The sequence below is a fragment of the Zalophus californianus genome, chromosome 1 (genome assembly GCF_009762305.2).
Source record: "Zalophus californianus isolate mZalCal1 chromosome 1, mZalCal1.pri.v2, whole genome shotgun sequence".
NCBI lineage: Eukaryota > Metazoa > Chordata > Mammalia > Carnivora > Otariidae > Zalophus > Zalophus californianus.
In genome coordinates this window covers 194264717-194336805 of record NC_045595.1, presented here as the reverse complement: position 1 = coordinate 194336805, position 72089 = coordinate 194264717, and the positions used below count along the sequence as shown (strand labels likewise).

General features: G+C 34.6%; 1 pseudogene; it reads right to left on the bottom strand.

The window, feature by feature from the left end:
- Positions 1 to 16801: 16801 nt before the first annotated feature.
- LOC113915853 lies at positions 16802 to 56072 on the bottom strand (annotated as a pseudogene).
- Positions 56073 to 72089: the final 16017 nt, after the last annotated feature.

Genomic DNA, 72089 nt, shown 5'->3' with positions numbered 1-72089 from the left:
ATTCAAAATTAAGAGACAGAAGTGTTTTAAAATACATATTTGTAGAAAACTTTTGTATAAAGTTTCTGTAAAAAGTGATGTAGAAGTCATTGAAAAGAGATTTCATAACTTTCTATTATATAACAAAGGTTAAAAAGTTGATTCTTGTAGTTGATTTCAGCTCACTTCTTGTAAAATAAGGAGATAGACTAAGTGTATAATTATTTTCAAAAAGAACATGTGTTTTTTTCCTGGTAAATGTTCCTCTTTTGACATTACCTGTCTCTGTTAATAGTGTTAGCAGCCTTACAATTATTTATAGATCCAAAATTATTTAGAGTGATTATTTCTGGAGCAGTCCTCTGAATATCCATCCCCATGTAGTCAACTACAAAACTTCTGGATTTATATCCTGTGAAAACTTATCATTTTTATTTTTTTTGTCTCTCAATAAATGTTAGTAGAGTAAATTTAAGAACCAAAAACAGAATATTTCAATGTATATCTGGTATGATGTGGCTTATAAAGAGATAAAAGTTGCATTATTTCCCCATGATTAACATATAAATTTCATAGTTAAAATACTAAAATACAAAAATTCATGAGCACCCATTTAATAAATGAACATTAATTAAATAAACTATACATTTATTTATCTCTATTGGATAAAATAAGTTGCTGTGGAGCATAATGCAAATTCGACAGTATGAAGGACAATTGACTATTTTACAAAGAAAAAAACATGAAGAGTGCTTTTTCTAGGTCTCTATTCATTTTGCTATATTTGAATCACAGAAAGTAATACAGTTTGTTCTGGGAAATGTGTAAGAGTAAAGTGAAGTATGCAGGGTTTGCATGTATATATAACCTATCTCTCCATGAGAAAAAGTTGCTTTTGTATAGTTCAGTAATCAGTAATCTGTTCAGATTTCAGTAAATATCAGTAATATAGTTCAGATTTCAGTAAATCTTTAAAGACTAATCTCATTTTACATTGATCACTCTGCTGCCTCCAAATATGATGTAAGTTTATGTAACACATTTATTATATAAAATGTTGATACATTCACACTGATTTGACACACATTTGTATTAAACCCACAATCTCATTTGGAATGGAGAAATAATTAGGAGACTGATTCTCAAGAGAAAAATTGGTAGCTCTTTATTCTGTGTTCCTCAAAGTGGTTTCTATATTGTTGTAGAACATTGGTTCTCAAGGTTGCTGCCATATGAGAATCACTTGTGAAACTTTATAACATACTAATACTCCAGCCACACTTTGGTCATAAGCATTTTGTAAAATTTCCTATGTAGTGTCCTAGATATTAGAGCACTAATGTGTATAGAACTTGCCAGAGTTAATGGTTTCAACAATTTTAAATGGTAGATAAAATACATGTCAATATTTTAGAATTTTAAATATTTAAAAATTAAATTAGTTGTAATCATTATATATGATATCACATTTGCATGTATGGGTGTCAAACACACTTATATGTGTAATATGTCATATTATCTCTTAATATTTTAATGAAGGTCATATTTGGGAGATGGGCATATTTTATAAACATTTTTAAAGTTATTATTTCTTACTTTCTATTAAATATTCCCAGTATTCTGTATAAGGAGAAATTTATCTCAATATTTATAAAGCTAACTGTCTTCATCCATCAAATCTGAGATATGTTCTTTGCTGTGATACAAAGCTAAGATGGAAACAATGGAATTATGGCTATTAGGACGTCTAGTTACAAATTCCACTTATTATCCTAGCTCATTTTTGCAAATTCTAGCAACATTGACCTTAAATGGGAGCTGTTTGAGTCAAGCCCATATGAAATGTCATTGCTAATCTCTCTCTGTGCCAGTCCTCATCAAGGTTGACCTTCCTGATTGCCTGTTATAATTTGACATAAATGTAGTGCAACCACCCTAGTACTGTAATTGACCTTTAACTGCAGTATAACCATGATCCCTTTTAGTAATCTAGTAATTCCATGGCACAAATATCATTCATTTGTTTCAATAATTATTGCTGAGACCTTGTATTGCCTGTATCTTTAAAACAGGTTGAATAAGAACAGTGAGTCTTGTATTTCATCCAGATGGTGTTACTGAACTATAATATTTTGTGAACTATAATATTTTAATGCATTCCTTTTTAAAATAAACAACACTTTTCATTTGTGCAAATAGGGGAAAATGGGAAGGCATTTGAGCGTCTGACTATACCTTTTATGTGAATGGTAAGAACACTTAATGTAAGATTTTCCCTCTTAAACATTTACGTGTACAATTCCATATGGTTAACTATAGACACAATGTGTTATCAGACCTCTAGAACTTAATCATGTTGTAGACTGAAACTTTATACTCTTGAATAGCTGGTCCTTGGCAGCCAACATCCTATTCTATTTCTAGTCCAGCATTTTTAGATTCCATATAGAGGTGAGATCATACAGTATTTGTCTTTCCCTGTCTGACTTATTTCACTGAGCATTTACAAAGTTCATACATGATGTCACAAATGGCAGGATTTCTTTCCTTTTTTTTTTAATTTTTATTGTTATGTTAATCACCATACATTACATCATTAGTTCTTGATGTAGTGTTCCATGATTCATTGTTTGTGCATAACACCCAGTGCTCCACACAAAACGTGCCCTCCTTAATACCCATCACCAGGTTAACCCATCCCCCCCTCCCCTCTAGAACCTCAGTTTGTTTTTCAGAGTCCATCATCTCTCATGGTTTGTCTCCCCCTCTGACTTACTCCCCTTCATTCTTCCCCTCCTGCTATCTTCTTCTTTTTCTTTTTTCTTCACATATCTTGCATTATTTGTTTCAGAATTACAGATCTGTGATTCAACAGTCTTGCACAATTCACAGCACTCACCAAAGCACATAACCTACCCAATGTCTATCAACCAGCCACCCCATCCCTCCCACCCCCACCACTCAGCAACACTCAGTTTGTTTCCTGAGATTAAGAATTCCTCATATCAGTGAGGTCATATGATACATGTCTTTCTCTGATTGACTTATTTCACTCAGCATAACACCCTCCAGTTCCATCCACGTCGTTGCAAATGGCAAGATCTCATTCCTTTTGATGGCTGCATAATATTCCATTGTGTATATATACTACATGCTCTTTCTCTGTTCATCCACTGATGTATACTTAGGTTGTTTCTATGTCTTGGCTATCATGAATAATACTGCAGTGAACATGGGAGTGCAGATACAGCTTCAATAATTTTTTTCATCAGTATGATTTTCAGCGTATGTCTTTCATGTCCTTGGTTAAGTGTATTCCCAAGTATTCTGTTCTTTTGATGATATTATAAATGACATTGCTTTCTTAATTTCCTTTTCAGATAGTTCATTGTCAGTCTATAGAATTGCCCCTGATTTTTGTATACTGATATTATATCCTGCAACTTTACGGAATTTGTTGATTAGTTCCAAAGGTTTGTTTTTGGTTTTGGTTTTTGGTAGCTTCTCTAGGTTTTCTATGTATAAGATCATGTTACATACAAAAAGAAAAAAAATCACTTCTTTATAATTTGAAAGCATTTTATTTCTTTTTCTTTACCTAATAGTTATGGCTAGTTCTTCTAATACTATATGAATAGAAGTGATGAGAGTGGGTATCCTTGACTTGTTCCTGATCCTAGAGGAAACTTTCAAATTTTTGCCATTAAGTATGATGTTAGTTTGTGGTCTTTCGACCTTTGTTTAGTTGAGGTACATTCCTTTTATACCTAGTTTGAGATTTTTTTATAATGAAATTGTTTTGAATTTTAATTGACTTTTTTGTATCTATTGAGATGTTCCTAAGATTCTTATCATTTATTTTTTAAGAAGAGTTTATTTATTTATTTGACAGAGAGAGAGAGACAGCAAGACAGGGAACACAAGCAGGGGGGGAGGGAGAGGGAGGAGCACGTCTCCCACTGAGCAGGGAGCCCAATGCGGGGTTCGATCCCAGGACCCTGGGATCATGACCTGAGCCGAAGGTAGACACTTAATGACTGAGCCACCCAGGCACCCCTCTTATCCTCTATTAATGTGATGTATCACATCAGTTAATATGCATATGATGAATCATCCTAGCACCACAGGGATAAATCCCACTTGGTCATGGTGTGTTCTTATTTCAATGTGCTTTCGAATTAAGTTTTCTAGTAAAGAGTTGAGGATTTTTGCATCTCTATTTATCATAATATTGGTCTCCGGTTTTCTTTATTTGTAATGTCTTTGTCTTGCTTTAGTAGCTGGTTAATGCTGGCTTCATAAAATGACTTTGAAAGTGTTCCCTCCTCTTCATTTTTTCAGAATTTGAGAGATATTGGCCTTAATTCTTTAAATATTTGGTAAAATTCACCAGTAAAGGCATCTCCTCCTGGGCTTGTCTTTTTTGTTTTATTTTTTGTTGTTGTTGGAGGTGGGGTATTGATTACTGACTTAATCTCCCTACTAGTTACTTTATGATTTAGTCTTGGCAGTGTGTGTGTTTCTAGGGTTTGTCATTTTTGTTTATCTTTTCAAAAAAAAAAACAACTCTTAGTTTCATTGATTTTATTCTATTGTTCCAGTCTCTATTTTGTTTATTTCCACTTTATTCTTTATTGTATCCTTCCTACTGCTAACTTTGGCCTTTTTTTTCCTTTATTTTCCCTCTTAGAAGTGTAAAGTTAGGTTGTTTATTATTCATTATTAAGGAAGATATTAATCACAATAAACATCCCTCTTGGTACAACCCAACCAAACAGGTAAAAAGACCTGTACTCCAACAACTATAAAACACTGATGAAAGAAATTCAAGATGACACAAAGAAATGGAAAGGCATCCCATGCTCATGTGCTGGAAGAACAAAATTGGCAAAATGTCTATACTACCCAAAGCAATCTACAATTTTAATGCAATCCTTATCAAAATACCAACAGCACTTTTCACAGAACTAGAACGAACAATCCTAAAATTTATATGGAGCCACAAGAGACTCCAAATAGGGAAAGGAATTTTGATAAAACAAAGCTGGAAGCATCACAATTCTGGACTTCAACTTATAATACAAAGCTTCAGTAGTCAAAACAGTATGGTACCAGCACAAAAATAGACGCATAGATCAATAGAACAGAATAGAAAATCCAGAAATAAACCCACAATTATATGGGCAGATAATCTTTGACAAAGCAAGAAAGAATATCCAATGGGAAAAAAAAAACAGTCTCCTCAACAAATGATGAAGGGAAAACTAGTCACCTACATGCAAAAGAATGACGCTGGGTGGTGCCTGGGTGGCTCAGTCATTAAGTGTCTGCCTTCGGCTCAGGTCATGATCCCGGCATCCTGGGATCCAGTCCCACCTCAGGCACCCTTCTCAGTGGGGGACCTGCTTTCGCTCTCCAGCTCCCCCTGCTTGTGTTCTCTCTCTTGCTGTCTCTCCCTGTCAAATAAATAAATAAGATCCTTAAAAAAAAAGAATGAAGCTGGACCACTTTCTTATATATACACAAAAATAAATTCAAAATGAATTAAGGACCTAACTGTGAGACCTAAAACCATAAAAATCCTATAAGAGAGCATAGGGTGTAATGTCTCTGACATCGGCCATAGCAACATTTTTCTTGTTAGGTCTCCTGAAGCAAGGGAAATAAAAGCAAAAATAAACTATCGGGACTACATCAAAATAAAAACTTCTGCACAGCAAAGGAAATAATCAACAAAACGAACGGTAATCTACTCAATGACTGAAAATGGCGTATCCAGTAAAGGGTTAGTATCCAAAATATATAAAGGACTTACACAACTGAACACCCAAAAACAAGTAGAATAATTAAAAATGGGAAGGAGACATGAACAGATATTTCCCAGAAAAGACATCTGGATGGCCAACAGACACATGAGAAGATGCTCAGCATCACTCATCATTGGAGAAATGCAAATCAAAACGACAATGACATATCACCTCACAGCTGTCATACTGGCTAAAATTAACAACACAGGAAGCAACAGGTTTTGGTGAGGATGTGGAGAAAGTGGAACCCTCTTACACTGTTGGTAGGAATGCAAACTGGTGCAGCTACTCTGGAAAACAGTATCGAATTTCCTCAAAAAGTTAAAAATAGAGCTATTCTATGATCCAGTAATCATGCCATGGGTATTTGCCCAAAGAATATAAAAAGATTAATTCAGAGGGATATGTACACACCTATGTTTATAGCAGCATTATATACAATAGCTAAATTATGGAAGCAGCCCAAGTATCCATTGATAGATGAATGGATTAAAAAAAAAAGATGTGGTATATATGTATACAGTAGAATATTACTCAGCCATAAAAAGGAATGAAATCTTGTTATTTACAAGGATATGAATAGAGCTAGAGAGTGCTATGCCAAGCAAAATGAGTCAGAGAAAGACAAATACTATATGATTTCATTCATATGTGGAGTTTAAGAAACCAAGAAAATAAGCAGGGGGATGAAAAGAGAGAGAGGCAAACCCAGAAACAGATTCTTAACTATTGAGAACAATTGGATGGTTACCAAAGGGGAGGTGGGTGAGAGGATGGGTTAAATAGATGATAGGAATTGAGGAATATCCTTGTTGTTGTGAGCACCGTGTGATCTATGGAAATGTTGAATCGCTATATCGTACACCTGAAACTAATATTACACTGTATGTTAACTAACTGCAATCTAATTAAAAACTTAAAAAAATTGATTTTCCAAACAGAAAATCAAGAACACAGTGGATTAAATATTATAGACTAAATGGACCTAACAGACCTATATAGAACATTCCACCCAAAAATAGAATATTCTTCTCAAGAACATGCAGGACATTCTCCATGATAAATCACATGTTCATTCGCAAAATAATTCTTCACAAGTTTAAGAAAATTAAAATCATACTAAATATCTTTGCCAACTTCAATGGAATGAAACTAGAAATCAATAGCAGAAGAAAAACTGGAAAATTCACATATACATGAAAATTAAACAGCATGCCCTTGAATGACCAATGGGTCAAAGAAGAAATCAAAAGGGAAATTAGAAAATATTTTGAGACAAATGAAATGAAAAACACAAGTTGCTAAAACTTAAGGGCTGTAGCAAAAGCTGCATAAGAGGGAAGGTATTTTTTTTTTATTCCAGTATAGTTAAAATACAATGTTCTATTAGCTTCAGATGTACAACATAGTGATTCAACCATTCCATACATCACCCAGTGTTCATAAGGACAAGTGTACTCTTTAATCCCCATCACCTATTTCACTCATTCCCCCACCCGCATCACCTCTGGGAACTGTCAATTTGTTCTCAACAGTTAAGATTCTGTTTCTTGGCTTCTCTCTCTCTCTCTCTCTCTTTTTTTTTCCTTTGCTTACTTGTCTTGTTTCTTAAATTCCACCTATGAGTGGAATCACATGGTGTTTGTCTTTCTCTGACTGATTTATTTTGCTCAGTATAATGCTCTTGCTCCATCCAGGTCATTACTAATGGCAAGACTTCATTCTCTTTTACAGCTGAGTAATTTTCGTGTGTGTGTGTGTGTGTGTGTGTGTGTGTGTGTGTGTGTGTGTGTACAGGTGTTGTCGGGGATGCAGAAAAAAGGGAACCCTCTTGCACTGTCGGTAGGAATGCATACTGGTGCAGCTATTCTGGAAAACAGTATAGAGATTCCTCAGAAAGTTAAAAATATAACTACCTTATGATCCAGCAATTGTACTACGAGGTGTTTGCCCAAAGAATACAAAAATACTAATTGTTTGGAAATTCTATCCATTATTGAGAGTGGGATATCCAAGTCTCCTACTATTTTGTGTCTCTTTCTCCCTTCAGTTCTTTCAGTCTTTGTGTTCTCTATTTAAGTGCTGTGACATTAGGTGTATATGTATTTGTGATTACTATATTCTCCTGATGAATTGACCCTTTTATTATTATGTGATGACCTTTTTTGTCCCTTATAACAGTTTTTGACTTAAAGAATATTTTGTGTTTTATAAGTATAGCCGCCCCTTATCGTGTTTAGTTACCATTTGCATGGGATATTTTCCTCTTTTCCTTCACTTTCCACCTACATGTAGCCTTAAACCTCAAATGAATCTTTGGTAAACACCATAAAGTTGGATGTGTTTTTTTCTTCTTTTTAACCCATTTTAATCCAAGGCACTTTGTCCTTTGAGGAGTTGAATCCATTTGTGTTTAAAGTAATTAGTGATAGGGAGGACTTACTATTGCCTTTTTGTTTATTGTTTTCCTTGCCTTGTAGCTATTTTGTGCTTCTTTCCTCTTGTCTTCATTTGCGCTTCATTGTTTGCAGTGACATGCTTTGATTCTTTTCTTATTTTATTTTGTGTATCTTTTTTAGGCATTTTCTTTGTGGTTACCATGGGGCTTACCTAAAATATTTTAAAGCAGTCCATTTTAAGCTGGTAACAATTGCAATCAGATACAGAAACTGCTCCCAGAAAAATCAGAACATTGGGCATATGGTCAAGTCTTTTTTTTTTTTTTTTCCTTTTATCCCCGGCTAGAAACTGGGAGGTAGGACATTTTTCCTGGTCATTTGGCCTTTACCATGGGTAGAGATTATAACAAAAGTGTGCCTCGAGTTTTCCTATTGGCTTCCATGTGATTGATATGCTTGCCAGGAATGTAGGGACATCTCAGTTGGTTCTGAGATTTTTCACAAAGGGAAGTGGTCTATGTAGTATTATTTAATGTGAATGTCCATGGAAGGAAGAAGGGCTCAGGGCTTCCTAGCCTACTGTATTGCTGATGTCACACTCTGATTCTATCATAATAGAAATTAATAGTTGGTTATTAAAATGAATTTTAAAAATTATACATTAAATTGTATAAAATGTTAGCTAAAGCATTAAGACCCTAAGGCTAACTATACAATATGATTATTTAGATAAAAATTAGTAAAAATTGTTTATAAATCCAGACAATCAACTCAATTGTTCAGATTCATTCACACTGTTGACATTGATTCTAAAGCTCACCTTAGGAATTAATTTATTGAGTTACCATTCTCAATTATAAGCTTGAATAAGAGCATTTGTTTTTATGAGCTTTACTCTACTCACTTTTTTAAATCTGAAGAAAATTATTAAATAACACATACAATACAAATTATATCCACAATGTGTATGTGTATACATATACATATGTATATATATGTATATGTATATATATATATATATATATATATACATATGTATCCAAAATTTTCTTTACCCAACAAACAAATTGAAGCATTGATCATAGGACTCCCCTATTGCTTCTGTAAAATGTTGATAATGCACCTTAGTCACAGGACTATTTTTAAGATTAAACTGTATGATATCTGTAACTTTAAAACAGAAGATGAACATCATTTTTATATTCCATGGCAGGAAAGTGCGTTGGCTTCATCTTACAGGGACACTGGCCAAGGGTGGGGTGGGAAGAATGGGAAACCAGGAGGCTAGATTCAGAGAGAGAAATAAGATCTAGTTATATGCAGAGATAAGAGTTAAAATATTTGGTACGTATGATGTTCAATAACTTGTAGAAGTTATTTTCCTGCTGAATCATCTACAAAATCTCCCTACCACTCCCCCATCTCCTGGACATTGTAATTGAAAGAAATTATCTGAAGGGCGTTCCAGATACTCTTGGGAGCTGAGAGTAGTGAATATATCATAAAGAAATGAAATGAGATGAGAGAGGTAATCTCCAGAATGCCTGGGAAGATGTGGTAGTGGGATAAAACAATAGCTCTCTTTCAGTGACAATCCAAGGATCGATGAACATTCCAGGCTAAGAAAACAGAGAATATGTTTACTTTAATTTAAAAACTCATAACCACAATAATGACTTTGTCATTCTATTTGGCAAAAAAATAGGTACTTGAATGAGCAAAGAATGTAACTAAAGTACCTATTCTAGAAACATGACTTTCCTTTAATCTATTCATAATGTTCCTTTATCTGATGACATGCTGCTCACATAATTCAATGTGACCATAATTTTAGTCATTTCAGATATGGATACATGACATCTGGTTGAAGGTAAAAGCCCATAAAATCAATCTCCCATGCCTTCTTTAAAGCATTTATACAAGTTACCACTTTATACAACTATAATTTTTATGTTCACCTGTGTTCTAAATAAAATACAGTCACTCCATGAAGAACTGTTAGTTTTCAGTTATAATAGTCTGTGCCTAATGTTCAAACTGTATGCCAAACATACTGATAAAGAAGATCTGTTTTTCTCTCTTTTTTAATTTATGCTTTCCTATCCCGACAATATTTAAATCATTGAAAAACATCAATAAAGATTTCTGGGTGGTAGTGAATTATAGAATTTCCTCAAAATCTGTAAATGTACTATTTAAAACTCAAAGTTTGAAATGTGGCTCTCCACAAAGTTCCTTCCTCATAGGAGTTGAGAGGTGTTAAATATGAAGACTTCTTAAATGTGCCCAGAATTTACTTAGTGCTTTCTAGTATTTAGTAATTACTACATCCAAGTAACCAATGACTGTTGCCCAAAGTCATTTTATATTGGTATATTCAGTTTCAGAAAACTGCATAGAGTAATGCTGTTCATAGGTTATGACCTATTATTGGGTCATGAAGGCAATTTGGTGAGTTGCAATCTCTATTTTAAATAAAAAATACGAAATAGACTAGACTATAATTGGATAAAATGGAAAATAGTGTGTTGCATAAAGGATGGATATTGTTTCCTAAGTATTCTCTTTCAGGTTATATCTCCATATCATAGGCATACATGACATGTGGTTGCAATGTAGAATATTTGTCATTTCATTATGGTCAAATGTAGATAAAATTCATAGGTCTAAGTTAAATCATCTAATGTAATAATCTTAGAAATATTTGATATTCTTCCTGAAACTTTATTCTCCTTAATATGAAGTCATTTAATTTTATTTTGCAGAGCACCTTTTTTTCTAAGTAATTGATAAATAAAGTGCAAATATCAAGAGAAAGGGAAGGAAATTGAAAACACTTTTAACATATTTGTTTCTTATCGATTTATTATCTAAAATAATCAACACATGATCATTTTTCTTTTAAGTAGGCTCCACGCCCAGCATGGAGCCCAATGCAGGGCTTGAACTCACGACCCTGAGATCAAGACATGAACTGAACTCAATATTCAGATACTTAACTGACAGAGCTGCCCAGGTGCCCCAACACATCATCATTTTCCAAAAGGACTAAATAAGTATTGGAAGAAAGTAGCAGTGAGAATATTCTTAAAACCTCCTGGTTATACAAAGCAAGCTTTGTAATATATTTTTTTCTTCAGATTTTGCTAATTGAGAAATAGATTTCTATTTGGTTAAGTTTATCATTGCTGTGAACAACTTTTGGATGTTCCATGGTATTTGTCTTAATCCTATTTTACCTTTAAAACAAATTTCAATGGTGATATAGGGGTATGGAAAAGATAGGACTCAGATTTTTAGGGTCAACTTGAATTCTGTAGGGATAAATTATCCTTTGATTGTCCCCAGTAAATCAGATTATTACTTTCTTAAAAAAAAAAGCCTGCAGTAAAGAATGAGGAAGAAAGATTACAAATCAATAATCTACATAGTGATGTATCTAATAAAAATTTGTGAACCTAAAACTGATCTAAAATATAAAGCTTGTTAATTAAAAAAAAAAAAACTTGAAATGACCCAGTTGATTCCACATAACTTAGTTGCATATCATAAAAAGGTATTTAAAATAATACAACAAACCCAACACCCAACAACATAAAGAATATAGCATCCAGTTCAAACTTGTCAGGCATGCAAACAGTAGGAAATTATGACCCACATACATGTAAAAAAAGAAATAATTAGACCAGACTATGAAATGACAAAGAGCACAGAAGTAGCAGAAAGGAACTTTGAAATAACTACTCTAAACATTATACTTCTTATGTCCAAGAAGATAGAGTAAATATGAATGTAGGGAGAGAAATAGAAAAATAAAAACTCAAAGTAAACATTGAGTGATTAAAACTATAATATGTGAAGTGAATATGTCACTGTATGCAAGTCCTAGATTAGACACTGCAGATAAAAAAAAATCGATGAACTTGAAGATATAGTAATGAAAGCTATCCAAAATTAAAGGCAGAAAAAAAGAATAGATAAACCAGTGACTTGTGAGACATTATCAAGGAGTCTAAAATATGAGTGACTGGAGTCCGAGGAGAAGTCAGAGAGGCTAGAAAAACCTGACAAATTGATACGTGTGTGTGTGTGTGTGTGTGTGTGTGTGTATTACAATTTGATAAAAGTTGCTAACTCACAGGTCTAAAACCTCCATGACCCCAAAACATAATATACCTAAAGAAAGTTAAGGGACATCATAATCAAATTAGAGAAAATAAATATTAAACTTTTAAAGGCAGAGGAAAATGACACATTAATTATAGAAGAGCAAAGTATAACAAACTTGTCAAAAAAAGTGCAAGCTAAGAGAGGATTGGTATTTTTAAAACATTGAAAAAAGATACTGTCAACCTAGAATTTGTTAGCTGCAAAATATCTATCAACATCAAGCAAAGGGACGCCTGGGTGGCTCAGTCAATTAGGTGTCTGCCTTTGACTGAGTTCATGATCCTAGGGTCCTGAGATGGAGCCCCATGTGTCTGGCTCCCTGCTCAGCAGGGAGTCTGCTTCTCTCTCTCTCTCTCTCCCTCGGCCCCCGCCCATGCCTGCTCTTGTTCTCTCTCTCATTCACTCTCTCAAATAGATAAATAAAATCTTTAAAGAATAAAAACAGAATCAAGGGGCACCTGGGTGGCTTAGTCGGTTAAGTGTCTGCCTTTGGCTCAGGTCATGATCTCAGGGTCCTGGGATTGAGTCCCACATGGGGATCCCTGCACAGCAGGAAGCCTGCTTCTCCCTCTCCCTCTACTGTTCCCCCTGCTTGTGCTCTCTCACTCTTTCTGTCAAATAAATAAATAAAATCTTTAAAAAAAATCAAGGCAAAAGCAGTACATTTTTTAATACAGAAAACTGAAATAATTCATCTTAGTCTCTCTGTCTATTACAAAATATTATTGCCTGAGTGGATTACACCATAATCATTTATTTCTGAGAGTACAGAGCTTCAAGTCTGAGATCAGGTTGCCAAGCAAGTCTGGTTCTGATGCGGACTTGTTCTGGCTTATAGGCAGCCATCTTCTTGCTGTTTTCTCACGTTATGAGAGGATGAAAAAAAAGCTCTGAGTAGTTTTAATATAAGGGCACTAATTACATCATTAGGAACCCACCCTCCTGGTCTCATCTAAACATCCTTACCTCCCCAAATCCCATCTCCAAATACTTTCACACTGGGGGTTAGGGCTTCAACATAGGAATTTTGGGGAGACATAATTCAGTTCTTAGCTATTCATTATGTACAGACCTTCACTATAAGAAATAACTCTTTTGGGGTGCCTGGGTGGCCCAGAGGGTTAAGTGTCTGCCTTCAGCTCAGGTCATGATCCCAGGGTCCTGGGATCAAGCCCCACATCGGGCTCCTGGCTCAGCAAGGAGCCTGCTTCTCCCTTTCCCTCTGTCTCTCCCCCTCCTCATGCTCTCTCTCTCTCTCTCGCTCTGTATCTCTGTGTCTCAAATGAATAAATAAAATCTTTAAAAAAATGCTTTAAAAAAAAGAAATAACTCTTTCTTCTCCATATCAATGAATTGTTTATTCTGATCGATGCAACCTTCTTTTATTTTATTTTAAAGATTTTATTTATTTATTTGAGACAGAGAGAATGAGAGAGAGAGAGAGAGAGAGAGCACATGAGAGGGGGGAGGTCAGAGGGAGAAGCAGACTCCCTACTGAGCAGGGAGCCCGACGTGGGACTCCATCCAGGGACTCCAGGATCATGACCTGAGCCGAAGGCAGTTGCTTAACCAACTGAGCCACCCAGGCGCCAGATGCAACCTTCTTTTTATATACTGATTTCTTTTTGTTCATTTCCACTATTACCACCATATTTGTAGTCATAATTATTTTGCCTAACTTCCTAAACTCACTTACATTCTTCTATTATATTATGTGCAAATCATACTGACTTTTGCTGTTACTTAAACACCCTCAGGTGTTCTCGTCCATGGCTCCTTTCCCCCTGCTGGTGGAACTCCTGTCATATCCTACCATGACTAATCTTCCCTAGCTAATCAGTTAGTTCATCAGCCCCCTCGACTGAGGCGTGTTCTTGGTTCCCCTTCATTTTGCTCACTCCCAGTCACTATATATCCCATGTATAACACTTGCTACTGTGTGTACTTGTTCATTTACTTGCTCGTATTTTAGTCTCACTATTTTTCCAATGGGCATCAAGGTAGCAACTGTCTTACCTATATTCCTGACACCTAGAAAAATATCTTGGAAGCAACTGTAGTTAAATAACTGTTGAATGGGGCGCCTGGGTGGCTCAGATGGTTAAGCATCTGCCTTCGGCTCAGGTCATGATCCCAGGGTCCTGGGATCGAGTCCCGCATCGGGCCTCCTGCTCCTTGGGAGCCTGCTTCTCTCTCTCTCTCTCTCCCTCTCTCTCTCATGAATAAATAAAGAAAATCTTTAAAAAAAAAAAATTAACTGTTGAATGGGGCACCTGGGTGGCTCAGTCGGTTAAGCGTCTGCCTTTGGTTCAGGTTGTGAACTCGGGGTCCTGGGATCGAGCCCCACATTGGGCTCCCTGCTCAGGGGGGATCCTGGTTCTCCCTCTGCCTCTGCCCCTATCCCAACTTGTGCTCTCTCTGTCTCTCTCCCTCTCTCAAATAAATAGATAACATCTTTAAAAAAATAATTGTGAACAAATGTTCTTGAACTACAACACTCTTCTTACTGTTTCATTTAGTTCATTTATGTTTGCTTTTGCTTTCTAGACTCAACTTTATTTCATTCTTTTGTAAATCAGTCAGATTGTCAGATTTTGAAACATAAATATGGTTGGGTCATCATCACATATCTTTGAGTACTGGATTGGGTTGAGTTTACCTTCTAGAAAGCCCAACCTGATCCAGTACTCACAGATGTGTATTAATATGCACATACACATGCACACACACATACACACTTACATCCATTTGTTATTCTGGGTTTTTACTTCAGCTTCAGCTTATATGCAGCTTTTGCTAAACTCCATCACCAAGCCTTCCCTGCCCTCTACTATAGAAGGTGTTTCTCTGTGGTCCCTCATAGGATACTCTGATTTACCTTCCTGGTCACACAAATCACTCTGTAGTTTGTCTCCACACAAAATTGTAAGTTCTTGGAATATGGATCTTTTTATTTTCATTTCTGTCTTTGTGTTATTCCTTGCACTTTGCATGTCATTAATGTATACCTGATGTATGAAAGTACCATATTTTCTGATCTCCTATTCTTGATTATAAGAAAATTGCTTCAGAAAGAAACAAAGGAAGAAAGAGACAGAGAGAAAGAGAAAGAAAGAAAGAAAGAAAGAAAGAAAGAAAGAAAGAAAGAAAGAAAGAAAGAAAGAAAGAAAGAAAGAAAGAAAGAAAGAAAGAAAGAAAAAGAAAGAAAGACGTGTATTCAACATCTCATCCACAGGTGTCCCTCATCATTAACTACGACCTGCCCAATAACAGAGAATTGTACATACACAGAATTGGGAGGTCGGGCCGCCATGGCCGTAAGGGGGTGACCATCAGCTTTGTGAAGAATGATGACATCGGCATCCTGAAGGACATTGAGCAGTACTACTCCACCCAGATCGACGAGATGCCCATGAACGTGGCTGACCTGATCTGAGGAGCCTGCCATGCTGACGAGGATTTGGTGGCTGTCTGCCTGCCCTGTGCTCTGGTTGGGAAGTGCTCGGGGGCAGTTTCTGGGTGATGGGTTTGTGTAAACTCTCTGACAGCCCCCAGGAAGAGCCCTTGTGTTTTTTTCTTACCTACATGTAAATAATGCACTGCTCTGAGTTTTTTTCATTAAATGTTGAAAACTTTTACCATAAAAAAAAAAAGAAAGAAAGAGAGAGGGAGGGAGGGAGGAAGAAATGAAGGAAGAGAGAAAATGCTTCAGTGAGATCTATCTTCTTCTAAAGATACACTGCATCTTCCTTTACTTGCCATCATTGATGCAAAGCCTCTATATACAAAGTATCCCTGTTCCTCCTCTCAGATGTTCAGTTACTCTTATTTAAAAAAGAAAACCAAAAAATTTTAAGTTTGAATGAAGGATTTATTTCTTTACTCTGTGATCATTTAATCGTCTATTCATACTGCAATGTTTCCTCCTCAGAATTCGTTACATATTAGTGTGTCATATTTATCAGTTACAATTGAATGGTTCACAGCGTAGTTAAATTTTATTTGAAGAGATATGTGTGTCTCATATTTCCCACATTTAGCATAAAAGACTATATTATTCATTTTTAACCCTGATATTATTCAGTACACTACTAATATAAAAGAGATCAACAATCATTAATTATTCAAATCTGGTTTTCTAATTGTAGGTAATCCTACCATTGCCTGTGTTCCCTGTTACAAGCAGATTGCTGAGTAAAACTGTATATGGAATCAAAATCTCCACAAAAATCTCTATTTGCAACAAATACTTTGAGTTTAATTGAGGAAAAGGAAGGTTAAAAAATTGAAGAGAGGATTGAGCCCCGCATTAGGTTCCTTGCTCTGCGGGAAAAACGTATGCATGTAAGTTATTCTGCTACTTAGTCAACTCCTAGTTGCTCTACTTATTGTTTCATATTTTTCTCCTCTCTCAATTTCCCAATACCTATTCTCCATTCCCTATCCTCAGCTAATAAGCTTGCTTTGTATTTCACTAAAAATAGAAGCAATTACAAAGAGCTTCTGCATGCTCCCTCTACCAATTTTGCGGCCTATTTTCTTCTTGCCCAGATATTCTCTAACTTTCTTCCTTTTCCAGCAGCTGACCAGTCTGTGCTTCTGACCAAGGCTGTTGTCTCCACTTGACCCTCCTCTTAGCATCAACTTTCCCTTCTCTAAACAAACAAGAAAACATTGACTTATTTCAGGCTACTGACAGAGTGAAATATATTCATTTGAATACAATATCCATACAGCATTTTAGTTCATTATGTGTTTGATATTATAAGTTTGAACTCTATTGAGAGCCATTATGATGTTTTTACGTGCATTTGTTCTCTATACATTGTATGTAATTTCTTTATTTCTTTTCATTCACATATCTGAAAATACATTGTGATATTTCCATTAACACACATACTCATATTGCTTCTTTTCAGTCTATAAAAAGATGCAAATTGGCCTCATTTGAACTGTAAATTGACATTTTTATCTATTCAAGGTAGGATGAAAAAATTTAAGGTAATTTTCTAATTTTGTTTGTTCTTAACGAAGAAAACTCTAAAAACATCTAGTGCCCTAGTTTCCTAAACAGAATTACATAATACCTTAATATTACAGTGATTATAGCAATGGTTTAATAGAAAAGTAAGCTTTCAAATGAAATTCTATTTTTTAATTGCTCTTGTTTCAGGAGCTTTACTTTTATTGTCAGAAAATATGACAATGTAAATGAAACAGCAGAACTTTGTAAGGAGGAAAGACCCCGAATTTAATAACTTTGAATTCAGATTAATGACAATTACATCAAAGGCAGCATTTCATTGTACTGAAGGTGTCTAGTCCTTTCAAACTATCCATTAAAAAGATTAGGTCTAATTAATAACAATTCTTCTTTGATCAATTTGTAGAGTTTGTTCAAAGCCTTGAAATAAAAATTTTAAAAAATATGTATCTGTATAGAATGATCTAGACTGCTGAGTAGTATGCATTGCTTCTGAAATGCATCAGCTGAGCCTATGTTAGCAAGCACTCCTCAGGCTTGAAAGAGCATCAGTTAAAGTATTGTGACCTCATCTGTCAAAGTGATATCTCAGTTACAGAAAAACTTCCATCTACATCAGAAATCCATTAACCACTGATCCTAAATAACAAAGCTAACATAATGGATGGCTGAGTCTCTGCTTGTAATTGGAGTTGGCTTATAAGTCTGACTAAGCAAGCATAGTGAAATGAATAGAGCCAAGAGTATGATAAAGTTTTATACCATAAAATATCCCAAACAACATTGGATAAAATATTACCTAAAATATAAATTGATTGGAATTTTAACCTCAGAATATAGAATTCCATTCAGTTATATATGTTTTAAACTAATATTTAAAGTAAGCAAAATACTACCAAACTCTGTACCATGTTTATGACTGTTCTAACAGCTTTACAATTATGGACTAAAATAAACCCCTCAAAAATCCTGACGGTGGACACTTTTACTATCCCTACTTTCACACATGGAGAAACTGAGACCCAGGAATTTGACTGATTTGGCCTAGTTCACACAACTAGATGGTGGAGGGACTAAGAGTTTTTTCCAGACATTCTGGCTCCAAAAACTATGCCCTTAACCTTCCCACAGTACAATCTTTCAAATTAATCATTAGTAAAATGTGTTTGAAGAAACAGTGTCAGATTATATGTCATCCAAAGGACCAAACAGAATAGTGTGTTTATGTTTTTTTATAAGAATGAGCTGTAATGTTAAACCCTCGAAAATCCAGGACTCCGATACTGTATTCTATAATATGGCAAAAATTGAGGAACCAAAGTAGTAGTAAATTCGCCAATGAATATTATAGCACAATTGAAAGTAAAAATGGTAGTCAGATTTTCCAAATGTATTGAAGTGAACTGAAGATTTACATAAATTAGTGATGCTGAATGATTATTAAGGAACCATTTACTGTGAACAATTTAGGATTGGCTATTAGCCAAGGAGTTGTGGTGTCTGGCTCTGTGTCTCTGGAAGAAGACAGACCTGGGTTTCCTTCCCAGTCCAGTCACTTATTATGAGTCTAGGGAAATAATTTTTCCTCTTTTGTCATGCCTCCTCATATGCATATTGTCAATAGTATTTACCTCATAGATTGGTTTTTATCACTAAATAAGTGAATGTAAAATGCATAGCTTAAGACCTGGTACAAAACTAACACTCAATAAATGCTAGACATTATTGTGCTTATTAGTTACAAGTTTTATTAATGTAGGAGACAACTCATTGTGCAATGAAATCATAATGTTTAATGATTAATAATCTTTATTCGTTTAATTCTCTGTGTAATATTATATTTGTTTGAATTTAAAGTGTTTTATACATTTACCCAAATCTTTTTATATGTACCCAATAGATTCTACAGTTGGTGTATTTAGTCAAATATCACCAAAAATCAAATTTAATGATGACAGACTGATAATGATGCCAGTTAAGAATTTAGCAGGTGTTAAGGTGATTTTTTAATGTTGAGTTCTTTCTTGGAACACCTTGTGTACTCTTAAGTTCCTGTATTAGAATTCTCCAGAGAAAATAGAACCAACAGAATGTGTATGCAGATGGAGGAAGATTTATTTTAAGAATTGACGCATGTGATTGTGTGGACTAGGTAAATCCCAAATCTGCAGGGTAAACCAGTAGGTTGAAGACCCTGGGAAGAGTTGCAGTTCTAGTCTGAAGGCACTCTGCTGGCAGAATTCCTTTGGGATCTGCGAGGGTAAATCTTTAAACAGATTGGACGAGACCCTTCAATATTATAGAAGATAACCTGCCTTATTCAAAGTCTACTGATTTAAATGCTAATCTCATCCAAAAAATACCTTCTCAGACACATCCAGATTGTTTGAACCAATACCAGAACATGGTGGCCCAGCCAAGTAGACACATAAAATTAACCCCAGTCCCCCTTATAGTATATATTCTTCTAACTGTCATTTTTAGTGCCATAATATTCAATTGAAGAGCATGTCTGGATATTTAGGATGACTTCATTTTTCTTTGCAGTGAATAATTTTGAACTGCTCATCCAAAAGATATCCTACTCACCCTAAAATTTCCCAATTAACTAGTCTTTAATGATATAATGGGGTAAGATTAATTAATATTTAAAATTTTATATACACAGTCATATTCAAATTTATAGATAAATATGAAATCACAATCAGTGTTATTAAGACATACTTTTTACTTAAATGAGTTATGATAACAAATCCCAGAAAGCATATTCCAACTTCAGTAAATGAGTATATGTTATATTTGTTAATAAGGAGGATTCAATAATGTAATTGTTCTGTTATGACTTTTGTTTGAGGTTGCATTTTTAGTGAAAACAATGTGTTCGAGTTGTACCGAAAAAGTAGTATATAGAGGCGATTTTTTAATTCTTTGGATATCAGTGTGTGTGTTTGTTGTTTTCCTTTTTTTCCTCCAAATTTTTATTTAAATTCTAGTTACCTAACATATAGTATAATATTGGTTTTAAGAGTAGAATTTAGTGATTCATCACTAATATGTAACCCCCAGTGCTCATCACAAGTGCCCTCCTTAATGCTCATCCCCCATTTAGCCCATCCCCCATCCACTTCCCTCCAGCAACCTTCAGTTTGTTCTCTGTTGGAAAGAGTCTTTTACGGTTTGCTTTAGTTTCTCTCTCTCTTTTTTTTTCTCTTCCCATGTGTTCATCTATTTTGTTTTTTAATTCCACATATGAGTGAAATCATATGGTATTTGTCTCTCTCTGAATTACTCCTCTTAGCTTAATACACTTTAGCCCCATTCATGTCATTGCAAATGGCAGGATTTCATTATTTTTGATGGCTGAGTAATATTCCATTATATATATATTGATATATATGTAAATTGATATGTATTTGTATTTATATTTATATATCCCATATCTTCTTTATCCATTCATAAGTCAATGGACATTTGGACTCTTTCAATAATTTGACTATTGTTGATAATGTTGCTATAAACATCAGGGTATATGTGCCCCTTCAAATCTGTATTTTTGTATCTTTTGGGTAAATACCTAGTAGTGCAATTGCTGGGTCCTAGGGTAGTTCTATTTTTAACTTTTTGAGGAACAGCCATACTGTTTTCCACAGTGGCTGCAACAATTTGCATTCCCACCAAAATTGCAAGAGGGTTCCCCTCTCTCTGCATCCTGGCCAACACCTGTTGTCTCTATTAATTTTAGCCATTTTGACTGGTGTGAGGTGGTATCTCATCATGGTTTTGATTTGTAATTCCCTGATAATTATTTTTGTTTTTTTCCTCTGTGAATGGAGCAGCAAGCAACATTTCTATATTTCTATACTATAGCTTGGTGATTATTAATTGCATCTTAGTATACATAATATATGCTCTGATGCTATTATATGTGTGTTTATTATTTTGTATACAGCCTAATAAATATATAGTAAATTAGTTCAAAGAGTTAAAGATATGGAATTTATAAACCTGTCATTTTAATAAAGATATGAATGCCTATCTAATTTGTGCCAGACAGTGTACTGCAAAAAAAAGTTACAGTGGTAAATAAGAAAAAAAATATACTGTGTCCCAGAAGTTTACAATCTTCTATATTCAGCAAGTTCTAGTGTGTATTACATGGTATACTTAATATATGCACAAGTAGATATATTAAAATTTGCAGAAAAAGCAATCTTTATTATTATGAGAAAGTCTTCAGAGAGGTGTATAACTCTTTGCAAAGCCTAAATGATAATCTCTCCAAGATTACAAGGAATTGGATATGCCCAAATGATATAGAGTAATCTGACTTCTTCCAAACAAGTTAGTTTAGTGACATTAACTGCTATGTGTTCATACACCATAGAACAAAATCCTTGGTCTAGAACAAAATGGTTGGTCTATTTCTGTCTCAGTCCCCTGGCAGAAGACATAGGACTACTGATGTACTACGTAAAACATAAATTTTGTTCTCTTCTAAAGGAAATCCCAAAATTGGGTGAATTCAACCTAAGATGATTCTAAAACTTTTACAAGCATTGGAGTTTTTCAGGATTTTTAAAAACTCAGATGTATAGGAATTCTGGATGTTCTTGGACAACCTGGTAGCTTAAAACAACAAATAAATGGGCATTGAATAAAATTTATTCACAGGTATCCAAGAGGAAAATAACAAACACAAAGTTCATTATTATTTATGAAGAGGATAGAGCATAGTGAGAGGCTGTATTTAATACTTTAGGCATAGAACATTGATTTACAGTGAGGATAAATTTAAAATTTTGTGGTCTCTAAGGTTTTATTTGGCAAATTACATATGTAATATTCTCTGTTGTGGTCCATGCTAGAAATGGAGACAGTGCCAAAACTGTGCACTGGATTAGCTGTTCAAAGTATAATTTAAGTATCTTGCAAACTAGAGACCTGTTCTAATATATTGGTGGGTTCCAATTATAATTATTGTAATTGTAATTAGGTACAATAAATTGTATTTTACTCAATGTTTCCTTTTCTCATTCTGTCTGTCTGTCTCTCTTTCCCTCTCTCTCTATCACACATACACACATTTTATTAGAACAAGCATTTTGGAACAAAATATCCGGCGTTATCTTCTGTTTTACTAAGGCTAAGTTGTCATTGAAAGCCCAGAGAGGAGTTTGATGATAGGTGTTTCACACAACATTAATGACTTCTTTTTATCCATCTCGTTTAAAACAGAGGGTTATTTTGTTTTTTAAGATTTATTTATTTATTTATTTATTTGATAAACAGAGAGTGTGTGAGGAGGGGGGAGGGGCAGAGGGAGAGGGAGAGGGGAAGCAGACTCCCTTCCGAGCCCAAAGCAAGGTTCTATCTCAGGAGCCTGAGATCATGACCTGAACCAAAACCAAGAATTGGACACTTAACCAACTGAGCCACCCAGGGGCCCCAAGAAGATTAAACTGGTTTTTATTTCCATTCATATGATCCAGCAAGATTGCCTTTCTGTGTGTCAGTTTATGTCTGTCTGTGTGTTCAGAGAAACAAAGTCACATTGCATTATAGTTTGTTGCATGTAATACTTATTCACAAAAGTTTCCATAGCTTCTTGATTGATTTTTTAATTTAATTTTTTAATTTTTAATAATTGTTTAAGATTGTATTTATTTGAGAGAGAGAGAGAGACAGTACGAGCAGGGGAAGAGGCAGAGGGAGGGGAAATCAGAGTCCTCACTGAGCAGAGAGCCTGACATGGGGCTCGATCCCAGGATTCAAGCTCATGACCCAAGCTGAAGGCAGATGCTTAATTGACTGAGCCAATCAAGCGCCCCAATTTAATTTAATTTTTTAAAGAATTTCCAACATTCCAATTTGGTTTAGATTTGTGTAACACAGCAAATATTGTTAAATGGAATTAATGCTCACTTACAAAATCAAGTGGTTTTATAAATCCTATAAATATGTTCCCACCTGTGTTTATTTTCTTATCTTTGGCAGAACTCTGATTCAATAAAAAAACCTAGTTTTTAAATAGTTAATTGTATGATTTGTATCTATATTTGCTAAGATAATGCAACCATCACTCTTGAGAATCCCAACAGGATACTTCAATAATGAATAATCGTGCATATTACTGTTTAATAAAATGATAATCTAAAATTTGCTACCATGGCACATGTCATTCATAGCATAATGAAGCCTAGTGATGGAAATGAGAAACACACTGGTTTTCATGTAAGAATCTTCTAACCTCACTTGTATGCAAAGCAGTTCATCATCACACAATCCCTGTATCCTGCATAAATACTTTCTATTTCTACCACTAATGAAACCTTCCTTTTGAGACCAACTTAGTAAGGTAGCAGAATAAGTGAATTTGAAATTATTGTCCATCTGTTTTACATGTATATAGAAGATCACAAATTGTTCTTTAACATTCCACATGATTTCTGAAAATTTACACTATAACTACATGCTTTCTTTTATTTTTAAGAATCTTTTGAGAATATTATGAGTTTTACATTAGACATAAACATTATGAAGCTATTCTTTTATATTCTCATTATGAAGAGGTTGGGAATCCAGAAACAATTAAAATTGGAGATCAGAAGCTTCTAGCTATTGTGGAGATACAAAAAATAAACAAGTTAAACACACATACAAATATACATATCTACACATACACACTGATAAGTATGTAGATGGAACTCTAGGAACAAAAAATAACTAAATTTGCTTGATGAGAGTGAAGGACGAGATCTAGGAAAGGAAATATTTGCACTTAAACTTTATGTGCAAGTTTTTCTGATATGGTATATAATGTATAAAGAATGTTCAGGAATGGAAAAGGAAATTAAGTACAAGATTATGAATGTAAGGAAAGTGCTTATTATGTGAATATAATGATTTTAGTATGAGAATAGGTTTTACTGGAGAGTCTCCAAAAACAAACTGGTGTTGAATTATGAAGGGTCTTATATGACATGTGAAGAAATGTGGTTCATACCTATAAGCTGTGTGGAAATACAGGAGAAACCCACACGAGTATACTATATATCCTTATGTATCTGTAAATGCAGTACATAGTCACACACACACACTGTTGATATTAGGATAAATATGGTAGCGGTGTGGATGCTGAAGTAAGTTGGCTGTGGTGAGTTGTTGGGATGTAGCTGAGAAAATATGGTAAAGCCTTGATTTCAGGCAGTGATAATGGGGATAGAGTGGCACAAAATTTGAGAAATGTTATTTGGGACATCTACCAATGCTTGATCATTGAGAGGAGAAAAGGAGAGAAATATGAAGAAAACTTCCAGATCTGTTGATGGGGTGCATATAAATCTCTTTCTATCCTCCAACTTGCTTATTTACTTTCATGTGGTTTTCAACTACATAAAGTGAGTCAAGAGACAAAGGACTTACTTTTGATGATTTAAATACTTTTTGTGGAAAATCAAATGTTCTATTAGCATGTGTATTTATTATCTTGAGAGGGAAAAATGATTTTGAGAAAACTGCACTAGAATCATGATATATGTATTTTATCGCTGTTCTTGACATTTGATATGTAATTATTTTGTATAAAAATGATTTTAAAATTACAATCAGCCTGTTTTTCTATTCTTCTCATTGATAAGTATTTAAAACTGTTTAAGGGAAGTAGTATTTCCTAGTCAAAACAGTGTCACTGTTGTAATAGTTATGTATTCTTAAATAACACAGCTTAAGACTCTTTCCCTTACTATATTAAATAATGCAATTAAGTAATCTATATCAGCTTGAGGTAACCAATATCATGCTCAATTAATGCTCATATCACAGATTTAGGGAATAAAATTTTCCATGTAAGGTAGGAGTAGGGCCTAAATATGTCAGAAATAAATATTTGAATAAACCAAATAAGATTTGGAAATGAATATATAGGCCAGGTGATAGTAAAATTATTTCCAATTACCTAAAAAGAAGTTAAGGGGGAAATTTCCTGTAGGCCCTTTAAAAGTGAGAAACAAATCATTTCCTTTGTGAAATTTGCTCATTCAGTCATTTGAAAAATATGAATAATATATCTCTGGAGGACAGTGTGATAACACAATTAAAATTTATTGATGTTATTGCCTTTTAAGTTTTAACATAGATATAAGGAACTAAAATATGAAAAGATAATTTTTATCCTAAAATGTCATATAAGAGAACAACAGGCTTTTAATCAGAGCACATAACACTTTAAATATTTGAGTTAGAAGGTAGGGAGTAACCTAAATCAAAATTTTAATGGTCTACTTCATGCAGAGGTCAACTGAATCCAAACTGGAAATTAAAAGGTCAAGGCAGCACCATTATTAATGCTTAAAGATCTCATTTGTTTGAGAAACAAATTCTCTGAATCAAAAATACATTTTCTTGGCTTTTTGGGAATTTTACAGAATAGATAAATTCTTCTGCTTACCTGGGTCCCAGGAGTGGAGCTGAAGACCTCATTTGGCCAGGGCCTGGTCTTTATTTTTTTAGATTTTATTTATTTATTTGAGAGATAGAGAGCGCAAGCAGGGGAAGCAGCAAAGGGAGAGGGAGAAGCAGGCTCCCCGCCAAGAAGGGAGCCCGATGTGGAGCTCGATCCTGGGACACTGGCATCATGACCCAAGCCAAAGGCAGCGGATCAACTGACTGAGCCACCCAGGCGCCCCTGGCCTCGTCTTTCTTGTTGAATTTTATTCTTACTTGTCCCTGCCTTATTGTCTCCCCTGGTCTCTTTCCTATAGATAAGCTATCCCTACTTTGTAAAGCAAAAATGGCATTCAATATTTAGATAACAATCTTAGTGAATAACTGTGTTAGCACTGAGAATGTTTATTATTATTATGTTAATCAACATACAGTACATCATTAGTTTTTGATGTAGTGTTCCATGATTCATTCTTTGCATATAAACCACTGCTTGAACCCATCACTTTGGTCAGAAGACTGAATATCCACATTTGTCAGACAGGTCATTTTGAGACTGAATGCACTGATAGAGAATGTAAGAGGACATAGTTTGGGGAGAAACATCCCCAAACATGAGGAAGAAAGCGTTCAAAGCAAGTTTCTAGATGATGCACTAAAAATACTGTCCAGCAACAAATACCAGATAATAACAATAAAAATAACATTCATGGGTGAAGTGGTCAGGGTGAAGTTGCAAGGTATAGAATATGCCATTGCTCAGTGCAACAGGGAATGAATGTGTTTTGGGCGTTAAATCACTCACAGAAGCAGTAAAAGGGATGAGAAGATAGACTCGCTTCCAGCAATCACTCCCAAAACCCTATTTGCTGCTCTTTTTGCCATGAGGAGGGAACTGTCTTCTGAAATGAGAAGTTGCCAATACAATCCCAGTCCCTAAAACCACCTTTCTTGCTACAGTCCACACTCACAAGATGGCCTTCCGCCCTGCTTCTCTCTTCAGTTACTACCAAATGAATTAAGGTTTCACAATAGGAGAACAAAAAATCACACCCAACACCCTGTCTATAAGGGATCTTTGAAATGCAATTTATGTTTCCAAACTTAGCAGCATTACTCTCTTTGAATATTTCTTTTTGGCAGGCATCTTTTGTCAGGTAGATAAAAGACAAGATGCTCAATAAGCCCATCTACATGATCTGCCATACTGGGCAACTTGATTCTCCTTAAAAAAAAAATGGCTTAATAACATAATTTACAGAATAATTTACAGAATAAATTACCTTTTCTTTAGAGAAAATTAGTTGCCATGAACCAGTCTTTTTTGTCTTGTTTTATATTTTAGAGATAGTAAAATGGCTTTCAGATTTTCTTTTGTACCATCTGTGTTTATGACTAATGGATAATTTCTTCTATTCTGGCTTTGACAGAATACTATTAGAATGAGTATTGTGTATATAATACCTTATCTTCATCAATTATTTTTCTACATTGTGAAGAACATATAGAATAAAATGATAAAGAACATTTTTCTTTAATATTGATGATCTATTATAAGAATGAAAGAATTACTTCAGAATATTTTCCTAGGATACAGCATAATAATTCCTGGAGGGATTTTAAAAAACAAAACGTTAACTTCTTTATGTGTATATTCTTTAACCAAGAATAAAGTTCAGAATGTTCATGAATTTTTTTAGAGGATCTAAGACCACTACAAACATTTAAACATTGGAAATTCTTCTGTATTTACACAAATCACGAGGATTTGTTAGTGTGAAATGTGAAAGGAATTGTCTTGTGACTTTACCAAATGAAAAACATAAACAGGCCATAAATATTGTGGTTTGTAAAATAAACTTGAAAACACATTTAGAATGATTTAATTTTAGTAAGAATTACACAAACGTTAAATGTTAAAAAGTCTTGGGGGGGAAAAAAAGACCTTACCATAATACTAATAACTTCATCTAACTCAAACATACATACATACCTACATACCTACATACATACATTTACTTATTTATATATTTATCTTTATTTTTCATACATTTAGATTATAAATTTCTAAGTTTGCAAATATCAGGGAACAGTGTCATTGTATCATTGAATCTAGATAATTGTCATCTTCTATATTAATACACTAGTCCTCAGTCTTCTAAATAAATTTTTTCAAAGAAATTAAGCAGATATATAGTTGAATTCCTATTTCTTGGCACAAAGCACTGACAAGTACACAGTGCAAAAAATATTATATTTATGTTACTGATTGTAGTATCCCCTTCTATTAATATTCTTCATAAAAATGACATCAAAAAAGTATGTACATAAATCTAATGCACATGTATAAAGAAACATAGAAATTTATTTATTTCTATTTTATTTTTTTAAAGATTTTATTTATTTATTCATGAGAGACAGAGAGAGAGAGAGAGAGAGAGAGAGAGAGGCAGAGGGAGAAGCAGGCTCCCAAGGAGCAGGGAAACCGATTCAGGACTCAATCCCAGGACCCTGGGATCATGACCTGAGCCGAAGGCAGACGCTTAACCATCTGAGCCACCCAGGCGCCCGAAACGTAGAAATTTATGTAAAAAGCTAATCTCTTTTTAAAATCACCCAGTCTCCATCTGGAGAAAAGCAGCTAGATTTTTTTTTCCATTCACATTACTTTTATTACAGTATAATTGTTCTATTTTGTTATTCGCTATTCTTGTTACTCTGTACCTAATTGAAAAATGAAACTTTATTGTGGGTATCTAGGTGTAGGAAGAAACAGAGTATATATAAGGTCTGGTACTATCCATGGCTCCAGGTGTCCCCTGGGGGTCTTGGAACGTATCCCTGGGAACAAGTGTTTACTGTACACTAAAGCTTAAGTATTTGGTGTTATCTGTCAGAGGTCCAACTTGTCAGGGTTCTTGTTTCTAAGAACTTCTTGTTCCAAATGAAGCTTAAAATTTTCATTTCAGTGTTTACATGTTTACAGATAAGACAACAAACATATATCTTTTAACAATAATGTAATTTTGCTTTGAAAGGTACAAATAGCTTTCCCCTTTTTAAAATATTATCTTTAATATTTCAAAATGTTGACATGTCTAAGCAATATTTCACATTGTGTCAAGTGATAGTTCTATTTTGTTAATCTAATTGACATCTCTTTTTCTTGATAGACTATCTTTTATTCTAGGCCTGTCAGTCAAAAATACTTTCATATTCCATGGTGTAGATGATAAAAATTAAAAAATCTGGCATTTAATGGGGAGTGTAGGTGCAGACCTAACTCTATAGTGATCAGGTGAGATGAAAGATGCAGCAATTTTGGAAACTGAAATTGGAAAGTTAATAGGAATTTTGAACTTTAAATGTTTTTGTATTTGTAGTTGGTACATGTTGTAACCTTTGGTTCATCTGTTTATGTTGCACTTGGGAGTAAAATGATAAGAAGTTAGTAAGACATGGTAAAAATTGCTAGTGAAATGATTTTAAGGTTATGACTTTTAGCTATAAAACAATAATTTTAGATGATATCAATGTACTCAAATACTTTGTCTTTTTTATAATTTAATTTTATTTAACTACTAACAAGCTTATTAATAATGTAAAAAATCTGAATGTTAGATAATTGTATGTCTTAATACCATTTAGATAATGCATGTTGTGTTTGTTGAATTTAAAACTTTTGATATTGTATATATGCTTAATAAAATTTAAAGGAAAAGTGTGTTTCTTTGGTTGAGCTATGTGCTGTCCCTCCATTATGGCATTGTATATTGTTGTAAATATTTAAAATATTAACATATGCCAATTGTAGAGATGCCATTTTATCAGAAGTTCGTGTTTTTATGTACGTGACATAAAACCGTAATGTGACCGATAGCTATATTAATATAGTATGTAGTTTAGGAGCCCTGGGTGGCTCAGTTGGTTGAACATCTGACTGTTGCTTTCCGCTCAGGTCGTGATCTCAGGGTCATGGCATGGAGGCCCATGTCAGGCTCCCCTTTGGGAGCCTGTTTCTCCCTCTCCCTCTGCCTGCCACTCTCCCTGCTTGTGCTCTTTCTCTCTCTCTGTCAAATAACTAAATAAAATCTTTAAAAATAATAATAATAAATACAAAATAAAAATGGTTACACATCAAAATTCTAGGAGTGAAACATGACACTTTAGACTTAAATTACAACCTTGTCGTACTACATAAAAAATTTTAAGAACATCAAAATTTGCTTTTTAATGTACCAACTACATGAATATCTATCAAACCCAAAATATATACTCACAATTCATTTATTATCCTTTTTTGAGTTTTTTTTTTTTTTTTTTTTTTTTTTTTTTTTTTGCCTGTGAATGCACTCAGTACAAAACAGTTATATAACAAATCTTTTTGGTCTCTGATCTAGAGTACATGTGGTTCTTTGGGAAGTAAAACAAAAATGGAAATGTATTGGTTGAAGAGGATCTAAGGTGATTCTGGAGTTTAAATCAGAGAATATAGCAAAGATTGAATGTCTATCATGTTGCAGACATCTTCATGTAGTTTATTTCATTTAGTTTTTAATGCATTCATTTGAAAGCTACTGTGCACTATATAAACCTCAGGTAAAGCAAAGTGAGAATAATAAGGAGCTATTTATACTTATTTAAATCTACACAAAGATAATCTTAGGAAACTGACCTAACCCATGAAGCTAATTGATCAGGCAAATTAGAGATTAAAAAAATATCTTTACGTAAACTTTTAGAATGGGAGCAATCCCAATCTGGTATCATATCATAGGATAATAAGAACACTACAGAATAATATTAAGATTGCAGTGAGATTTTAGGAGGTACTTAAATCTAAAATTAAGACTCAAGCCTTATTTTGTACATAATCTATTTAATAGGATTTTTCACTAGAATAGTTTCCCCACAGTAAGGTAGCTCATGCACCTTTCAGGAGCCAGCAAAATCATTGCATATTGTATATATATATATATATATATATATATATATATATATATATTGCAATAATCATTATAATATATTGTCAACTTTCTGGGTATCAGGTGCTATGTTAGATATTTTATATTTCATTGTGTTCATTTTTAGCCTCTCTAAAAGGAGAGTTATTACCAGTATTTTATAGATGTCGATGCTGATGGTCAGAGAGGTTAAAATACACCTGTCTTTCTCCATTTATAAAGGAACTGGAACTTAGTCCTAGTTTATGTAGTCACAACACCTATGCATCTTTTCCTCCCTTTCTAAGGTGAGTCTCTGAAAACTGAAGGAAGCTAAGAGATGGAGTGACAAAAAAGCACTTTTACTGTTCAGCTCTAATTGACTCAGGACAAAAAATAAACTGCTAAAGAAAGAAATCAAAATTATTTCACTCATGTGGAATCTAAAAATAAGACAAATGAAAAAACAAGCCAACAAAAAGTAGAATCAGCCCTAAAAATACAAAGAACAAACTGATGGTTGCCAGAAAACGGGCGGGGGGGGGGTTGGCAAAATGGGAGAAGCAGGCTTATGGTTAGGGAATGAGTAAATCATGGGAATAAAAGGCTCAGCAGAGGGAATATCGTCAATAATATTCTAATAGTGTTTCATGGGACAGAGACTAGCTACACTTGGCAGTTAGCCCAGCATAACATAGAGAAGTTGAATCACACTGTTGTACACCTGCAACTAATGTAACATTGTGTGTCAACTATAGTAAAAAAAAATGAGAAAAAAAAGAAACATGAATAAAAAAACCCTGAAAAAATAATTTCTTGATATCTGCTATAAAACATTGTGCTTATACTTAATAATACTGTATGGTATTGCAATAATTTGTTGAAAGGTAATCTCATGCTAAATATTCTTATCACAGTTAAAAGAAAGGTAAAAAAACTAATAGTTGAAAATGAAATATGGTGAAACATTAATGAAAATGTCAGATCTTGTATTTAAACAGTGTATGTGATTACCTTGTTAAAATTCCTTGTTGAAATTTTCTCTATACAGAAAGATAATATTAATTTTCCTTATAAGCTAACTATTCAACCTCCTTTTAAATGTTTTTTTAAAGTTTGTATTTAAACATGGTAATATATTTAGCTTGTGTTAGATTACATTTCCATTCATAACCAATCACGCTCCAATATATCTAATGGATATTGATTTTCAAATAAAGTGCCACAGAAGAAAATAATGTTACATTGTTTAGGAATAAAACAAGGAAATTTAAACAGTATAAGCTATTTTTATGTATTAGAATTTACATGTGGATGAAAAACTACTTAAGTCACCAGAAAGTAGCAAAAATTATATCATGTTCATAAATGGAAATCAATTAGTATATGTGTCCAAAATTATAAATAATGTTAGATCATTCATAATATTGGTTGATCTATAAGAACAAACTTAAAGGAACTAGTTTGTGTAGCCTGTTTTTTGTAATTTTGGACCCATGTATCCATTAAATTTTTATTATTTTTTAAAGACTTAGTGGAATATAGGGCACCTGGGTGGCTCAGCTGGTTAAGCATCTGCCTTCGGCTCAGGTCGTGATCCCAGGTTCCTGGGATCGAGTTCCGCATCCGGCTCCCTGCTCAGCGGGGAGCCTGCTTCTCCCTCTGCTTCTCTCTCTCTCTTTCTCTCTCTCTCTCTGTTTCTCATGAATAAATAAATAAAATATTTAAAAAAGAAAAAAAGACAGTGAAATATAATTAATGTACAGTACTATATACACATTTAAAGCCTCCAGTGGTTTTTAATACATTAACACAGTTGTGCAACCATCACCATAATGAATTTTAGGATATTTTCATCATCTAAAAAGGAAACCCTGAACTCATTAGCAGTTACTTCCCTTCACCTCGTTTCTCCATGCCTAGACAATCACTAATCTATTTTCTGTCTTTATGCATTTGCCTATTCTGGTCATTTCCTAAAATAGGAATGTAAGTTCTTTGTGACTGGCTTATTTTACCCAGCTTCATGTTTTCAAAGTTCATTCATGTTGTGGTATTGTGTTAGTATTTATTGAAAATTCCCTGAAGGTATGAAAACATTTCTAGGAATTTTGAGGTCTATTTAAAAAATATTAATTTAATCAGAAAAGAATGATATAATTTGATAACTTTAAAACAGAGAAATATAAAATCCCACAGGATCGCATACAACAAATTTTTCTAAAAAGAAAAAAAACTAATTCTGAACCTGAACCTCAAGTTATTTTAGTCAAAAAAATAGTAATACCATGTACAAAGACATGAATGTGTGACAGAATGTGTCATGTTGGGAAATAGGTGTTACGTATTGCTGGAAGATAATCTATGTTTCTGGAGGGTAAGTTCTGAGAAACAAATAAATAAAATACGGGACTTCTTGTATGTCATCCCAAGGGGTCATTTTAGACTGTAGAGAATGGGAAAGCACTATAAACACTAGCAGAAATGTAACATGGGATGCACGTTATGTCACTCTAAAGTTTTAAAAGAGGACTATGATATTGGAGTGGAAAAAATATTAAAGTGGATTTTGGAATGGCAGCTACAAGAGATAATGAGTGCCAGTGAAAATACATCAGCAAATGTGACAAAAATAAAATCATCTATATATTTATATCTATAACTTTAATATCCATTTGATATGGATATTAGATATATCCATTAAAGATATTGAACAAATTGTATTAAAGATATAGAACAAATTGTATTCAGTAACAGATTAAACATCCAGTCTTCCACACACAGGAACAGTAGAATTATACTGTTGTGAAGTGTCCCATTTTACGTGAATTGGTATAATATTGATACTATGTAGAATATGATTAAAAAGGATATTTTAATTTCCTGAAACGTCTACCACATGCACCACAAATAAACACATATAAGCAAGTACAAGTAAAAGCGTTGGTATGGAATATTAAAAACACTAATGATCAATGCCAAGGAAGGAAAAGAGAAATAATAGTGAACAGATGGTGAAAACAGAAAACAGCATGAAGGGGGAAAGTGGAAAGGAAATAACAAAATGTAACCTTAATCTCAACAATTTCAATAATTACAGAAAATACAAATAAACCACAAAATGCTTTTTAAAAAAATACAGCTTTTATTTTACTTTTTTACATATTTTAGATATGCCTTAGCTAGATTAAAAGAAAACAGGATTTGAAAGGAAGGTATGCCTTTTATTAGAATTTTTCCTACAATCTGATTTTAACATAGATTCAGGTACCTACCTTACTCTCCCATCAAAAAGTATAATATGCAGAGGCTGTCAGGATGGAAAACAAGGCAAATCCTATTTAATACATATATATAACTTTATATACAAAATCTCAGACAAGTTTGAAAATAAGAATGAAAAAAATGGTCAATATTAAGCATATAAAATCAAGTGTATCTAGCTTAGTGTTACCAGGATTAAAGAGAATAATTTCAGAATGATAGTATGAATTTACAGTAGAATGTTGTATTCCAAATATAATATGCATCTAGTAGCAGACTTCTAAATATAACAGAAGTAATTGATTTTTTAAAAATAGAAAACGACAAGAATAATTATAGTTTCAATTGTATTTTCTCTAAGATTTGTGGTAGAAGTTGACAAAAAGTAGAGGTATTGACTATTTGAATAAGTCTAATGATTCACTTGGCAAATTTGTTATTTATGGGGGTGCCTGAGTGGCTCAGTCAGTTAAGCATCCCACTCTTGATTTTAGCTCAAGTCATGATCTCTGGGTCATGAGATCCAGCCCCGTGTGAGTCTCCCGAATGGGTGTGGAGCCTCCTTAAGATTCTCTGTCTCCCTCTCCCTCTGCCCCTCTCTACTGCCCCCCACCATTCTCTTTCTCCCATTCTCCAAACAAAAAAAAAAAAAAAGAAATTGTTATTTATAGAATACTGTACCCAGCAACTTTAGATTATATGTGTTTCAGGTATGTATCTTAATTTAACAAATAGCAAACAAATTATAAATTGGGGCATGAAAAATTTTTATAAACTTCAAAGGATTGAAGTCATAGAATGTTCTGTTTTCTGACATCAAATTAACATTCAGCACAGTAAGGTATCTAGAAAATTTCCAAATGTTTACAAATTAAATATTACCCTTCTAGATAACATATGAAACAAACAGGAAATCATGAAAGAAATTAGAAAATATCATTAACCAAACAATAGGGAAAACACCATATAATCAAATTCTTGGGATAAAATTAAAACATTGTTTAGAAAAATCTTTCTGTCTTTAATACTACATACATGACAAAAGAAAGATTCAAAATCAATGGATGTGGATGTAATCTTCCACATTAAGAAATTAGAATGAAAATTGGATATTAAACCCAGAGCATGTAGGAGAAAGGCAGTAATAAAGACTAGAGTGGAAATTAGTGGATTCTAAAGTAGAGAAGCAATAAAACATAGCGAATAATCTGTTTTATTAGTTATTAATAGGATAAATATTTAAATTAAGGAACACACTAAATATCAATTGTTAATATCAGGCAAGACAGAGGCTAAGTCACAATACTATACCAATATTAAAATGGTAATTAATGAATATTAAGAGTATTTTTATACCAAGTAAAATTGACATCTTAAATTGAAAAAGGATATAGGAAAAGAAAACTTTCTTAATCTAACAAAAGAAGGATATGAAAGTATGAATAGCACTCTAAATAATTAAATTCATATTTTAAAAATTTTTCACAAATTCAAGGCCAGATCCCAATGACTTAACTTGTAAATTTTTTCAAATAAATTTGAAAGTGTTATTGTTTTAAACAATATTTTCCGAAATAAAGAACATTTCCCAGCTCATTTAATGGGTTAGCACGATTTTATACTAATACCTGACAAAGGTATTACAAGAAATGAAAATTACATATTTATAACACATAAATTAGCTACAAGAAACCCAATATAATATTAAAATATTAATGCAATAATATGAAGCATTGCAAGGGGATTATCCCAACCATGGGTTTTATTTGGGTTTAGAAAACAAATTGCTGAAATGCATCATCTTGGTACAATAAAGGAGCAAAATAACATATCATATAAATATTCAGAAAAGTGTGCTAAAATATATTTAATTGCCATATCTCATGGTTAAAATATTATTCAGAAGATTATATATTTAATCATTTTTGGTAACTTTCTTTATAAATATGATCATTTTGTCTATATTTTCCAATGTATTAACATAACATTGATTTATAATTATATCTTCAGTGTTTATGTTTATCCTTTTAAGTTCTAGTAATGTATATTTAATCCAATTCTTTTTTTTCCTTGATCATATTTGCTCAACTTTTGTTTGCTGACATTCTCATTCAAAAAATGTATTTAAGTGTCCTGGTTGGCGTTTATTTACTTGTCTTCCAAACCAAATACACTGTTTTTAAAGATTATTTTCTTTGTGAGAGCAAATCTTCAGCATTTGTTGAGACTTACTTTATAGCCCAGGTCTGTGGTATTTGATTTTTGCATAATTAATTCATGTTTTATGATTTCACAATTTTAATTTGACATCTAAACTTTTTCATTTTAATTTAAATGTTGGTAAATAATATTGTGTTGTAAAAATTGACATTTTTACGTTGAATCTCATCTGATCTTTTAAATACATTGCATTTAATTTAAATTTCATAGTGATTTAATATTCACAATTATTTTAGAAATAAGCTTTTCTTTAATATTTGTAGTAATGACTTTTTTAGTTTTTTTCTTGAACTAATATTCTTTCCTATTTTCTCATACAGATATCTATGATAATGTCATTTAATGCTTGAAATCTGTTTATCAGTTTTCGTGCCTCACTGCAAAAATATTAAATTATATTTTAATTTCAATGATGATTAAGATTGAAGAAAGTTTTGGGGGGAATTGAGTTATTAACATAATTTGTGCACAGTTGGTTGAAGTGGCATAAATGAACATTTTTGATCGTGTAAGCAGTATAAATGTATTGGAAGTGTGACCAGAGTCAGGGTCTTGGGCTCAATAATGATAGCAGGCTGGACCCAAAAGTCAAAGACACAGGCAAGGCTTTACTGGGGCTACAGCTCAAGCTGGAAGAAAGCTCTCAGCACCACCATAAGGTGGATTAGGCTGGCTTCTAACAAAGTGGAGGCCCTACAGATGTGGGGAAAGCTCCCACCCAAAGTCCCACTCTCCTCTATTATGCTAATGGCGATAGAAAAATTGCCTCTTCCGGATTGGTTGATATTGGCAGGCAACCCATGCAGCTCATTTGTGCTCTTTGGAGTTGGGGTCCTTCTGGTTTGTGGGGCCTCTATTGCTTCTGCGTGAACAAGCTGTAGCTGACGCTGTTGTTTTTAAGTCCGGTTTGTATATTGGGCAGAACATCCTGGTTCTCCTGGGGAAGAAGTGATTTAGCAATAAGATTGACAAGAAGTGCCCCAGGTGCATAATATTTCTCACCTGGGGTTTAGTTCGCATGGTCCCTGACTCTCAGAATTGCATCTTTTGAAGGAGTATTGAATCTGCTGATTTCAAGTCTTTGATATCTATAGATGAAGAATATATACTGCTGCGGTAATAAACTATCATTAAGTCCATTTATATTTTTTATTGTAATATTATTTCTGAAACTGTTATATTTTATATGAAGAGTAGTAAAAATATGACATTCACTCTAATTAGTATCATTCAATTCTTTGGACGCCGATGAAGTCAATGTCCTGAAATTCACATAATTGACCTTACTCAAAAATGATTTTTGCTGATAGTTTTAAAACTTCATGGTCATTCCTAAAAAATAAAATAAAATAGTAAGTAAAATATAAAAATAATTTCTTCTTCTTTAGAGTCTGGAAGCATAATTTTGTTTTCTTACCAAAATATTTCAAGTAACCTGTTAATGTATATTACATAATTTCTTACTTATCCTGAAAGAAGAGATCATCCATTATTTTGTGTAATGATAAGAAAGCAAATTTTTCTGGATTAGAGTATATTATTCTTTTTAAGTTTCATCTATAAAAAATGTTAATCTTAGTGATATAAAATGTAATAAAAACTTCAAGAAGAAGTAATAGAAATAAACTTGTTACACTTTTAAAGAAGTCCTGCTTAACACAATGTACTTACAGTTTTAGAAAATCAAAATATTTTAAAAATTTCCATATAATGCAGTGTATATTGTAATATGTTTATATTATCATATATTTTACATATGATGTTCTAAGTATGTACATTTGCAGATTGATTTCATTTAATCTATGGAAAATATCTACCTTATAAACTAATCAGCAATCTGTAGTGTCAAAATAATCAGATTTACTTTCAGTAATGGGAAAAAATTGACCTTATTCTTCAACTCATATATATATATATATATATATATATGTCAGCTCAAAATTAAATCTCACTCATGAATTACAATTTTAAGATAGATTAATCTCAAAAATCTTTCTGTTACATTTTCTCCATTTTCCCTTGTTACTGGATTATAACTATGCAAACATATTCTTATTTCTTCAATATTATTTTAAAAAGAAGAGAAAAATATTTTCTTGACCCACATCCCTCCCTGTTTGCCAGTGTGCCAAATGTATCTGAATAGTTGTCTATATTAGTCTAATTCTTACTGTGCAACCGTCTTGTAAGTTAACTGCAATCAGTTGCATACCACTTTACTGAAACTGACCTTGACCTAGTTATCAGTGACCTCCATATTAAAGGCTCATCAATTTTGGGTTCTTCTTCTAATTCAGCATAGTATAATATTGTTGATCCCATTGGCTTCCAATTTTATTTGCTTCATTTGTCTTTCATTAAAAAAAAAAAATCTGTTTTTTTTTTAGCCTTGTTGACTTCTCAGTATCTACCTTTTATTATTACACATCTCTCAGCTCTTCCTTATGAAATGCCAAGGATTATTAAATTTCTCCCTTTGTGTAACTAAACTCACTACCATAGTTTTATTCATCCAATTTCGTGGCTTTAAATACCATATAATTTCTGATGACTTTCAAATGTCTACCTTTCAACCAGACATGCTCCTTGAAATCCTGTCTTTTATATTCAGCTGCTTCCCTAGCCTCTCCACTTAGATGTCTGAAAGACATCTCCCATATTCAAAATATATATCCAGCATCCACGTGTATTAACATCACTGTTACAACTTTTCCACATCACCATTATAATTCCCTGGAATATTATTATAGCTTCCTGTTCAGAATCTTAAATTTAAGTTTTATGTACTGCATAACAAACCACTTAAAAATTTGATGGCATGAAACACTTTTTTTATAGACTCTGTGGGCCAAGAAATCTAGAACATCTTGACTTGGCAGTTTCAATTCCGCATTTCTTATCTATACGATTATTTTTATGGCTTATTGCACGGACTGTGTTTTGTGATATAATGTTGAATAAAACTGATGAATATGAACATCTTTGTTCTATCCCTAATATCAGAAAAATATCATTCAGTATTTGATCATTAAGTATGGTGTAAACTGCTTTTGTTAGGTGTCTTTGTTTAGGTTATGTTCCCCTATATTTTCAGTTAGCTAAGATAGTCTTACCATAAATAAGACATGAAGTATTATAGTTTGGTCTATTTATATGAGAATCCATATTACTTGATTTTTAGATGTCACACCATCTTTACATTCCTTCAATAGATCCCAGGTAGTTATGGTAAGCTTTGTATAATTATGGAATGCCTTGCCACAAAATTGTTAATTGTATTCTCTTATATTTTTATGTCTGTATTATTTATAGTGATATTCAATCTTTCATTCTAAATATCTGAAATTTTATCTTCTGAGTCTGGGGAAAGATTTCTCAAAAGAACCAGATTTTGATTTGATTTATTTTCTCTGTTGCTATCCTGTTTTCTATTTCACTAGTTTCTTAATGTCCCTTCGCTGGGGTTTAATTTGATCTTATTATTTTTTCTTCTTTTAAAGGCAGAAGCTTATAGATTTGAGGCTTTGTTTCGTAGTATAAAGAATGATATGAATTACTGAAAATACAGACTTATTCTTCTATATCCTTATTAGTTTCTGGTTTACTTGTTCTAGAGAAAGGTGTGTCATAGTCTCTCTTCACATTTCACTCAGCTTTTCTTTCATGTACCTTGATGCTTAGGTGTAAACATTTGAAAGATTGTTAGGTCCTTCACAAAAAGTGAGGATTTCTCTAACCTTCCTTTTAATTCTGTCAACATTTTGTTTTGTTTGTATATCAAAGTTTTTAATTGAAATCATATTCTGCTGCCATTGTTTAATCATTTTGATCACTGAACCCCTTTATCATCCTATCTGGAAGGAATCTCTTCAAGGTACACATCCCTGCACCCCCCACCCCCACCCCCTACTTACAGACAAAATTCACAGGTGTTTGCACTTGGCCTTAACTCTGTTTTTCTAGGTCACGGTGTCTTCCATTCTCTAAAAGTAGACCCCAACTACGAAATATATTCCTCTCTAGCCTGACCACAACCCACATCCCAGAGGAGACCCGGACAGAGCCCCTTGGAAAACCTGCCACGTCCTGCTGTACCTGGCCAAGGGTCCACCCCTCCCCACACCATGGGCACAGCTGCAACCTTCTCATATCCTTCAAAACCCCCTAAAGGCCCAGCCGGACAGAAACCAGGTGACATCTCTCTTGATATCTGCCCCTTCTCCTCCCCTAGAGAGTGAATAAACTCTTCTGCTTGTTGCTCTACTCCTGGGGCAATTGGTGATTTGTCATAGTGCTCAGTCTGTCCTGATACTGACCTACCTATATGTTTCAGTTTTATACCTTCCTCATCTTAACATATTTACATAATTAATAAAAAGTATGTAGCCCGTCCTTATATTGTTTAAATTATTTTTAAATTTTGATATAGATTCATAGGAGGTTGCAGAGTAATGTACAGGGAGGTTCAATGTACCTTCCACTATTCCTCCCCCTCTGTTGATAACTTCCACGACTATAGCACATCGACAAAACCAGGAAAATTAAGTTGGTGGAAACCAATAAGTTTACTTAGATTTCACCATTTATGTACACACTCATTTATGTATAAGTTATATGTGCTTGTGTGTATGTAATTCTATGCTTTCTTATCACATGTGTAGCTTCATGGAACCATCTAGATATCAAGACACAGAATTTTCCCACACTTTGAGGCTCCCTTATGCTACCCTTTTATAGTCACAGTTACCACTGTCTCCCACCTGCCCCCCCCCATCCAGAAACCCTGGAAACCACTAATCTGTTTTATCTCCATAGTTTTGTCATTTCAAGAATATAATATAAATGGAATCACACAGTATGTAATATTTGAATGTTGGTTTTTCCCCCCCATTCAGCAAAATGTTGTTGATACCCATCCAGGTTGCATGTATGGATGATTTATGCATTTTTGGTGCTGAGTAGTACTGCGTGGTGTGAATAGGCCACAGCTTGATTCACCCATTGAAAGATATGTGGATTGTTTCCAGTGTTTGCCTATTACAAGTGAAGCTCTATGAATACTTGCCTACAATTTTTGTGTGGACAGACATTTTTATTTTTCTGGGATAAGTGCCCAAGTTTGCAATTGCTGGGTAATATGGCAGATGAATTTTTATTTTAGAAGAAACTGCCAAATAGTTTTCTAGAGTGGCTATACCTGCCTCTCCCTCTCCCACCCCCTCCCCTGACTGTGTTCCCTCTCTCCCTGTCTCTCTCTGTCAAATAAATAAATAAATGAAATCTTAAAAAAAAAAGAAAACATATAATTGCCATAAATATTTCCTTTATTTTCACTGGCTACCACATTAAATTTTAGAATTTTTGCTTCAAAAATCTAATGAAATGTAAGAAAATTTAAGGAGAAGAAAAATTTGATTCTCTTGACCTCTATTCTTTTTTTTTTTTAACATTCAGAACCTCTTCTGTTATTTCCTTTCTGTTTTGAGATATTCTTTTTGCCATTAATGATGATAGATAAATCTCTTTGCAATAATTCTTTCCCTCCCTCCACAACTCTGATTGAGAATGCTTGATTTCTGTTTTATACCTGAAAAATATTTTCTCTGGGTATAGAATTTGGGGTTAATGATTCCTTTACTTCCAGTCCCTGAGAAATATTTTACTACTTTTTTATTTTTTTTGGTCTTTCTCTTATAGGTAAGGTCATTATTCTCTTGCCATTTCCAAGATTTTATCTTTGTCTCTATTTTTCACAAGTTTAATGATAACATGGCATGGCATGGATTTATTTGGGCTTATTTTATGTGGATTTTCTCAAGTTCATGAATCTTTATGTTTATGTCGTTTTACAAATATGGCAAGTTTTCAGCTTTTCTCTCAATAACTTTTCAGCCTCACTCTTTTTCTCTTACCATCCTATGATGCCAATAATACAAACAGTAAAATGTTAGATTTACTGTCTCAGTCCCACAGATTCCTGAAGATTTGTTCTTTCCTTCCTTCCTTCCTCTTTTCTCTATTTTCTCTGTTGTTCAGATTGAGTAAATTCTATTGATTTTTCCTCAAAAGTTCATTGATTCTGTTCCATCATCTCCACTCTGCTATGGAGCCCAACTACTGAGCCTTTTTAAAATTACTTTATTTTCAGTTTTATATATAATATTATATATATAATTTTAATTTCTTTGTGGGTATTGTCTCCTTGTTTTTACATTTGTTTTTTTTTTTTCTTTTTCTCTTTTTTTGTTAATATGTTCAATTTGTTCTAATAGAATTTGTAAGTAACTCTTTTGTGGCTGCTTTGAAATTTGTCACATAGTTCCATTACCTGGCTATCATGATTCCTTTCAGTATGCATATCAGTTGACTGTCGTTCCTCATTCCATTTGTATTTTAATGGTTCTTGGTATTACATGGTTATGTAATGGGTTTCATTGCATTCATTTACCATGGTTTCATGGGTACGTTTTGGAATACTTTTGTAGACTGTAATTCTAATTCAGCATTCTGATGCCTGGCAATGTTATTCTAGTCAGCTTTGCTCTTAGGGCTTCACTGGAGCACCTACTGGCTCTATGCTAGTTCTATCTATGTTGGTAGCAAGGTGCTTTCCTTGGCCACCTGGTATTGGTAAGTGGGGGGGGGAGATGGACTTGCAGAACAGAGAGCATATCTCCTGGCCTGTTCTCCAGCCACCGGGTTCCTGTAACTTCTCATTATAGCTCTGTCAGTGCCCTCAGAAGAAGGAAGCAACTACTCCAGTTGCCTCCTGACATGGGTGGGGGAGGGGGTATAGAAATGCCTGGCTTAGACGATCTTCTGCTGTTGGGTGGATGACCATGAGTAGCTAGATTGAGATATTTATGTCATTAGGTGGACAGCCATGGGGCCTTGGGCCAGGTTCACCTTTTACTGCTGGGTAGAGATATGGGAGATGCTGGATCTTACTTGCCTCTGTGCCATGGTATGGTGGGACAGAGAAAATGATACCTATGATAATTCATGTCGAGTTTAAGATGTCTGCCTTTTTCTGCCTGTTGTAAGATAAAGTATGGTTCTCCCAACTGGATTTAGTGACTCTGTGATGGGCATGGATCAGGCCTACCACATTCACTAAATATTGGTTGGAGAACAGGTTGCTTCTTGTCCTTAGGACACTCCCATGGCCTTCTTATATGGAGCAGAGAATGGGTAAGCCTGCTTGGACTACACTGATCCCATAGCTGCAGATTGATGGAGTCTAGAGCTGCTAGTGAGTTTGGTATAAGTAAGGCATTGACCTAACTTGTTGAAGATGATGTTGTATTTGACAGTAGATTAGTCACCTCTGCTGGTGGCTGTGACATATAGAATAGATCAGCCTAACCAGGTTCTGGTGGCCCCAATGTCTAGGGGAAGTTCAGGCTCACAGTTATTACTGCCTATGATCATAAGATGCATCCCTTTTCTAGATCTCCGCTGGGCTTTCTTCATTCTGGTGCTTAGACCAAAGAGACTTGTTTTTTTCTTGGTTTTGTTGTGATTGTTTTTGTTTCTTTTTTAAATTTATTTTTATTTCAATATAAATGACATACGGTATTATGTAAGTTTAAAGTGTACAACATGTATATTTGATACATTTTTATATATTGTAGTAGGGTTGTCACCATAGCATTAGTTAACCTCTCTATCACCTCAGATAATAATTATTATTTTTTTGTGTGTAGTGGGAACAAATAAGATCTAGGCTCTTAAAAACTAATGTAGGGACCCGAAGGGGTACGTGTACCCCAATGTTTATAGCAGCAATGTCCACCATAGCCAAACTGTGGAAAGAGCCAAGATGCCCATTGACAGATGAATGGATAAAGAAGATGTGGTATATATACACAATGGAATATTATGCAGCCATCAAAAGGAACGAGATCTTGCCATTTGCAACGATGTGGATGGAACTGGAGGGTGTTATGCTGAGTGAAATAAGTCAATCAGAGAAAGACATGTATCACATGACCTCACTGATATGAGGAATTCTTAATCTCAGGAAAGAAACTGAGTGTTACTGGAGTGGTTGGGGGTGGGAGGGATGGGGTGGCTGGGTGATAGACATTGGGGAGGGTATGTGCTACGGTGAGCGCTGTGAATTGTGCAAGACTGTTGAATCACAGATCTGTACTTCTGAAACAAATAACGCAACACATTTTAAGAAAAAAGAAAAAGAAGAAGATAACAGGAGAGGAAGAAAAGGGGAGTATGTCAGAGGGGGAGACGAACCATGAGAGATGATGGACTCTGAAAAACAAACTGAGGGTCCTGGAGGGGAGGGGGGTGGGGGGATAGGTTAGCCTGGTGATGGGTATTGAGGAGGGCACGTTCTCCATGGAGCACTGGGTGTTATGAACAAACAATGAATCATGGAACACTGCACCAAAAACTAATGATGTAATATATGGTGATTAACATAACAATAAAAAATAAAAAAAAACTTTGACTTTTATAATACACTATTGTTGATTATAATTACTATGCTGTACATTAGATCTCCAATCTGTATTTATCTACTAGTTTCTAGTTTGTATCCTTAAACAACATATTCCCATTTTCCCCACCCCCAGGCTCTGGTAACTACCTTTCTACTCTGTTTTTATGAGTTCAGCATTTTAGATTCCACATATGTGTGATATCATGCAGTATTTGTCTTTCTCTGTCTTACTTAACTCACTCAGTATAATGTCTTCAAGGTTCATCCATGTTTTAGAAATGGCGAGATTCCCTTCTTTCTCATGGCTGAATATCATTCCATCATATATATGTATATGTGTGTGTATAGACACACACACACATATCTTTATCCATTCATCCATTCATCCACTGATGGACACTTAAGTTTCTATATCTTGGCTATTGTGAACAATGCCACAGTGAACATGGGAATGCATATATCGTTTCAATATTCTCTTTTAATGTTTTCAGGAAATTCCATACTATTTTCCATAGGGTCTGTACCAATTTATAATTCCACCAACAAGGCACAAGTATTCCCTTATCTGAACAAGACTTATCTCTTGTGGATGATAACCATTCTAAAAGGTGTGAGGCAATATTTCATTATGGTTTTGATTTCCATTTCCCTAATGATTAGTGATGTTGAGCATCTTTTCATGTGTCTGTTTGGCTTTTGGATATCTTCTTTGGAAAAAATAAAGTCTGTTTAGGTCTTCTGCTCATTTTTTAATCAGATTGTGTGTGTGTGTTACTGTGTTTTGTAAGTTCATTATATATTTCGTATATTAACTCTTTGTCGGATATATGGCTTACAAAAATCGTCTCCCATTCTGTAGGTTTTTTCATTTTGTTGATTGTTTCTTTTGCTGTGCAGAAGCTTTTTAATTTGATGTAGTCTCAACTCACTGATTTTTGCTTTGTTGCTTGTGCTTTTTATGTCAAATCCAGAAAAGCATTGCTTAGAACTTGTTGGACATTTTTCTCTTAGAAGTTTCATGGCACCAGGTCTTATTATTATTATTTTTTGAATTTTGTTTTTTTGATGGTTTTTCTGGGTTGGGATACTCTCAGGCTTAATTTTGCAAATGTGGAAGAGAAATGGGAGATTAAACAAAAACAAAAACAAAAACAATCCAGAAAAAAACAGGAAAATCACCACAGTATCATACTTCAAGACCGGAGCTTGCTAGCCATTTGCCTTTCTCTTTTCACATCTCAATGTCTTTACTGTTTCCTTTTGAATTATTTCCAGGGTATTTAGTTGTACTAATGACTGGATGCAGGAAGAGCTGAGTATATTCCATCTGGTCTGGGACCACACACCTAAGACAAAACAGTACTCATCCTGAATCCATTTGTAGCTCTTCTACAGGTCTGCTTTTTCCTAGTTGATGATTTCCACCACATATTGTTATATATTAATGTAGATGGATTATTAAGAACATCAAAGCAAATATATATATATATAATTATATGACTTGTTAGAAAAAATAACTTGTCTGAATTCAATGACAGAAGCTTCAAGTCTGGAATATCATGGCAGATCTTAAAAACTGGTCTGTATTTATGTATTTATACAAATGTTATAAAGACTTTTTTATCCTTTCTCTGACTTTAGCTAAGATTTCCCCTTTCCGTATTGCTCGGGGGTGGGGAGCAATAGGGGCTGTGTGCTACTTACATCTGGACCATATGAGCCTTGTGTATCCATGTCCTTTTATCAAAGGATCCTTATAAGAAGGGGAAGTGAAATAGTTTGGTCTTCTTGATAAATGTCTTCTGCATCTGTTCAGTCCTTACATTAGAGATAACTTTATGGTTTAATTCCATTTGGCTTTTGTGATCAAGAACTAGACTTTCACTTTGTAACATTGCATTAAATCAAATTATCCTTCTCCCTACTCTTTATACATTGCTTGGTGCCAGATTTTTTTCCTTCAGATTGTGTCTTACTTGTTTTTAAAAAAAAGTTTGCATCTGAACACCGGCATGACACACACACACACACACACACACACACACACACACACACACACACTCACACATATATAAAATTTAAAATAAAAAACGAACATGTATATATATGTTTTTAAATTTCAACTCTCATCACTTAGTGCCTACCATTTTATGATAATGCCCTTTATTTTGATTTCTTTGTTCTTTCTCTGAATATTGTAATAGACAGTTACTGGATTTCCCAGTTTTCTAAATCTTTTCTTACCTTTCTTGTACTTGGTGTTTTATTTCATATAGAGGTATATCTCTCACTTGATAATCTGAGTCTTTAAATGATTTATGGCCATTGGCATTTCATTCCTTTTTACTATTAAAATTAGTATCACTTTGGTAGTGTCTTGAGAATTGATAAATATATGTGGTCAGTCAATAACTTTATGTAACTAAACACTATTGTGAAAAAAATTAGAAAACACAATTCTAATGGGCAAAGCAAAGTTGTATAATAAAGTGAATAATGGCAACAGGCATTAAAAATTACAAAATGATAGTCATATACTTTACTGAGTTTGAGTCTTGAACAAGTCATCTGAGAGACAAAAGATGCAGTATCTAAAAGAATAACTCTTTAAAAAATTGTGTTTTGCATCCAGTGGAACTGGTTAGCAAATACAGGATATTTCAAATACTTCATATTTCTTGAAAGAATTAGAGTCTGCTTGAAATTCTCTCCCTCTGTCCCTACCCCTGCTTGAGCTTTCTATCTCCCTCTCAAAATAAATAAATACATCTAAAAAAAAAAACCCACCAAACTTCTTTTCATGAATATTGATATATCCGCAAGTTCTTATAGAACAAAGGAAATAAGTTACCTTGTTTAGAATGTCTTCATTTATACTCAAAGCACCAGGTTATGCATGATTCCATGGCAATAACATCAGAATTAAAAAAAATTACACTTATTGTATTAGGAAAATCATACCTCATGTTGATTCACTTCATCACCTTTTTATATGTATATGGGTATAAAATATATCTTAATAAAATCAGCTATTTTAAAATTTTAATTGTCTCTTATTAATTATTGAAAATAATTTCAGGGAAATAAATATACAGAATTTCCAACCCATTTATTCAAAGAGAAATCTTATTAATTTCCTTACCTGTGTCCTGAGTAATCATGCATTTACTTAGAATTAGAGTAAAGCTTGTTATGATATGCTTCGGCCTGCAGGGCTTTTTAGAATACCTGGGCATGAAGTGGTTTGTTTATAAACATTTGTGTCAGAGGTATAAATTTTCATAGTTAAAACAGAATTCTACCTAACAGATAATGAAAAACTCAGGGCACTCCATATCTCATCATCTGATTCTCATTATCCAGAAGCAAAGGGTTGATCATCTCTAGTTATTCTTTTTGAATTTGTCTCCATTTCTCAAAAATAATGTGTTTACAATTTTTGGCTTACCTCTTTTGAAATAGCCTTATGTAACTTAGGATTCCTACTTAGGAAAAATACAACTAACTCCCTTGTATCTGTCCTCACATGTACAACCCCCATATATTTTATGTTATAATTGTATTATAATTTTTTGCTACTTCAGTATTACATGTTAACATTATAAATATCTGGTAATTAATTACTACTTATAGATGCAAATCTACCATATTATGATTTTATTCTCTTACATGTACATTTTGTGTTTTCCCTAGAATTAATAAGATAATTATTTTCTGTTTGCCTGATTTTTCATACGTCTGCAATAAAAAATATCTTAACTTTCCACAAGAAGCATAACTCTGGGGCACCTGGGTGGCTCAGATGGTTAAGCATCTGCCTTTGGCTCAGGTCATGATCCCAGGGTCCTGGGATCGAGTCCCGCATCGGGCTCCCTGCTCCTTGGGAGCCTGCTTCTCCCTCTGCTTCTCTCTCTCTCTCTCTCTCCCTCTGTCTCTCATGAATAAATAAATAAAATATTTAAAAAAAAAGAAGCATAACTCTGCTCTCAGTACTTTCAGCTAGCTTAGCAATTTTGTTTCTTACTTGGAGAAAGTCTCATGCAAGTCTTTATTACTGTCCCTTTATTACTAGTGTTTTGCATTGATTACCTATCTAATAAATATTATTTTCTTCAGGATGTTAATAGTATCTAATTACCAATTCTTTCGCTTTTTTCTGTTCCCTGAATTCTCTCTTTCCCTGGATTCCTTTATGGGTCTGCTTGCTTTGGTATCTGTGTTTCATGTTAGAGTTTTCTTGCAAAGGTTGGGTAAGTCTTTGGCTCTTTCCTCATATTTAAGAGTAAGACTGTATCTAATTTCATTGGAAGTTCTTGTAGGTTGATGGGATTTGCTGATTTGTTTTTTTGGTTTGGTTTGGTCTTGGTCTTGTGGAGTGGTCTTTCCAGTCCATTACAGAAAGGATATCTAAAAAGGGGTGGGGCGGGGCACCTGAGTGGCTCAGTTGGTTAAGTGACAGGCTCTTTTTTTATTTTTTATTTATTGTTTTTATTATGTTATGTTAATAACCATACATTACATCATTAGTTTTTGATGTAGTGTTCCATGATTCATTGTTTGTGTATAACACCCAGTGCTCCATGCAGTACGTGCCCTCTTTAATACCCATCACCAGGCTAACCCATCCCCCCAACCCCTTCCCTCTAGAACCCTCAGTTTGTTTCTCAGAGTCCATAGTCTCTCATAGTTCCTCTCCCCCTCCAATTTCCCCCTTCATTCTTCCCTTCCTGCTATCTTCTTCTTCTTTTTAAACATATAATGTATTATTTGTTTCAGAGGTCTTGATTTCAACTCAGGTCATGATCTCTGAGTCCTAGGATCAAGTCCCAGGGCAGCAGGCTAAGCTCTCAGTGGGGAGTGTGCTTGGATTCTCCCTCTCCTTCTGCCCTTCTTCCCACTCTTACACCCTCTCTCTCTAAAATAAATAAATCAATCTTTAAAAAAAATAAAAGTGAGCGTACTTAAGGTTTTGTTTTGTTTTGTTTTGTTTCCTTAGGCTGGTACGTGTTCCTGAGAAGAAGTCTTTAGTCTCCTGTGTGACATTTTTAAGCCTGGCTATCATGTTCTTATAGGTTCTTATAGCTAGTGGCAGATAGTGTCCTGGGAGGGGTTCTCACTTTTATTCTGAAGATAAACTTTATAATTGTTTCCATGTTTAAAGCATAGTAGCTTTAACCTTAGTTTAATCTCAACTTTAATCTCAGACCTCTTTTGAGTCTATCTGGTTGAGTTCATTTCTCCAGAGAAAATTCAGTCTGCTGTCAAAGGGAGAGGGCACAATTTAACAGTGTGAAGGTATAATGAAAATTCTCATGATCTACTTTCTGTTTTTACAGATATATGATTTCTCCTATTGTTAGCTTCATAGGCACCCCACAATTTCAGAGGAAATGGGCTCCTCTAATTCCTGAGACATTCTGAGAATCTCAGCCTTATTCAGTTTCCCATAATGTCAATTTATTTATTTATTTTCTTTCTTTCATCCCTTTGCTTTTCTGTTTCCAATTTCTGTTTTCACTTCCCACTATATTGGTCATTTGAGTTTATTTTCATTGTTTAAACCCACTATTTTCATGTAAGCTCATTTTAAAAAGCAGCCGTAGACTGATGTGTTCATTCCAGAATGTTTCATGCCCTTACACATACTCTTATGTTTTCCTGATTTTTAAAACTAATAAACTACCTTATTCTGAGATAATACCGACATACAGCAAATGGAGATTTTTGTGAGATAAAAGATACTTCTTACAATAAAGAACAGTTATTAATTCATTGGGAGAATTAACTTAAATTGCATTTTCATGTCATCCAAAAGTCTAGTGAATTCTAAAGCAAGAAGTATTAATTCATCAGTTGATCATCTCCTGTGCAGCATGGAGCAATGCTGGAAACACACTTGTGCACCAGACATATCACCACTTCCTTTGTAGAGCTTGCACAGTAGTGTGCTAGACCATCAAATAAATTATGAAGCGTGTTACAAGTTTTAGAACATGTACAATGGGGATGCCTGGGTGGCTCAGTCGTTAGGCAGCTGCCTTCAGCTCAGGTCATGGTCCCAGGGTCCTGGGATCGAGCCCCGCATCGGCCTCCCTGCTCCGCGGAAAGCCTGCTTCTCCCTCTCTCACTCCCCCTGCTTTTGTTCCCTCTCTCGCTGTGTCTCTCTCTGTCGAATTAATAAATAAAACCTTAAAAAAAAAAAGAACATGTAAAATGCAGCATGCCATGAGTCCATCATATACTCTGGCCCTCAATCGATTTTAGAGATCAATAAATGCTTAATTATAAAGTAACATTTAAGCAGATACTTAAATGTCAAATCAGAGTTAGTCAATATAAAAGTACTGAAATGCTATTTAAGATAATAAGTAAAGCAATCCTTGGGTCCAGAAAGAACATACCATATTTTCCCCCAAGGAATGCCTGTAAGACTAGATCATGAATACAAATGCATGACAAGGATGAAAACATGCTGAAAGGTATGCTGTGAAAATTATGGTATGGAATGATAGCCATAACATAGATTATTATATTAATAACAGATATGGTAATTTAAAGTTTTTTTCAAATATGAAGCTCTTTCACTATAATAAGCACAGGGATGATGAAAATATTACTCAATAAGCATTGACAGTAAAACAAAAAACAATGAACAACATTGACAATGTGCGGCTATGAAAAGTGTGAGTTCCTTGGGGAGCAGTCAATAAAAAACAGCAATTATGTGGTCAGACAACAAATTTTGGTGATTTGGGCCAAAATAGTGAAATAAAGAATAGGTGAAACTCTAGATTATGAGAAAATGGAATCCACAGGATCTGTGTTTATTGCAAGTTGGATGTGACATTAAGGTTGGCTCGCAGTTTCTAGCTGAGCAGGGATGAAGACAAAGAGGGTGGGAAGGAGGAGCAGCCAAAGAGACAGAAGGACAATCATGAGAATGTAGGGACTATGCCGCCTGGTAAGAAGGGGTAAGATGTGTGCTGCAAAATGAAATTAGAAAAGACCTGGAAGGGGCGCCTGGGTGGCTCAGTCGTTAAGCATCTGCCTTTCGCTCAGGTCATGATCCCAGGGTCCTGGGATCGAGCCCCGCATCGGGCTCCCTCTCCGCGGGAAGTCTGCCTCTCCCTCTCCCACTCCCTCTGCTTGTGTTCCCTCTCTCGTTGTGTCTCTCTCTGTCAAATAAATAAATAAAATCTTTAAAAAAAAGAAAAGAAAAAACCTGGAAAATATCCATCTGACTACGTAAGAGCCAATGTCCCGGTTCCACTCAGCGACCAACTGTGAATTCAGTTTTTCCCTCTTATGATGTCTTTCCTCAGTGTGTTTATATTAATACATGAAAGCACAACATGTGATTAGGAAAATTTAGTAATGTAAGAAAAAGAATTAGTGCTTGAATACATACTGATGTAAACATCACTTCTATGTGCATATTAGGTAAGTGTGGAAATATTAATATTATTTTGGTTTTTTGTGCATTAATGAAAGTCCTAGCTATGGGTCTAATGACCCACTTCTGTTAACTGATCAGATCTGATAACAGTAAAAGTCTGTGGTTATAGCTTAAATGTTAATATTCCTCTCAGACATTTGAAATCCCATTTAAATGATCCTACCTTTTTGTTTAGAATTATGACAAATAATCAGCTCATTCCTGAGCCCTAGGGAACATTGATTTTCCCTTAAATAGGAAGATTTTTCATATTTTAAAAAAATAAAATAAGACACCTGAGACGTCACTTTAAAGTATGAAAAACTAGAAATGAAATGAGATTTTGTCATTGTTTACAATGAAGTGGGCAGAAATCCTTAGTCATACCAGTAATGGGTGCAGATGAAGACAGACATCTGTGATATCAGATTCTCCAAACTGGATTCTACTCTTAACCAGCCACCCCTCCCCTCAAAATCTAAGTGGGACATTTATGAATAGATGATGAAGCATGACAGGATGATACCTTAATTCTGTCTCAATATTTCACTCCTAAATTCAGTATACAGTGTGACTGGGCTGTGATGGTGTGTGGAGTGGCCTCTGTTTTGCAGGCAGTATTAACATCAGTAGGCGTCTTTGCCTTCATCTATCCCAAACCCACAAACTTAAAATGTGGATCGAAACCCATCACTGGAAAGGAAACAAATCCTTAATACATATAACATCCAAAAGGCCTTAGGATAATGTGAGTACATACCACATGCCTTCAACTCAACCTCACTGAAAAAATTCACTTTAGAAAGAGGAAATACCTAAATCAAGGCAGAAAAAAATGCACAGATCCTGACCCATTATTAATGCTGAGTGATACAATAGGTGAGAAATAAAATAGGAACCTTTAAGTGTAAGCTAAACCTTATCCTCACTGAGTGACGGGCAGATGGTTGATATTTTTTTTTCTTCTTAAGTAACCCCCATAGGGTCAACAGCTGAGCTCATTGTCTTCTAGGAGTGTGGATAATTTCTCTCTGCCTTAGGGGCTTAAGAAACATGGAGTGTCAAAGAAATCATATACTTTTTTGATAAATTTCTTTGTCAGAATCATTGTTCCTTTTTCATTCAGAATCAATTTTTCTTTTGCCTCCCTCTCCCCACAACCCTGGAAAAGCCTGGGAGATGAATTAGAGGAAAGTTATGAATAAATTAATCATAAAGCCTATTTTAGCTAAGACAGGCAGCTATTTTAAAGTTATATAGTGGAGGTCAGGTAAAAACAGAACTAAAGAAGGTCTTTGCTAAGTCAATTTCTTGTCCCCACAAAGAAACAACTCTTACAAAATGTTTCTCTTTACTTAGTACTGGTAGATACACACTGAAGGTCTCCAATTACTCAGTCTATCTTAAAATTCTGCTTCATTTTGAATCTACTTCTTCATTTCTAAAGTGGTACTACTCCAAACTGTCTCTCATTGTGTCTTAGGTTTTTAAAGTGTCAGAGAAAAAAGGGAACACAATTTTCTCTTCTCTAAGGAGTTAATCACTTTTTTTTTTACCTCTCATTCTCTTCTCAAACCACTGCCCTTTGAGTTTCATCTTCCCCTTGTCACCAATATTATTGTTTTTTGATCACCAGTAGCTTCCATGTTGACAAATCCCAGTGGATTTGTTTCTGATACAATATTAGTCAACCACCATTATTGATGCAGAAAATAGTTCATATGTTCTTGAAATATTTTATCTGCTTCTGAGATACCAAAATTGTGCCTTCCCTTGTTATCCTTCTCAATGTTTATTTTCTTTTAAGAAAATTTGAAATATATATGTAAATATACATACACACACACACAAATATCTACAAGCACATTAATATAACTTTGCTCTGACAGTTGAGCATACTTTACAGCCCTTAACATTATTCTGTATAGAATACAAATTACCCTTATCTGAATAAACATGCATTAAAAAACAAACTTAATATATTGGAGAATAGAGGAATTGTAAATCAGTGGGAAAGAAGCTAGAGTAGAAGCAACAACAATCAGCTCAGGAGATATTGTCTACATTTGTTTTCTACCTTTACAAAACTAGAGCCTGCTAATAATTTTAAATTGTTAAAGTAATATAGTTTTGCCTGATGCCATCGGTCACAATACCAGGAGATAACTGCTATTAAGTTAGCCTTAATTTCCCAATTGGAAGGAAACAGTGACATTTATTCTCAGTTTTTAATTAGGTTGTAGGAATCTAAAATTTTCATTCAAGTTATCTGAGGTGCTTTAAAAAAAGTTTTGAGTTATCTTCATATCTGAATATCTAATCTGAAAATAATAAAAACAAAATATTGATTTAAAACCTTAATCCTACTGCTTAATGCATGCAAAAAAGTTAACATAAAAAGTTAATATTTATCAAAAACATTTGAATATTAAAACTAATGATGTAATGTATGGTGATTAACATAACATAATAAAAATAATAATTCTACAAAAAATATATTTCTTTTAACTTCCAAAATGAACTTTAAAGCCAAGGGTATAAGAATCTTGAATTTCCTTGCTAGAAGGTTTTTTCCCTCAAAGATTCCTTTTAGTCTTTCTTTGGGGTTTAGGGTCTCTGATTTTAGATTTTATTTGCTTACTTCTTTTACAGATGTGGAGAAAGAGAGAGTGCGAGTGGGGAGAGAAGCAGAGGGAAAGAGAATCTGACGCTGATTCCACTCTGAGTGCAGAGCCCCACGTGGGGCTCAGTCTTACCACCACAAGATCATGACCTGAGCCAAAACCCAAAGTCAGACGCTTCACTGACAGCCACCCAAGTGTCCCAGGATCTCCAATTTTAAACGTAGTCATTCATTTCCACATGTTGTCAAGATGATTTCTCTAGTAACGGTCTTTTTTTTTTTTTTTAATTTATTTATTTGAGAGAGAGAGAATGAGAGAGAGAGAGAGTACATGAGAGGGGGGAGGGTCAGAGGGAGAAGCAGGCTCCTTTGCTGAGCACGGAGCCTGATGTGGGACTCCATCCAGGGAGGCCGGGATCATGACCTGAGCCGAAGGCAGTCGCTTAACTAACTGAGCCACCCAGGCGCCCTCTAGTAATGGTCTTTGACTATGTTGGTTTGCAGTCTTCAGGTGCAGTATACAGTTAGTAAGCTCCTCATGAGCAGTCTCCTTATCAAGGACGTTATTCACTGGTGGACAGGTATTAAACAGAGCAGTTGGCTCATGTGTCTACAGTCCTGCAGAAAATGGTGTGCTCTGTGAAGATTTGAGTAGCAGAGTCACAGAATCTAGAGAATGAGGCATGAATAGGGTTTGTAACCTCCAAACTAAATTGGTTTGTATCCAAAAAGGGGTTGGGACTTCACATGCATATGTCATGCTTTAAGCATTTGCACTGTGATACCTCAGGAAACTACAGGGGATAAGACGGTTGGTAGAAGCCCAGCCTGTGAACCAGAGGTAGCGAGGAGATTCTTCCTGTATGTCCAAAAAATTAGCAAAGGAAAAATGTTGATTCCTTTCATCAACACAACAGACCCAGGTCTGTGATCCATTTGCATTTCATGTTTCTCTTTATACTGCTTGGTAGAGAGTGTGTCTGTGTTGTTTTTTTTTTTTTTTTTTTTTTTTTTCTCTTGCACATGTATATCTCTTTCAGACAGGCAAATCTTTTTTCATCCTCATCACTGATTGCTTGCTCCTCCCTATCCCAAGCTTGTTCTGGATGCTGTATGCTTCTTATTCCCCTTTGCTTTTATTAAAAACAGAAAATTCAATACTTCCATTTTTTTTAGAGCTTCTCTTGCACTTCTAGTTTTAAGGGACATGGGAGCCATGATTGCATCATTTCCTGCTATTCCTGCTGCCCAGAAACTGATAGACACAAACATAGAAATAGGGACAAAGTTTTGTTTTATGTGGATTATATAGGGAAGAAAAGTCCACAGACCAGCCACTCATTAAAATATATAGCAAGTTTTTCGGGGCGCCTGGGTGGCTCAGTTGGTTAAGCGACTGCCTTCGGCTCAGGTCATGATCCTGGAGTCCCAGGATCGAGTCCCGCATCGGGCTCCCTGCTCGGCAGGGAGTCTGCTTCTCCCTCTGACCCTCTTCCCTCTCGTGCTCTCTATCTCTCATTCTCTCTCTCTCAAATAAATAAATAAAATCTTAAAAAAAAAAAATAAATAAATAAAATATATAGCAAGTTTTTATCATTTGACTAAAGGGTGTTCTTTCCAGCCATTTTTTATCAGCTCCAACATGAGGCAAGGGTGATAGCCAAGGCCAGGCAGGGTAGAGTAATAGATGAGGCTCTGCTATAAGAGAACCAAGAATTCCAACAGAAGGTAGTAGTGGGGGAGCTAAGGGTGGACAAAATATTTAGCAGCCATGAGCTACCTTTAAGACAGAGGATGAGATCCAGAGCACATGAAGCTGTAGGGAACCTGGGAAATATCTCAGATATTCAATAGAGACACAAAATGGGTGCATCTTGTATGGACTATCTCTTAGCTGTAAGGAGAAATACAGACATGCATGTCTGAACAATGCTTAAAACCCTCTCTGAACAGAGTTCAATCTGTATTGTCTGTCTATTTGGGGAAAATAATCCCAATAAAGATTTTGTAAAAATCTGAGATTTGAGAAACTGATTCTAAAATGTAAAGGGTAATCTTAAATATGAAAAAAATGGGGAATTTATAGGACCAAGTTTGCTGACATATAATGAAGCTATAATAACTAAAACAGTGTAGTTATGGATGTAAGGATAGACAAACAAATGGAACAGAATAGAGAATACAGAAACAGGAGCCTAAAAATGTGGTCACCTAATTTACAACAGTTACCATTTCATTTCAGTTTCAGTAGTTTGCACTGGATATATTGGCTATCCTTGTTTGAAAACTATGAACCTTAATTTTTGACTCATACTGCACACAAAAATTAATTTCAGATGTTTGGTAAACTTAAAACAGTAATGTATAACAATAAAGCTCACAGAAACAAACATAAAGAATATCTTTATAAACTTGTAGTAACTTTAGATAAGGTTTTCTTAAATAGAATGTCAAAAGCATCACCTGTGAAAAAAATCAAAATTAACCAAATACACAGTCAAGAACTTCTCTTCATGAAAATATCCAATTAAAAGAATGAAAACCAGTCATGAGGAGTATTATCCCTTTCTGAAAACTACATGCATTTTTTCTAAACATATATCTGTTGCTGTGTAAAAACATATTTTAAAAACCCTAATGTACATGAGAAAAAAAGCAAAGTTAATAAAATGAGAGGGAAAAAGGCATTCAGAAAAATACTATTTCAGTAGTCAATAAACATATAAATTTGTTTTTAGTATAATTTTTTCTTTCAGTAGAACTTTGTTTCAGTGTAACTTTTCTTTAGTAAATGCAAATTAAAACCAACATGAGATACTGCTACATGAATACCAGATTAATTAGAATTCAAAAGACAGGAAATTCTAACTTTTGATGAGAGTATGGAAAAACTTGATAACTGAGCTTTCAGACAATGCTGGTAAGATTGTAAATTACTGCTATCATGTCAGAAAACACTTTAGCATTAAGTATATTCATGACCTATGACCCTGAATTTTTCATAATTAAACATCTAACAGATCTGAATGCAGCACATATGCCCACTGCAAGACATATACACCTATTTCTTTTTTTTTTTTTTAAGATTTTATCTATTTATTTGAGAGAGAGAGAGAGCACAAGCAGGGGGAGGAGGAGAGGCGGAGGGAGAAGCAGACTCCCCGCGGAGCAGGGAACCTGATGTGGGACTGGATCCCAGCACCCTGGGGTCATGACCTGAGCCAAAGGGCAGACCCTTAACCAATTGAGCCACCCAGGTGCCCCATACAACTATTTCTTTGAAACTTTATATACAGTACTACAAAACTAAACCTGATCTCAACTATCCTTATCAGTTTAATAAAGAAATAAATGTTTGTATATTTATACAATTAAATACAACATAGCAATAAGTAGAAAAAATAGCTACACACAAAACACAGATACAATGTCGAATGGAAAACGTAAGAAATTCCAGATCAGGCAAAACTAATCTCTGCTGATAGAAATAAAAATAGTCATTATCCTCACTAGGGGAATTGATAGTACCAATGAGAGGGCATCAGATAGGATTCTGAACTTCTGAAGATGTTCTATTATTTGACGGAAGTCTGTGAGGGGTTACATGAGTATATATATCCAACATCAAGCCATACACTTAAGATTTGAATACTCTGTGTAAATGCCACATATGAATTGAGAAACAACAACAACAACCACAAAAAACTTGAAAATCTTATACTTCCCTTGGATTAGTCAGACTATAATCATTATTTGAATTAAATGTAGCTAGACTGGTTTCTTTCTCCTTTCATCACATGCAAATAAGCCACTAAACCCTAAATCCTGGGGGAATAAAAGTTTTGTCTGCTTTGTTCCTTGATGTATTTAGTAGTAGTTATTTAGTAGTAAGATGTAACAGGTATTATAAAATGAGTGTTTTCATGACTCAGTCTTTTGGAAGTATAACTATTTGTTAAACCACCATTTCACTCTATATAGTGTAAATGTTAATAACTTTGGAGGTATTTAAAAAACACATTCTTTCAAGAGTTCAAATTTACCCCTTTATTAAGTCTGTGAATTTGAGAGCATACAAAAATCCAGGCAGTTACCTTAATTCTGGTTAAGTAACTTTCATATTACCTACCTATTTGATAAACTAGCCTTCTATGTCAAAATTAGTATCTTTTCCACAATTTGGGGTAAGTTTTCTGTATGGTAAAATTGAATATGTTTGCATGAACTTTGAATATCTATTGTTGTCGAATTTGTTCTTATGAAATTCGCATCAAATTTAGGGTTCACAGTATTCAAAGTCTGGGGTATAAAAGATGAGAATGAAGGAATTCCCCAATCTAACAGTCCCCCACAAAGCAGGAGCTCTAGACCACACTCCACAGATCTATAACAATGACTGCAGAGAAGTCCAGGGCTGTCTTTTGTATATTCCTTAAGCTCCCCCTGAACTATGGGAACATTGTCCTTCAGTGTGAACTCACCAGTGTGACCGTCCCACATATACTTCTTTCAACAATGAGCTACAGAAAGAATATAAAATAGGAACGTAGAAATCTTTAGGGGGGGTGGGGTTAAATTACACCGTAAAAGTGGAAAAAATAGTCCATCAGTAATCTTCCCTTTGAGCTGTACATATGCTACGGTTCCTTGCCAAATCATAAGGATTTAATTTTCTCCAATAACATTTCAGGACTGGATGTGACATTATTTAGCAAATTTGGGAAATCTCATGTGATTTCCAGTAATTCATCTCTAACTCAAAAACTTGTGCTTATGCACATCTCATTGGTAGATTTGTCTCTGAGATGTTCTCACGCGAGTGCTATTTTAATTTTGACTTGAATGTTTTCTCCCCATGTTTTAATTTCAGACTTAAAGGGTACTGACCCTGAAACTTTAATTTTTCATCTTTATTATCCTCCTCTGAAATATCCTTACCTGCAGTGTCCAGATGACATCTTTTATTGAGAACAACAGGTGTATCCTATGCGCCTATAGTCTGCAGTGGGATTTAAGTAAAAGCCTTTCCTGTGTCGTTTGGCAAGTATTCGAGGATGGGCAAATTACAAATTGTACTTGGAATTGACTTCTCCTCCCTCTTAGATTTCCATACTTAACCATCTCACTTCACTACCGGTCTCCAATACGCCTTACATAATGCTAATATTTAGTATGTTGCTAAATCCACAATTAAGGTGTCTTGTATTTCTATGACTCTAATTCTCTCTGAGTCAACCTGTCTGGTAGAGGGGATACATTTACCTATCTCTGTCCTAAAATTTATGCCTTTCCCTCAGTACTGCTTTGTATGCCTTAAGAGGAATGTGACTATCAGTTGCTCAAGCTTCCTTGGAAAATTTGGGGGACGGGAAGAATTTTATTTCCCAGACATGTTCAATTAGTCTCACAAGTGTAACAACCTCTACCGCAGAATGTTTTGATAACACTTTCTAGGTGTGCCATTCTGGTTTTTATCTGTGTTCCTGCCTCATACCCAGGCAACAGCCAGACTCATTCTCATAATTAAAAATATTTTTAGTTTCTTTTACAATGGCTTATTTCTTGTAGAATTCCTCTTATTTTAATTTTTTTGCTTTAAAATTACCATCTAACTTGAAAATTTGAACTTTATTTTTTTTTTTAAATAGTTGTAACTAACTTAGTTTGGGCTTAAACACTCAAAACTCCAAGATGATATCCCGTTTTTAGTAAATGTTTCCTATATTCTTTACTATGTCCTGTTTTCCATTGTTCTCCTGTGGCGAAGAAAGAAAGACCTAGAAGAAAGGGATAGAGGGTGGGGGAAGGGATAGAGGAAGAGAGGAAAGGAACCCAAAGAAACAGTTGGAACAGAAAAATGCCCATCATTGGACATCAGTTGACAGGGCCGTTTGACGACTGTGACATATATGAGATCATGGACATTGGCAGCATTGGTTTTAAAAGTATTTTAGGAAATAACAGCTATACAGACTATAGGAGTCATGTGCTTCTAATTTCTACTTTTTAGATAGTAAATGGATACATTTTTTTCAGTTTCGACCTTTGCTACAATACAGTTTTAAAATTTGTATGACCCTTTTAACATATGGATTTCCAAAAATGAAAATAAACACAATCACTTATGATAGACCAATTACAAAGTTTTTAGTGTCTTAATATCAAAATTAGTTCATTTTATTAAAATAAATCAATCACTATGACATTTGGAAAGAATAAAACAAAAGTCAATAAATCAGTGTCTGCATAGAGATATGACTTCAGTTGGAAGATACGTAGCCTATTTAAAGTGCAAGCCGAGCGATTACCCCATTAATTTGATGAATGTAGACAGTAATTTGTGATGATTTAAGCCTCGAACTTCTATTTTTCTCTCAGATTCATAGGGTTTGTTTTACTTTAATTATTTGGGTCATTGCCTTAATTCCCCATTTAACATTACTTGTAAAAGGCCTTCTTATTTCTAAAATGTGGCCTTTTTAATGAAGTTCTTTCTGCTCTAGACTTTGACCTTTAAGCTTATCATGTTATGGCACTGTATGTAAATAGCCACCCTTAATAATGACATTTGGCAGGACTCCGGAAAGAAAAGTAGCAGGAAAGTAGTGAATCGAGTTTTTTTTTCCTTTGATTTTAAATGTATATTGCAATGTAACATCATTTCTCCTGCAACTAAGAAAATTATTCTTAGATATATATATATATTTTTTTTTAATTTCTACCCTCCTTCCACCCTCTCTCCTTCCTCCTCCTTTCTGATATATTTGAAAGTGCAGTGTAGAAAAGGCCCAATTATATATAATTTTGGACTTCTGTTTGCTCATGTCTTAATATTTTCTGAGCAGTATTTTAATATACATATTAGTTTATTAATTGGTATTAACAGCTACGTTTATTTCTTGATCAAGTGTGTTTTAAAAATGATACTGAGTCTTTTGGGGTGCCTGGGTGGCTCAGTCTGTTAAGCATCTGCCTTCAGCTCACGTCATGATCCCAGGGTCCTGGGATCGAGCCCCACATCGGGCTCCCTGCTCTGTGGGAAGCCTGCTTCTCCCTCTCCCTCTGCTGCTCCCCCTGCTTGTGCTCTCTCTCTCTCTCTCTCTCTCTGTCAGATAAATAAAAAAAATCTTTAAAAAAATAAAATAAAATAAAAATGATACTGAGTCTTTTGTTATAAACTAAAACATCTATATAATTGCAGTCAAAATTAAGAAAAAATGGAATTTAATAACCATGAAATGTGAGGTTTGGGGTCAAATTAATATTCCTTAAAAAAAGAAAATTTTGCTTTAAATTAAACTCTGTTTTAGAAAGGCATACTTGTATGCCATTATTCTTTAATTCTAGTCAATTTAAAATTTTCATCTTAGAAAATTCTTATTGCTTCTACTTTTTGCCTTTCTGATTGATTGATATTCATGCATTTAGAACAAGAGTAATGGATTAATTTTATGTTTAATTCTGATATATTTACCAAGGATAAATTGACAGGAAGAATTAGGATGTCAAGCTTATTAAACTGAATTTTAGTTTTAAGTTAGCTAAATTCTGATTTTCTATCTTTATTATAGGACAGAACAACAAGCGTATTTTCTTTAGGGTCATTAAGCAGCATTTTGCAATACCTAGGGTGATGGTTACACTTCAGGGGCCCAAGATGATCATTTTGTTCTATTTTGATGAGAGATTCAGGAATCTTCTGGGAGGAAATTTACTCTGAAAAAAATAAAAGTAAATAAACCTATATTTGATATTGTTACACAGATTATACATCCTCAAGTCCTTGAATTCATCCCAAATATCTTTTCCTCTTGTCTACTTACTCATCATTCCATGGTGAAATCCTAGATCTTGTCCATATCAGTTCTAACACTTCCATGGTGCCCAAGCAACCCACATTCCAGCCTGCATGCATGACTTTTTAATACTTCCCTTCTAATCTAGTATTTCAATTCCAGAGGCCTTTGTATAAAAATGAAGCCAAACTCAAACACACAAAACTACCAGAATTCTTAGCTTCCTTGCCCCTTGACTGAATGATGAATCATTTGTTGTCCTGAGTAATGCCAGGTGTTCTTGTGTCCTGAATCCAATGGGTGTTTGATTATTTGATCACATTACATATGCAGTTATTCCTGTCTTGTTCAAATCTTCATGATGGTTTTATCTTCAGTGAATTAGTCCTGTCATTGTACAAGCCAGCACATGAAAAAACAAGAAAAGAAGAAAAAGCAAATCTCCATCCATTGATGATGAATGGATAAAGATGTGGAATACATACACAACTGCATATTACTCATTCATGAAAATAATAATGAGATCTTGCCATTTGTGACGACATAGACCTAGATGGTATCATGCTAAGTGAAATATGTCCAAGAAAGACAAATACCATGATTTCCTTTGTATGTCAAATCTAAAAAACAAAACAAATGAACAAAAAAGGGACAACCAAAAAAGAGAAAAAGACTCATAGAAAATAAACTAGTGATTGCCACAGGGAGGCAGATGAAGGGATAAGAAAAATAGGTAAAGGAGATGAAGAGGCACAAACTTTCAGTTTTAAAATAAGTCACAGAGATGAAAAGTACACACACACACAAAAGGAAAGAAAAATAAAGGTACATCTCTCTTGCAGCTCTACATCTTCTCCAGCTATTGGCCCATATCTCTGCTCATTTTTACAGCTATAATATTTCTATTCTTTTAATTGACTCTGAAAAGGTCTTTGTCGTCATCATTTCTCTCAAGCAGCAATTAACCTCTAAATGTTGAATCTATCATTTCTCAGAAGTCTCGTTATTCTGCGCATTTGATACAATTGATTCTCCCAGTTAAGAGAACTTAACCATTTATAACAAAATGCTTCAGTCTAAAGCCCCCTTGTGGCACAAGATATTCCTGCCCATGTAACCCTTTACAAGATACCTTTCTTAAATTCCCTAAGTCTTAGAGCTCGAGAGAGCACTGCCTAGTTATTTTCTATGGTACAAGATACCTGTGCCCACAAGTGCACCTGTGTCAAAAGAAACCCCTCCCCACAGAATAAATAAGAAATATTGAACCACAACGCAGTGTAATCTTGTAAAGAGAGCCTTCATTAATTCTGCATAAGTGTGTGTTAAAGACTGCCCAGTATTTATTGATCATTAGCTGTCCATGGACCGATAGGCTGAAAACATTTCTCAGCTTTCTTCTGCAATTAGTTTAGTGCCTGATGACTGTGTTCTGAACAATATTATGCAGGAAAAAGTATATTTAATCCTTCAGGCCTTGGCATAATGATCCCTACATGCTTTTCTATATTCTGTATTATCTGTTGTGGTGGCTACACAGGCCATGTGTTTAAGATGATAGCATCACACATCTGCCTTATCCATTCACCTATTGATGGACACTTCGGCTTTTTCCATATCTTGGCTATGTTGTAAATAATACTGCAATAAATAAATGGGTGCACATATCTTTTCAAATTAGTGTTTTCATTTTCTTTAGGTAAATACCCAGGAGTGGAATTATCAGATCATATAGTATTCCCATTTTAATTTTAGTTGAAGAATTTCTAATATTGTTTTCCATAGTGGTTGCACCAATTTACATCCCCACTAATAATGCACAAGCATTCCTTTTTCTCCACATCCTTGCCAACACTTGTTATTTCTTACCTTTTGATAATAGCATCCTGAAAGGTATGATATCTCATTGTGGTTTATATATGTATTTCCCTGATGATTCGGGATGTTGAGCATGTTTTTATTTGTCTGTTGGCCATCTGTATGTCTTTGGAAAAAATGTCTCTTCTGGTCCTCTGCTTAATTTTTAATTGGGTTATTTACAGTAGCCAGGATATGGAAGCAGCCCAAGTGCCCAATGACAGATGGACAGATAAAGAAGAGGTGGTATATATACACAATGGAATAGTATCCAGCCACAAAAAGGGATGAAATCTTGCCATTTGCAAGAACAGCAATGGACCTAGAGGGTATTATACTAAGTGAAATAAGTCAGATAAAGACAAATACCGTATGATTTCAATTATGTGAAATCCAAAACAAGACAAATAAACAAAAAGCAGAATCAGACCTATAAATACAGGGAACAAACTGATAATTGCCAGGGGGATGGGCGTGTGAGGATGGGCAAAATGGGCCAAAGGGGTGCAGGGGAGTGGGAGATACAGGCTTCCAGTTATGGAATGAGTAAGTAATGGGAATAAAATATACCAGAAAATAGGGAATATACTAAATGGTATTGTGATAGTGTTGCATGGTGACTGATGGTAGCTACACTGGTGAGCATAACATAATGTCCAGAGTTGTTGAATCACTATGTGGTACATGTACATTGAACATAATGTTGTGTGTCAACTATATTCAAATTAAAAAAATTAAAGATGGCAACATATAATGAGAGGAGACAAGAGCCCAGTACCATTTCTTAGAGAGCCATACAACATATACTGAATTGTGATTTAAAAAATAAATATTTTGGGGCTCCTGGGTGGCTCAGTCGTTAAGCATCTGCCTTCGGCTCAGGTCATGGTCCCAGGGTCCTGGGATCGAGGCCCACATCGGGCTTTCTGCTCGGTGGGAAGCCTGCTTGTCCCTCTCCCACTCTCCCGGCTTGTGTTCCCTCTCTCACTGTCTCTCTCTCTCTCTCTCTCTGTCAAATAAATAAATAAATACATAATAAATATTTTGTTGTTAAGACACAAATTTGGAAGTTAATTCCGTTGCCAAATATATATCAAGTCTCATACCTGCCTCTGTATGTTGACACTCACATATCTATCTACCATCTGAAATTCTGTTCTTGGAATTCTAATTAGTATCTGCAAATTGAAATAACCAAAATTTAATTCTTGATTTTTAGTTTTGTTCCAAAAAATCAATTGTTGCCACAATATTCCCTCAATTTTTTTTTTTGTATGCAGTTTAGTCCAAAAACCTTAAGTCAGCTTTGACTCCTCTTGTGCTCTCATCTTATATTTGGCATAATCAAATTCTTTTGGCTAAAACTTGCAATATTTATAATCTTCAGCCAAATACTTCTCCTTCCCATTGTTATTACCTAACCATACTACTTCTTACCTAGGACATTGCAATGGACTTCTAACTGATACATTTGTTTTGAATACATCATACTTCTGGCCAAACCTCTCCAATGAGTTTTCATCTCTTTTTAAGTAACATCCATACCATAGCCTAGAAGCCTATACCTGAAATTAGCTCTGCTCTCCTAAGGGAACATTTGTGGGAGTCACAGGAAAAGATTTTAGGGACGTAAGAATTGGATGCCTGTTTTGTATTAGGTGATAAATGTTGGCTTTGGAGGGATGGATAGAAGCAAGAAGCATGGATTCTTTCACTCAAAGATTCTGGTGGACGTGAGTATCACCTTGCTTCTGAATAGACATTTCCTACAGACACATAATAAGTAATAGTGAAGATACTAGTGCAAGGTCTCAACCCTATTTCTAACAAGTTTGTGGCATTCTATGTATTGTCCATGATATCCAAGGCCACATTAATTACTGAAAGGCCACAAAAATGTCAGTTATCATCATGAAGCAAGGACATTTAGGAGATTTATAACTGGGAAAAAAAGATTGTAAATCTTTGCATTTGATGCTACAGTTATAAAACGTATTGACATCAGAAGAGTGATACATTTTATGAAGATCAGTTTTTCAGCTGGTCTGTGAGATAAGTTGAAAGATTCAAGGCTGATGCTGAGGAAAGTGTTAGCAACCTTTTGGAGGAATTCAGCTAAGATATAATGAGGATTTAAATCTCTGTAGAGCCATGGTGTTATAGAAGAGATGATTAATATGAAAACTATTAATGAAGGAAGATAATCAGAGCTTTATGATTTGGTGGAAGATGAGACCCTGGTCAAAAAGAAGGGGCTACAATAAGAAATAATACCAGCTTTTGGAAATTTGGTGGCTTGTGTAACCATTATCTGATGTGGAGTCTGTAAGAGGTAGAAAATATTTTCTCATATGAATTTTCAAGGCTCATTCTAACTGAGATTGCAAACATCAACTTGCAGATTTAATTGCTACTCATAATCTAAATTTCAGCAGGGGCAAATGGAAGTTGGTAATATGTACGGTCTGAAAATCATTTTACCCATCACGACTAATTTTTCTTATTGTTCTAACCACATGAGTGAACAGCTTAACACACCACAAACAACAAAAGAAAAACACAATATCAAGAGAAACTTTATCAGGTCCAAGAGTCTAGTAACAGTTGGAGAGTTGTTTTGTCTATAGCTTTTAAATTAAAAATCGAATACCTTTTCATCGTCACTAAAGCACAATTGCTAGGTATAATTGCCCATAATAACTACTTTGGAGGTGCGTGCACACACATACACACTCAGACACAGACACAGACACACACAAAGGTTTACATTTAAGAAAGCATTTAGCCTTTTTGAGGAACCTCCACACTGTTTTCCAGAGTGGCTGCACCAGCTTGCATTCCCACTAACAGTGTAGGAGGGCTCCCCTTTCTCCGCATCCCGCCAACATCTGTCGTTCCCTGACTTGTTAATTTTAGTCATTCTGACTGGTGGGAGGTGGTATCTCATTGAGGTTTTGATTTGGATTTCCTGATGCCTAGAGATGTTGAGCACTTTTTCATGTGTCTGTTGGCCATTTGGATGTGTGATTTGGAAAAATGTCTGTTCATGTCTTCTGCCCATTTCTTGATTGGATTATTTGGATACTAGCCCTTTATCTGATATGTCATTTGCAAATATCTTCTTCCATTCTGTCGGTTGCTTTTTGGTTTTGTTGACTGTTTCTTTTGCTGTGTAAAAGCTTTTGATTTTGATGAAGTCCCAGTAGTTCACTTTTGCCCTTACTTCCCTTGCCTTTGGAGATGTTTCTAGGAAGAAGTTGCTGCGGCTGAGTTCGAAGAGGTTGCTGCCTGTGTTCTCCTTTAGCATTTTGATGGAGTCCAGTCTCACATTGAGGTCTTTCAACCATTTTGAGTCTATTTTTGTGTGTGGTGTAAGGAAATGGTTCAGTTTCATTCTTCTGCACCATACGATCCAGCAATTGCACTACTGGGTATTTACCTCAAAGATACAAATGTAGGGATCGGAAGGGGTACATGCACCCCAATGTTTGTAGCAGCAATGTCCACAATAGCCACACTCTTGAAAAAGCCAAGATGTCCATCAACAGATGAATGGATAAAGAAGATGTGGTGTATATATATATATATATATATATATATATATATATATATACACACACACACACACACACACACACACACACACACACACACACACACACACAATGGAATATTATGCAGTCATCAAAAGGAATGAAAGTTTGCCATTTGCAATGACGTGGATAGAACTGGAGGGTATTATGCTAGTGAAATAAGTCAATCAGAGAAAGACATGAATCATATGACCTCACTTATATGAGGAATTCTTTTTTTTTTACAGATTTTATTTATTCATTTATTTGACAGAGAGAGACACAGCAAGAGAGGGAACACAAGCAGGGGGAGTGGGAGAAGGAGAAGCACACTTCCCATTGATCAGGGAGCCGGATGCGGGGCTCGATCCCAGGACCTGGGACCATGACCCGAGCCAAAGGCAGATGCTTAATGACTGAGGCCCCCAGGTGCCCCTGATATGAGGAATTCTTAATCTCAGGAAACAAACTGAGGGTTGCTGGAGTGGTGGGGAGTGGGAGGCATGGGGTGGCTGGATGATAGACATTGGGGGGGTATGTGCTATGGTGCACGCTGTGAATTGTGTAAGACTATTGAATCACAGACCTGTACCTCTGAGACAAATAATACATTATATGTTTAAAAAAAAAAAAGGAAGAAGATAGCAGGAGGGGAAGAATGAAGGGGGGAATTGGAAGGGGAGATGAACCATGAGAGACTATGGACTCTGAAAAACAAACTGAGGGTTCTAGAGGGCAGTGGGTGGGGGTATGGGTTAACCTGGTGATGGGTATTAAGGAAGGCACTGGGTGTTATATGCAAACAATGAATCATGGAACACTACATCAAAAACTAGTGATGTAATGTATGATGATTAACATAACATAATAATAAAATAAATAAATAAATAAATAAATAAATAAATAAATAAATAAAATCTTAAAAAAAAAGAAAGCATTTAGACTTATACCCAGAAATCACTGATGTGAGATATAATTCAGGCCTTTGTCATACAGCTTAAAACAAGTGTGAAATACAGATGCTCTGGGGCGCCTGGGTGGCTCAGTTGGTTAACTGACTGACTTCGGCTCAGGTCATGATCCTGGAGTCCCGGGATCGAGTCCCATATCAGGCTCCCTGCTCAGCAGGGAGCCTGCTTCTCCCTCTGACCCTCTTCCCTCTCGTGATTTCTATCTCTCATTCTCTCTCTCTCAAATAAATAAATAAAATCTTTAAAAGAAAAAAAAATAAATACAGATGCTCTATATACAAGGTACAGTCATGGGAAAACCTAAAACTAATAATCTCATTTTGCAAAATCATGACACACCTTGGTAAATTTTCTTTCTTAATATGTATTAATAATTAGTATCTTCATTTACCAGTTAGTTCCTACTTAATTCTCTCAACTAACTACAGGGCCTGTTTGCTTTATTAGTCTATCTAATCATCTTATTTAAAAAATGGTATTAATAAAAATCAATTGAATTATCTTGGGAAATATATCTGCTGGAAGAATCAGAATTAAGAACAAAATATATCCCATGACTGCAGGTCCATTCTATCACATTCTGTCCTGATAGTGGAAGGAAGGTGATAATAAAAGCAATAGAAAGAGTACTATTGAGGGGCACCTGGGTGGCTCAGTAGGTTAAACCTCTGCCTTTGGCTTAGATCATGATCTCAGGGTCCTGGGATCAAGCCATGCATTGAGTTCCCTGCTCGGTGGGGAATCTGTTCCTCCTTCCTCTGTGCTCTCTTTCTGTGTCTCTAATAAATAAATAAAATCTTTAAAAACTAGTACTACTGATACTATTAATGGGTATCATGTTAGCATAACTAACTCATTGAACAGTGCCTAGATGCCAAGTGCTTTTCTGAATGGCTTCTGCGTATCATGTGGCAATCCCCAGAATATTCTTAGGAGGCAGTTTTTTATTTCTTCTTGTTTACATCTGGAAAAGAGTTTTTATTTAACTTTTTCAAGGTCAGACAACTGGTCAGTGATGGAACTCACTTTTAAACATAATTATAATATTATGAGCTTTTAAAATTTATGATACTTCTAATATTTTGTTGATGGAAATCATTTCTGACTTTGGCATTATGGTATTTGGTACCAGTGATTTTAAGATTCACTTACAAAAGAGTGCCTATTGCTATTTAATTATTCCTTCAGACAACTGAAGCAAGTGGGAATACTGCCTCCCATAATAGTGGCTGACATACTTTTGATCTCCCATGGGCTTTGTTTCATCTAGGACAGTGATGCCCAGGCTTATCCTTAGAGATTCTGATTCAATTTGTGTGGAGGGAGGCTTAGGGACTCGTGTGTGTGTGTGTGCGTGTGTGTGTGTGTGTGTGTGTGTGTGTGTGTGTGTGTGTGATGATCAATGGTAAGGTATTTAAAAAAACAATATCCAGATAGTCCATTACATAGTAATATATATACAATATTCATATTATATATGTAATATCTACTATAACACAGTCAATAATATAGTTTAATTATATAGTTAAATAGTTAAATATCCAGATATTAATGCAGCCAGGATTGGGAACCACTAATTTAGAGGTTTCATTCAAATCTTTGTGACTGTGCTTATGTTCTGGTAATAGAATGAAGGCAATAAACAAGTAAGGTATAGCATAAATACCTGAGAATGGCATTGGTAATTCGTATATTAAAAAATCACATTTGTAAGGGACTCCCATATATAATTCCCAAAGTAGTTGTGTATTTTCTCAATCCCACCAGCAACGGGATAAGGAAAAAATAATTGTTCCATATCCTTGCCCAAAGCAGATACTATTAGTCTTTTAAATATTATATATCTTGTTGGATATAGTAGAAACTTAGTGCAATTTAATTGACATTTTCCTTGTGATTAATGGTAATGAGCTACTTTTATGTGCTTGTAAGTTACTTGTAGACATTTAGTGAAGTGTCTCTTCAAAACACTTGTTCATATAGTAATGGAGTTGTCTACTTATTATTGAGTCATAGTGTTTTCTATATATTCTATATACAAATTATTTGTCATCTCTGTGTATGTCAATTACTCTCCTCATAGCAAATAAATGGCAGGAATGTTTCTTGTCTAGTGTAATAAATATGATATATTCCTCGAGAACAGACATATTCAGAGCCATTTCAAAAGATCTGGATATCCTAAGTTCAGGATTCCTCTCTTATAATGCAGGTGCTGGTGTCATCTGACTCTCTTTACATTGACCTATAGAAATATGTGCTTTGCAAGTTGGTGAGAAATGCTGATATTCTGGCTACTGCTATTTCTGTTAGTAAACTTCACTTCTGACTCAGGAACCTCCTGTCAGCTAACAGCATCTGTGAAACCATGCCACACTAACTTGTTAGCTTGTAAGTAGTTTAAAATCACAGAACTTTTACAGTTCTTGACAATGACTTCAACTGCTGGACAAATACTTATGGATGATTTAGAATTCTCCATCAGACATCTCTTCTGGCCTTATAATGAAATGTGAGAAAGGAAAAAAGCCACACCTCTCAGTCTTGGTTTGTAGAAAACTCTGGTACTAGTTGAATAGATTTGATGCTTCATTATAACCCCATACTTATGTGGTTGTGTAAGAAAATTGGGCAGAAAGCCTTCCCAATGATTAGAATGTCATAGTGGATCTTGCTGCTCACCTTCCTTGGTATAGAGTATGTCCAGAGGTTAAAATATGCATTGATAGTAATTGTTTGGTGTATGGTCATGAACTTCTTGACTTGGAACTCTGTGACAGTTTTATGTCAATAGTAATATAGATATTCAGAGCATATTTTGTATCCTGTTTGAATGTACACCAAGTTAACCCACTATAGAAGAGTATCTTGATAATCAGGAATACCAAATATGTGGTTATGTGATTGCTGCCTTGTTTTCTCAGCCATACTGTACTTGTTCATTAAGTCGTAACTAACCATAATATCTATCACCATTTTTGAGTACCCCGTCTGTTAATGGTCGAGACCAATGCTGATCCACTTATATGCCACTTTTCCATAATAAAATAAGCTGGCTAACTAGTGGCAAGTTCATTATATTAAGCCTCTTCCAAAATTGACAGTACAGTATTTTTTTCTTCAAAAAGTAAATTAATCTTACTAGTAAGTGAATTAATCTCACTTT